At 41.1% G+C, this 72089-nt stretch overlaps 1 protein-coding gene across 2 annotated transcripts; it reads left to right on the top strand.

The window, feature by feature from the left end:
- Positions 1-38593: 38593 nt before the first annotated feature.
- Positions 38594-61352, top strand: VGLL3 (vestigial like family member 3). Of its 2 annotated transcripts, none has more exons than XM_050901272.1 (4): positions 38594-38729; positions 47994-48246; positions 53710-54210; positions 60758-61352. In XM_050901272.1, the coding sequence occupies exons 1-4, from the start codon at positions 38631-38633 to the stop codon at positions 60799-60801; spliced, it is 897 nt and encodes a 298-aa protein (XP_050757229.1). In that variant the 5' UTR covers positions 38594-38630; the 3' UTR covers positions 60802-61352. The 2 variants fall into 2 exon arrangements, with proteins under 2 accessions (XP_050757229.1, XP_050757221.1); XM_050901264.1 differs by having other exon boundaries at positions 47991-48246.
- Positions 61353-72089: the final 10737 nt, after the last annotated feature.

The following is a 72089-nucleotide window of genomic DNA, read 5'->3' as shown; positions in this document are numbered from 1 at the left end:
AGAAACATTTCCCTGTTGCTCAGTATTTAACTACGGGCACGAAAGCAGCCTGATTTAATTAAACAGGTTAACAAATTAATTCAGACTAACACTTGGTGATTTAAGCTTTTAGCTCAATTTTCCAGAAGACTCTCAGAACACTTGTGGAAATGGAGCAGTCTCTGTAGTCTCACAGATTTTAGAGATACTTCAGGTTCAATTTTGTTTTAATAAATCTTTCAGCAAAACAATAGCAGTAGAGTAGCAGAAGGATAGCCTTACAAGAAGCCCTTCACTGATAACAAAGCATAAGTAGTCCTGACTTGCCTTATATAGGGACATTTTCAGTTATTTAAATTTCCTTGTCCTGTAAAGACTTCCAGATCTGCAGGCTCCATAGGAATGAATGTGTACTTCCACTGACCGAGTACTCCTGTGAAGGGAGACTTAAGGGGGTGAAAAAAAAAATTTCCTATTACACAATTGTTCCTTATGTTTAGGCACCCAGAATCCATCTCAGAGCATTACTAGATGCTTCTCAGGATAAAAACAAGTCCAAACTGATCCATTGTGGAAACTTCCACCCTAGAAGAACATGTCTCTTCAGGGGCAGGTTGGCTTTCTTATAATGCTTTATATTCCTTCAATTTTTTTTCTTTTAAAAAAGCAAAACAAACAAACAAAAAATCCCAGTAACTGAAGTGTTAGTATTCATGTAGGTCACTGAAGGAATCCTGCTGAGTCATTGATATCTGTGGCATTTTGAATTTGATGGTTTTAAACTTACTGTGGGAAATTTATATGTATTTTCATGAAAGTCCCCAAGCAAATATCTACTAGCCTTGCCCATAATACCTTTATTGTTTTGCTTTTTTTAGCTACATCTGAGCCTGCTGAGAGCAGCTGCCTAAAGGTACAGGGCATCTCCTGCGAAGACCAAGATTATTTCAATTCTATTGATTTGTTGTAGTCGAAGATGAGCTTGATAAATTCAGCGTAGCAAGCAGACTTCTTTGCTTATGGACTGTTGATAAGTATCCACACTAAACTGCTCCATTGAAGACAAATATTTCTATACGTTTGCACATTGATTGCTGTTAACAAGTGCCACATACAGCTCCTTCTGTTTCTTGTAATCTCTGTCAGAATCACCTGTACTCTCTTGTTCCCACGGTGCTTAACACTGTTTCAAAACTTTCCTAGGGAATTTATTGTGCTCATGGATATTTGTGCATAACTTCTAAATCTGCTTATGGCTATGTGATGCTTTTAAAGTATTTGGAGTTAATATCTGCTGTTTCTTAAATAGTGGCTAACTCCAAAAACATTTTTACTGTTGCACATCTAAGTGTTGCAAAGCAAATGAGAAAAAGTTTACATGTGTTGTCTAAAAGACAAATAAAAGAAGAGAATTTCAAAAATTCTTTTCTACTACTGCAGATGAGTAACACATGTTCCATGTTTTCAAACCCCAGCACTTCAGAAAAATAAGAGATTCCTGTCTTCTAAAAGTCATGTGCTTTGATTTAATGAATAAGCAGAATACACGGCACAAATCAGTGAAAACCCAAGTGCGGAGAGAACATACAAGGAGGTGAAATAATGTCTGTATAAGACTTGGACATTTAGTAACAATTAGATGCTGCATCAGGTAGTTTATTGAGACTCTCCTTCCATACCTAATGTCTGAAAACAACAGACTGAGTTGGGTCCTTGCGTAAAACATGGAAGTGTGCATGTGCAAAGTTACTGAGGGCCTTTTTATTTGGTCTAGACATGTGCTTATGCATTTTACTGGATTTGGATTTTGGTTTGTGAAGGTTCAGAAGTAACTGATTTTGTCTTTAGTAAGCTGTATGAGGAGACAGAGAATGAAGTCTAAAAGAATAAGAACATGACAAATGTCTGAAGAAGTTAAATAGTTATTCTTAATAATTATGAATATATGCCTAAACTGCTCTTCCACTGCTTCTAAGGCTTATCCATTACTGTTGAAGAGACATTTTTAAAGGGCATCTGTTACAGTAAATGTTCTTCTCATTTGACTTTGGATAACCTTGTTGTCTGAAAGGGCAGGCTGTGCTCAGGTCCTGCTAGGAGGCAGGATTGGTTTGCCAAAGCTTAAGAAACTGGGGTCTCTTGCCTTCCCAACTTACTCTGAGTTGCTCTCAGCAGGGACTAGAAAATGAAGACCGTCACCATCATGAACTTCTCTGTAACAAGGGCACCGATAAGGTAGAGTGTTCTCTGGTAAAATGGGAGGTACCTGAAGGATGCCTGTAGGATTTGCAGGCTCTGAATCACAAGTTGGTGTTATGATGGTCCACTGAAGGTTGTAAACTATGAACCCAATCAAATAAAAAGGAAGCAGATATGATAATGGAAGTAACTGGGTCACTTTCTTGATTTCAGTATCTGTTAGTCAGAGGCTGATTTAAAAACCTAATTCTTCCTCTAAAGCTGTTAATCTAAAATCAGCATTAGAAATTGCCTTTTTTTAATTAATAATAAATTACTTTTTGCATCATGTTTCATGTTCCTCTACTTTTTCCCAGTACAAAAGAGATGGAGCTACTGGAGAAAGTCCAGTAAAAGGCCACTAAAATGATTAAGGGACTGGAGCATCTCTCGTATGAGGAAAGGCTGAGAGAGCTGGGGCTGTTCAGCCTAGAGAAGAGAAGGTGCAGGGGGATCTCATCCATGTTTTATACACTGATATTCATTATCTGAACGGAGAGTGTAAAGAAGTTGGAGCCAAGCTCTTTTTAGTGGTGCCCAGTGTCAGAACCAGATGCAATGGGCACAAACTGAAGCACAGGAGATTCCATCAGAACATCAGGAGACATTTATTTACTATGAGGGTGACTGAGCAGTGGCACAGGTTGCCCAGAGAGGTTGTGGAGTCTCCATTCTCGGTGATATTCAAAAGCTGTCTGGCCATGGTCCTGGGCAACTGGGTCTAGGTGGCCCTGCTTGAGCAGGGGGCTTGGACCAGATGAACTCCAGGGATCCCTTCCAACCTCGACCATTCTGTGATACTTCTTCTGTACTTGTATTTTTATGCCCTAGTTATGCTTTGAATTAAAAGCTAATCCTACACGAATTCACATTTAAGCAGTGCCAGTTATGCCATTCCCTTGACTTCCTGCACAGTGAGAAGCACGTTAATAGCAAAAACTTTTAATTTTGTTTGTGGCATCTCTTGGACATATGTGGCATACCCTTGAAGATACTAATAAGCTAGGTAATAACAGTTTCTGGGACAAATCTCTGAAGCTTGGTCACCTAGATTTAAGTACTTGATTGCAAATGCAATGAGTAATAGGACAACTGATTATTCTAAAATGGGCCTCAAAATGGTTGCTGAGTAGAGCAAAACTATGCCTGCAGTTACTCGTGCATGTAAAACTGTGTATGAGAAAATATCCATGCTGAAAGTCATACCCTTTAAAAAATACTGTGAATTGGAAGACTGTTACACTAGAAATGAGAGGTCCTTAATGCAGAGTGTTGTATGGGGAAGAGGAAGTATAACTCACTCTGTCAAGTATTCTAATTTGCAGGTTCCTGTTTTGTTATAATTTAGAGATAGGAGTAATAAATGGAAAGATAGCATTCCATGAAGCAAATAAGATGGAAGAATGAATATATCACTTTTACTTCTTCTATAACTTCTCCTCAATTTATTTCCATGTCATCTTTTTTGAGTGATTGTTAGTGTTGATCACCCCCTAGCCCAGAGTTGATAAAATAATAAAGATAATATTGCTCCCATAGGTGCTATTACTATTTCTATATCACAGACATCACTGAAGAATGCCACCTCTTTTTTTCATAAAGCATGGTTAAGTCACAGGGATTTTGGTGGGGAGGGAGAAAAGAGATAGGGGAGGGGGAGGTTGGCCAATGCCTTAAAAATTAGTCATTTAGTACATCTGTAAAACACTTTCCTGTTTACAAGTTTTAGATGTAATTGAAGGAACTATGGGCACTTGCAAAGAATGTTAGATTCTGGCTTCAGTTTTGGGTTGAGGATTCATTTCCCAGTCACACTTACTTGCCCTTTTTCTGGAATGCTGTATTGAATGAAGGGATACAAACTCTGTAATAAGATCTGCTGCATCTATTGAGAAGTATAAACAGTTTGTAAATCCTCCAAGTAATGACAGTAAAGAATATACTTTCTGCAAATGTCTTTACACTTGCACTTGTGCTATTTTGACATTAGGTAGAAATCAATACAGTCAGCCAAAACCGGTTTTGATCTAAAAGAAGTGAGGATCCTCTGGTCAGGTTTCATTGGCTTTTGGATCTTGGCAAACTGTGTACGTGCAAATTCATAATATTTTTTTTTTACTTACATAACCTGAAAACTGTAACGTGGTATGGTATTCCATTGCTTTATGCTTTATATCCTCTTGGGAGTAAAATGTTACCTTAATTTTGTTTAAATGTTTTGTATACATCCAGTTTCCTCAGAGATAATTGAGAGGAAAAGATGTGAGGGAATGACTGAGAGCAAAAAACCAGACAGATAAAACTTGCAGATGGAGCGTGTCTTTATGAGTGAGAAGGCAGGGCAGGGATGATCTTAGAGTGTCTAAGATTTTTCATGAATGAAGAAATTTGAGGCATCAAGGCTGGTATTGAGTTATATAAACATGCTGTTTATACAAGGAGTTCACTAGATATTATGGAAACACTCTCTTAATAGAAATAAAAGGTGAAAAATTTTAGGATCCTTGTTTGTACTTAGTGTCTTTGATCCAGTGACATCATTCACTAAGTCCAATCTAATGGTTTTTTCGTTAACATCTTAACACACTGTAAGTCGCATTGCTATTTCCAGTTTCCAGCTGTAGGTCTTATGATGACAACTGTCTCAAACTATTCAGGTATTGCACATACTAAAAACAGTGGGCTGTATTGGTAGTTATTCTCTCCCAGATGAACAGACAGCATGCTGATAGCTACCTACTCCTGCTAAATGAATAAGTTGAAAGAATTATATTCAAAATGTGTTTCTTGCCCTCTTCTGCTGCCAAAACATTTACCTTGTTACTCGGCATATCAAGCTGTCAACCATATGGATGCCATTCAGCCATTTTTGCTTCTCAGAATACTGTTGAACAGGGCCCACACAACCAAATGTCCATGGGTTCTGCAATTCCGTGTGACTCAATAAAGACGAGAGAAAGACCACAATTTTCTCAAGCGGCATCAGGCACCTGTCTCTTTGCTTTAGTCATCTTCCTGTCAAAAAAACCAAACAACCCTTATGTATTTAAGTTCTGTCTACTGGGCTGCAAAGTTGCATAGCTATCTGCTTTACTGATGTTGCTTTGCAGCTGTAACATATGAGCAATTAGATAAGATGGATTTTTTTAAAAGAATAAGAGTATAGCAGTTTGCAATAACTTTGGTCAGGTTGCAACAGAAAGGGGAAAAAAAAATGTGAGAGTTGTCTACTGGTGTGGAGATGCTATTATTAAAGTAGCAATACTATAGAAAAACCATGGTTCAGATGAGCTAATAAGAGATTTCCAAGCAGCCATAAAAACTTGCACTTACATTATACTAACTGTTAGTTTACCATTACACTTCATAACAGTAATAGCTGCTAACCAGCAAAATCTTCCTAGGAACATTTTCCCAAATGTGTTATATCATTGGCTTAGTTATGTAGAAATGCCCAGGAAGCCAACACGCTGCCAGTGACAGCTATCTACTGCACCACGTTTAAAGAGAAGGCAAAGGGACCTGCACTGTGTCCCTTTTACTTTGATTTCATGGTCCTGGCTGCCTAGAGTTTTAGACCCTAGGGGATAAAGGGAAAGGAGTCATGTCTAAAAATTAAGTATCATTTTGAATTTCCTCATTAGATGGAAATTTTCTGACACGGTCCAATGCAAACAGAAATGCCAACCCCAATTTGGTCTCTAATCCTGAATCACATAGTTGGTCTAAACCCTATTTGGCCATCAGTTGGCCTCTCTAATGGCAATAAGAGTATTTTAAACCATTCAAAATGATCACAGTTTTGTTTAGCTGCCTACATTTTGCCATGGTTACATGAAGAAGTAACTTCATGACACATGTTTGGCATTTCTTGCATTTGTTTGTTTGTGCAAGCTCCAGGAGGGCTATCAGTGATATACATCTGAGAGAGGAGGTTTGAGTTTACATCCCTCTAGCCCCCACACTGTTAATTTTAACAATATGAGTAAACTTGCCAGAGTATCCGCATTCAGCGTGTTTGGGACATGCCAGGGTGGGGGTGGTACAAGGGGGAGGCACTAAAAAACAGCAGATGAAGGTGGTTTCATTGCCATGGGAACCAGACTGCCTGTGGGGAGGGGAGCAGATCTGATGAGCTGGAGGGGGGGCACAGAAGAGACACGTTATTATGTAGCTGTATTTATTTTTAAAATTGTTTGTGGCATGGAAATGTCACCGATGCAGACTCTAACTTGGAGAGGACTAGTGGTGACCTTGGTTTAAAGTGTGCAGCTCTGCACCTGCCAGGATTATCCTCACAAAGTTCCTGGCTGAAATGTTTTCCTCTGATACATCAGTATATTAAAATTGGTAAGCTTGTGGATATATGTTCGTGTAACTGACAGCAGTTTCATCCATTGGGCATTTCATTGTGTGGATCCTGCCTGAAAAAGCAAGCAAATGGTTTTGGTTCCCATGAAAATTAAGATCACATCAAAGGCTGGGCATCTTTGGCATCCCCAGACATTGCTTGTGTCATCTGTGTAGCTCCAAAACCAAAATGCCATTCTGTCTATCTTTCTTATTACCCTTTCAGTTTCTCGAGCATTGAGATTTGGGTAGAGAAGTTATAAACATGACATCTTCAAAGTGCAATATCTCAGTTGTGACGCAATCAACAATGCCTTCGTTGCAATGAAACCTGCAAAGATTAAACTTAACTCAAGTGATTAAGTCATCAATATTATTTATGATTCTAATCAACAATCAGGAAGACTAAAATCAAATAATAGTTCTAAACTTGCCTTGCATTTGCACTGATTAATCAGTTCTCTAAAGGAGAGTTGATTTCCTCTCTTTGGCAGCCATTAAAAATGTCGATTGCAAGCGAGTACAAAGCTCGTATTTCCTAATGGAAATATACTATGAGAAATATTATGAACATTTATTTAAGAAATTATGCAATACCGTAAATGCATTTGGCCTTTATTTTTTTTGCATTTTATTTTATTAGACAATGGTGAATCACAGAATCACTGAAAAGAGCATTTATCATTGAAAGAGTATTAACTTTACTTAGTTTCCACCCAATTAGATCTTGATGCAAAATAAGATTCAATTAAAATGTACAAAAATATTAAAAAACTATATCAAGTCAATAAAACTTTAAAAAGTGTTATTGAATTGCAACTTTTTTGCTATGCTTCTAAACCAAAAGAAACATTACATATGATTAGTAAACACGCATATTGTGGTTACCATATTTGTCCGTTTTTTGGAATTACAAGATCTTACTGCAGTTTTTAGAGTAAAAAAGAAAAGTAAGTTCTGCTGAACTAATTTACCAATTAGTTCATAACGTTGTATGAGCTAGGTATTGAAATAATTTCATTGAATGAATATTCTTTACACCTGCAAGCGGAGCTACTGCTGCCAAAACCTGAACTATCACTTCAATAAACTTGCAGTCTACTTAATGACTTCTCCCATTGATCCTATGGTTTGGCCTACTTTAAAACTTCAGCACAAACCAGAACTGCTTAAGACATTAAATGTTAAATTATGTTTTGAGAATTTTAATAAGTTGTAGTAAATTTAGAGCTTAATGTACATTATCTTGCTTTAAATTTAATTTTAAATAAGCTTGGTTTATGAGACATATAAAAGAAAATAGTTTTTTTTAAAACTAATTTATATATCTTTTGGAATGCTGATTTATCTGCTTTTGCACTTCATTATCTCCACAGATTTCAAATAGCACTAGACTGGGCCCTGTTTATTCTCTAAAACAGACTTTTCACTGAATACTGTATTAATTGCATCCATTTAAACACAAAGAAAGTCCTTGTTAACAGGAGGAAATTATTTTCAAGTTTTCAGTGGGGCTAATAAAACCACACTGTTGCTTTCCAAGTTACATGGAAGAACTTTTCAGCCAAGGACACAACTCAAAGCTAAGGACCTGTGACAAAATTATCTGATTTGACTTGGCATTTGTTTAACTGTTATGTATATTGCTGAAGGCTGTTTACTCTGACAAGAAATGTAAAATAAAGCAGTAATCAATCAAAACAGGAGATAGGATACAGTTCTCTCCTTTTTTGATACTTTGGCAAGGTAAGGAGTGGTTTGTAGACTACTGAAATTCAAAGGGCTGGTCATATATGGAAAAATATTTTTTCATTAGGAAAATTCTGTAAATTTAAGCATTTCAATGTGCTATGAAAGTTGTTCTTACATATTTTTATGGTAACTAACTAGTAGTATGTACAGTCTGTTGCGTATATTCAGCATTAACTGTTTCTTTTCAAATGAACTTTTTTTTTCCCCCTTCTCTAGTTCTATAATAGAGTAAAACATTTGGCATGAGGATATATATGTCTGATGCACATGCCTTTTATAATATAGTCCACTTCCTTGCTATAGACAGACCTTAACCATTAAATACTGGTCAGTTAGTATACGTGCATTTATAAACCCTGAAGCTTATTGGTAGCTGCACTGGATTATGACCACTTTAGATCAAGGAGAATTAAATTTCTATTTATTAATTAAGATTTTTTTTTTATTTACTGATTACCTTTTGTTTCCCTGCTTTCCTTTAGAAAAATAAATCTGTTTATTAAATGACTGGAATAACTATTTAGAAGTTGACTTTGTTTCAGAAGAGGTGGGCAGAGATGGGTCAATGTTGGGTCACCCCCTCCAGCCCTCTTCTGAAATAACAAGGTTTTTGTTACCAGCAGACCATTTGGTGACCACTTCATAGAAGACAAAGCAGGAAAGTCCTCTGCTGCTTTGCACTTGGTTGCACTCCCAGGTTTAAATAGAATGTAGTCCACCAGATGACAAAAAATTGCCAGGCTTTGACAATAGTAAAAAGCTTTTGGTACAGCTGAATACATCTACAGAAGCTTCAGTGAATTTTTCTCCTTTAGATCAGCAGAGAAGTTAGCCTACCATTTACAGAAATTCTAATTTTTAGAAGTGTCAGTACTTCCATTTATAAATTTAGTTGTAAAAATAATTTGGTAGACTGAAATCACGTGAAGAATATTTGTGACATGCTTTTTACTGCCTCGGATTTTTATAAGTAATCCCTCTTTACCAGGATGGCTGTGTGATTGAGTACAGGAAAATTTACTGGTTTCACAGTATTTTTTTCAAAAAGAGTAACTTCCATATCAAATTAGAAAAGATGAAGGAAAATGGATGCCATAGTTTTCACAGCTGCTTAAAAATCATCAGAATTTTTAGTCTGCTAATGAGATACTGAAATATTTAAAAACCACAGAGGAAGGATTAAGACTGGTGGAATAGTTCAAACAGAGTTAAGAAGTTTTGTAACGTGAAAAGTCAACCCAATCTCTAAGCAGAGCAAAACAGCAACTTTATTTAAAATGCAAGACTAAAGAGAATTCTTTAAAATGTATTGATGAAGTAAATCTCTGTGAGAGCTTGGACTCATTTGCGTGTGTATTTTAATGGTGTTCGTTATTTTTTTGAGCCAAAAAAAGAGAAATGCACAGTAGTGTAATATGGTGTTTGAATGTTGGAAGAAATAGAAAAATGAAGTTGTATGTAGCTGAATATAGAATAATAGACTCTACAAATGTTAATTGACAGTATCGTGTCAATTTTTATATTGTGGTTTGTGCCATTCTTTTGACACTTACTCTTCACTAAGCAAATCATACGTTTTTACCTCAACTATGTTATCTATTTTCATGTCGATTAATTCATGTAGTCATATAAATAATTTTAAAATTAAATCATTTTGGTTTAAAATTGCTGGTAAATAGTGGAAAAAAACCAGGAAAACATTTTATTTCTAAACAGCCAGTTCTGCTAATACATTGTTTTCATCATATCTTTCCATTTGTTTTTAATTACTATGTACATTTTCCTGAAAATTACAATCTTTTCTGGGTTAAGGGTTCCTCTGCTCCTGCTGCTTATTTCTTTCATGCAGACATACTTCACTGTTTCTGGCAACCAGATTATCTTTAAAGCAGCACATGGTAACATTGCAAACAGTGAACACTGACTTCAAGTGAGAAACAAGCAAGCTTTTGATCAACACAAAACCTGGATCAAATCTTGAGGTGGTGTAAACACATATAGTTCTGACTTGAGCCAGACTTTCAGTTTTCCACTATCTGAGGATCTTATCTGTATATATATCCTCATGTAAATGTCTTCAATAACCATCAAGAGAGGTGAAAACTGAAATTACATAGTGACAGAACCTCTGTAAATAATAAAATTTCAAGCCTGCCATACAGCATTCCTTTGGCTTTTGTGGTTGACTTTGTACATATAATATAAATATAATGAGCATATGAGATGGTTTTCAATGACAGCAATATCTATATTGCATGAATTAACAGTAGTTGTATCAGGGCAGGATGAAGTCTTCATCTAAATGGGAATGCTGCTTAGCTGCACAGTTGTGACCACATCATATGTGAGGGGAAAGCGCATTTTACTCAATGGTGCTAGTAAGGCTGGAAGGGAGAATTAAAGCATCTTCATTCACCTGTAAGTAATATTTTCCACATAACTTTATTCATGGTTTATCTTCTATTTCAGAATTTAAGATGGCAGTGCTGCAGACCAAGCTTTCTCCCAAAACTGAAAAAAAAAAAGCAGCAAAAGATATTCTCCCCCAAATCTTTCTTTTGAATGCATTCCTTCCTTAGGAATTGTGCTAATTATGTGCTAATGTAGCCAGAAGTTTTCAGTACAAAATGTTAGGTGGCATTAGGCAATGTTAGGCAGCTGGCTTCCCCAGCTCGTTTCCACTGCTGTGGCACAGACCTTGTCCCTGTCTTCCAAGCTGTGCTGGCATAACTGTTTGTGGGACGATCCTGTGAACTAGGTTGGGGTGTTGTCTGCATTAAAATAATGCAAAAGGTATGATTTGAAATTGTCACCTCACCAAATACTACCGGTGCCACAGACTGACCATGCTTCAACAGATGTGGGAATCTCATTTAGCAAAATAGTCCTACTAAGGACAATTCAGGTGAGACCAGCCATATCAAGCTATTTTATTATTTATCAGTGTCTAATTCATTTGTATTAAAAGCTGCCTAGATAGCTGGGAATGTCGGGAAGCCCGTATGCTAATTGTCTTTAAAAATAAATGCATCAGAGCCACTGGGGCATTCCTGTTGTGTTTTTAGATTATTCATATAAATTATGAGGTTATCAAATGCAAATGTGAAATTGTCAGGCATATGCTCAGATATCATCTTCCTAAGCTGTGCAATTACTCAGGATGTCATCCTAGTCTTCAAGCAACCAGAAACTTCTGTTTCTACATAAAACATCATCAAGGTATTAGAAAGCCTTTGGCAATAGAACACAATTAAAATACCTCAAGCAGTGAAATCCATTAATATAAAAGAGGCTAAGTTAAAGAGAAATAGTTAGGGCATGTCTACTTGACAGTGACAGCAGCACGGAGCCCTTGCAGATTAAATCACCCTGCTGAGAAGCTGGGGTCTCTGCATTCTAATGGCTACAGTACAGTGCCTGAGCTGCTACGCTTAAAGCTAATTTGGACATCTCTGTGCTACACTTCAGTGGCTACAGGCAGCAACGGTCCTTCTTTTGTGAGTGCAAATCATATCAAGGCAGGAATAGTATAACAAAATCCAGATGTTTATGTTACCAGCTTCAAACTCAGCTGTATTAGATTGAGTGTCCTGTTCTACTACTGACTCCCTCTGGTACCATGGCCGAGTCCTTACAGCACACCTGTATGGACACATACAGTTTGAGCAGCTTGTATGCAAGCTGCCTCTGTTTGGGAAGTCAATGAAGCTGTGGTTATTATGGGGCCAAACCTGCTCTAATATGTTCTGTAGGACCAATAAAGCCAAGGAAACATGCCCCCAACTCACAATTAACCATATCCTTTGAGATCAAGAGTTCTCTGTCAACATGCTGAGTTACGAAAACAAATTATACAGGCTGCTTCTTAGCGTTTATACATTACTTTTACAGTAAACCTATAGAGATAATGAAGTTTTCATCTTTTCAGCATGAAAAGGATGAGATACACTGCACTGTAGTGAAACAGCTTTACTTGTAGATGCTTTGCTAAGCTATCTTCATAGATGATTTTTGAAAACAATACTTGTATATTCAGAATGGTATCCAGACACTTAAAATTCACATACAAAAATTATGTGCTGGAAACTTTCACTTCACTGTTGCTGCACTTACACTATGTAGCATTTACATTATGCACATAAAGAAAACATCTGTATTTTCTAATTATAGAAGCTTTAATAAACACCAGCTTCAAACCATGACTTTCTCTATATCCATAGAAGCACAGAATACACAACTGCAAGACGTTTCCACATGCTACCTTTCTGATGTGCATGGGACCTGACCCCAAACAAGTATCTCTATGCAGATAAAGGTGGTGTCTGTATACGCTTAATTCATGAACTCTACTGAAATTGCCAGCTGTGAGGATTTCTGGAATGGCAACATCCCATCATTGGAAAGAGAACAATTTATTTCATGTAAACATGTAAAGAGCTTACAGATGAAAATTGCTCTCAGTCATTATTTCCATGGCCTGGCCTTGAAAGGATCATCAATTTTCATTTCTTTCTACATCACAACTGAATTACTCATCTCTCAATTAAAGTACTGTGACCTTAAAGAAAATGGTGGACCAGGTCTTTCACTGTCATCCCACCTCATGAGGCTGCGCTTTTCAAGAGGGCGACATCTCTTCCCATCACAACAGTTATGAAAGAGCAGAGCTATCAGTGGTGCTGTCCAGCTGTATGCTTTACAGTTTTGTCCAGGCAAACTAGAGCTATATATCCCTGTCTAGTGAAATTGTATCTTCTAACTTAGCATTTTGCCTTTCATTTTTCTGCCAGAGGGCATGTCTGCTGTGGGCAATCAATTTATTGTTGAAAATGATCAATCTATCTAGCAATAATAATCGTACCTATAAAGCTTCCCCATGTTAGCCTTTGTCATTAACTGAAAAATTTGTTTTTATATATAAAAGGTATGAATCTGTGTACCAGGTACTTTAATGAGATCTACATATAATATGTGCTATACTTCCATTTCACAAGTTTTTATGATTTGATCAAGTACCTAGTCAGAGTCTCTGGCATGATTTATTAGCAGGTTAATATTCATAACTATAGTTTCCTTTAAGTACTTACAGACTTTCTCATTAATACCTGTACAACTATCACAATAGGTATTACATACCAGATAACACCTGCCAAAATCATCTTGCCCCCTGTAATGTAGCCTGGCATCCTGCAGGTCTCCACGCTCTCATGGAGCTCTGAGAGCTGCCTCTTCCATCACGACTCCTTGTGCCCCTGACTGAGTGCTCGTATCACCAGTTATACACTGCAAACTGCTTTTTAGTGGTCACCATACAGATGTTGGCTCTCTTAAATTTGCCAAGTAATTCCTACCCATCCATTTTCATTTGAGCTAAATAGAACTTTTTATTTGCAAAGTACGAAGACTGACTTGCTAAATAAGCAGTATTATAAACGAATGCTTGAAATAATGTGACAATCAATGATTTGAATGGCTCAAAACCTCTTTCATGATTTGTATATAATCTATGTGTGAAATGGCATCTTTAGCTTCAGTGAAGAAGGTTTCTCTGTGCTCAGAGGCTCTCACTGTTTGTCCTAAAATAAACTCAGGGGAAAAAAACTCAGCTTCCAGCGTGTTTCTAGTATCTGTTGCTTTGGTTGTTGTTTGTTTTAACTGTACAAATGACAATTATTATGATGCTTGGATTTGTAAAAGTGAATAGGAAACTGCTATACATGGTTTAAAGTGCGTTGTGTCAATTTTATGCTTGGATAATTTCAATTTGGTAATAAGACTGATGCTTAGCAAGTACAGCAGAGAGTGGAGGATAGTGGACAGAGCTTGAAGGTTTTGTCATTACATGCTGGAATCTATAGGAAGGGTGATCGCAAGCCCTGAATCGCAGTTAGCTGGACAGTAACTGTTTGGAAACGTGCTGATGGCCAAACAGCTAATGCATGGCAGGGCAGCATTAAATGTATTATCACTAGAGAGCATTAAACACACAAGTATATATAGGACCTATGCTCTGGGAGGCCTCAGGCTGCAGGAATGTTTGTTGAAAGCAGCCCCTTCCCAGGTTCTTTTCAGGTGCTGTTCTCGCCGGCAGGGAGCAAGCTAGCAGCAGACTGCTGTGCATATGAAGCAAATCATTGCTTCAGTCATAAGCCAGGCATATTCCAGTAGACCCATGGAAGTATCACACACACTGAGTATATCCACAGTAAATCAGGATTTGCTATGTCTGCATGGTAGGCGCGGACATATTTCATGAAAGAAGCCACTTAAGGCCTTAAGTGGCCCTGTGTTTGCACAAGCTAGTCCATAGAGGGCTGTATGTGAGAGGTATTGGTTACTTTATACTTCTTCCCATATAAAAAGGCAGGTGTGGTGTTGTGTTCCCAAAGGACAGCTGAGTTCTTATGGATTGGAAAAATCAGCTGTGAAATGACTAAGAAAAATTTCATTGAATTTCCTAAAGCGAAAAATAGATGCATGCTTATATAGTGAAGATAGACTGAATCTAGCACTTGTTTCTGCTATTGGTAACTATCAGCAGAGCTGCATTTTGATGAGAAATTGTTGTCTGACTTCAACGTCCCATTGTGGGGAACTCTTCATTTCTTTAAAGGAATCTTTTCTTATGATAAGGTTGTCATTGATTAGGTTATGATTAGCTGTATCAAAATACAGCTTGCTATATGGCATATGTCAAGCAAGGTAGGCTCTTGCACTCTCTTCCTCACAAACAGGCAACCCATGTCACTGTCATTGGGTAAATAAAGGTGCACGCACGCCATAGTGAGGCAAGATTCCTGAGTTAATCTTGAATCTGCAACTGATATTTTGGTTGACTTTTTCAGAAGCTTTTTCACATTTCTTGGATTCTGTAAAACTGAGAGTGATAACGTGATAGACTTTGATCTTGAGGATTTAAATGTTATTTGTTCCCCCAAATCCTTTGACATCTTCTTTGATTTCATGCAGTAAATATATTAGCTAATTTCTTTAAAACCACAGCCAGCTGACTGGTTATATTCCTGTCAATGTTAGTCATTTGCCTGACTTTTAACATGACTTATTACTCTTATAACTGATCTCCTATTATGTGCCACTCTGCCTGAATTCCTTTTCTGAAATTGCCATTAGTCCTTAGGTAATAAAAGCACAGCAACCTGTACATACTTCACATCACCCAAGAATCTAGCTGTCAGGGTTGTTATTCTTCTCAGTAGCTTTTCTACAGGTAAAACCAGCAACATCTTAAAGGCTTTTATCAATGATTAGCCTATTGTAGAATGTATTTCATATACCGAGAAATGTTCTGTATACCATTTTGGAATGGTATTGTAGTTTCATAACATCCTATCAGCATGTAGATACTGCAGTAAGAAGCACCTGATTCTGACTTTGCTCTGACTTTGTGCTGGCATAACTCCATTGCTTCAGATGGACAGAAGTGAAATCGGAATCAGGTTCAGTAGACTTGCACAGATGAGCTGGTGGGCTAAGCAGAAACTTTTGGACTTTGTTGGAAGTCCAAAGTTTATGGAAGAATAAACATTCTTAATTCTGCAGGTAAATTTTAATTCATCTTCCTGGGCTTGTCCATAAATGTATTGCAGTTTTGGTGCTTGCAGGACCCAAGTCTTTTGTCTGGCAGTTTTATTTGGTTCCAAGTGTCCTCTTACCCAGCATCAGGAGAGTAATGAGTAGAGTAGTACCAAGCATCACTCATAGTAGGACTCTGCTGCTTTCATGATGTTACTGCTGCTCATGTAGCTTTTCCCAAATTAGCTTTAAACTAGGTGCTTGAGCCCCTCTAAGAAAATAGCTGCAACTGCACAGAATATAGTGCAGCTGCCAGAGAGGTTTGGTACCTATCCAGCCCATCAGTCTGTGCAGAGATCCATGTTGCTGTAGCTACACAACTGTCAGCACCTGACCTACTTAAATTAAAGTCAGTTTGAGCAGAGTTACTCAAGCTGCAGTCAACCCTTTTTGTTCAGGGTAGATGAAGTCTCAGGTCCAAGTGTCTATCATTGCCGTGCAAAGCACAATATTATCCATATGCTCATACATTTCTATGCAATTATTTGCATCGTTTCCTGTCTATATTACCACTAGTGTAAGTCTTAGTTAATGAGATGATTATACGTTGGCAGCTGTTCACACCTATTAATTTTTTAGAAATATAAAAGTTTGCTTCCCTAAACAAAGTTTTTTATTGTGTAAAGATTAGTGAAGTCTGATGTCATAAATTTTTATATACTGTTCATCCTTTGTGGTGGCTAAGACTGTATTACCCAATATGGGTGCCCATTTATGCTTTGTGGAGTCTTATAGCCAACCAAAATTACAATATACAGATCATTCTCAGAAAGTTAGAGTCAAAAAGATTCATCTGAAAGCATTTCCCTGGAACTACTCTGCACACTTAGCTTTAGATCTTTTTTTTCCCTTTTTCTACAGTCGCAAATCTTTGCTGGCCCATATCATGGAACTGTGGTACTGTATTTGTGCTGTGCTGTATTTCAACTGCTGTTTCTGCACTGGATGTGCTGATAATGACTTCCATGATTACCCTTAATTGGAAGCACTGCCAGTTTAATGAGTTTCCTGCTGGCTCTGTTGGCCTACCAATCTACCCTCCTCCTTGCAGCTCCAGTGCTCATGGCTCCGTCCTCAACAGAATGAACGAATAATGCAGCCGTAAGGGCTTTGAAGTGTTGGAGAAGCTTGCCTCTCCTCTGCCGTTATGAGCAGTAACAGGCCCTTGACTGAACCAGCACAGCGGTACCCACAGCACGACATGTGTGGCTGAGATTGCTTGCTTGCTTCCATGTTCATCTCTTTCATCATGTTCACTTTACTCAGCATTCAAGGCATATTAGAGAAAGCAGTAATAGCTTAGGTAGAGAGGTCCTCTTCTTGTAATTGTTGTGGTGATAAGAATTTAAGAAATTGCCTGCTGGCTCGGACTAGCCATGCGTTGTGTCTGTGGCTGGGGCAATCAGAGCGGCTGTTTGGGGAGAACACATGAGCCTGTCCACATCCTGCTGTTCATTCCTGCTGCCCCAGAGTCAAAATTTTTGGATTAGGGATATCAAGGGAACATTCCTGTCTGTTCCTCTTAGTATCCATTTATGGACCTGTTGTCCACAAATGTGTGCAGCTGCTTTTTGAACCTATTGATACTCTCTGCTTCCACAAACTCCCATGGCGAGCCTGGAAGGGAAAAAATCAGCTTAAAATATCACCGTTACACAAAGATAAGAAAGCTTTTTGAGTGTTCTGTGAAAAGTAATTTCTACCATAAATATCATCTGTCAATACTTTAACTTTTTACTGTAGCAGATATCTGCACAAACCATGAAATCAGCAAAGCAGAGTGATAACTTTTGTCTATGTCAAAAGACACTGAAACACAAGAAAGGCAGTGGTGGGTCAGATAAAGGTACAGCCAGTCGTGGGCTTCATCCAGTCTCCTCTTTCCAACACTGGCCTTGCTGCTTAAGGTAGATGATAAGCAGAGGGAATACCTATAATATTACTTTCCCAGCACTCTTCCCAAGCTTCCAGTGATTTGCAGCTCAAAGACATCTTGATCCAAAAGTGGTGATCTTTGGGTTTAATAGCAGCTTGCTGGATTTTTCTTATATGAAATTATCTAGTTGCTTTTTGAATCCCTACAGTCTGGGCATCCAAAACAATTTGTGACAGCCTGTTTTCTCCACAGGAATTCTGAAGCTCTAGTATTTGCATTGAGTTGTTGTGAGCGCCTTATGTGTGTATTGTATACACACATTGTATATGGGGGGAATTGTATAGGTAAACCCATGATTATTTTGAATAGCAAATTGAAAGCGTGTTTACGAGCTCTGGACAGAAAGAGGAAATGATTTGTTTTGATTTATTGATTTGAATTTTTTAGTAATGCTATTGACATGATATGCATGGACCTACTGCCTGATTCCTGACTATAATAATAATGAAACACAAACAGAAGAAAGTATGGTGTAGGGTTCCAAGCATATATGCAGGTTATATCAGTTATATAGCGATAAGCATACATAGCTTTACATGTATGTGGAATCAAAGGTCCTTTTTTAGGCACAGCAGCTTGTTTGGGTGGATCCAAAGGTAGAGTAGCAGATTAAACTTCTGAAAACAACAGTCCTGATTCTGCCAGACCCTTGAGAATTTGCTGCATTTTAAATGCGGGTTCCTTGCTGCTGCAGCCCACGGTAGTGCTTATCTAAGAAAGCCTGGCCTGAGCCTTCAGCCCCAGTGCTGAACTGGAATCTGTCGACAAAGCTGGCATGGTGGAGGAGTGTGGGGATGGTTTGTAAACAGCTGAAGTGGAGCCTTCTGGGCTTAATGTGTTCCATAACTAGTTCAAACAGGGCAGCGACTGAAAACCCCAGATGTCAGAGTTACACAACAGCTCCTTCAGAAAAGCAGCTTTAAGTTTTCAGTGGGCTTTATAATAAAGAGCATGCATAAAATGTTCACCCACAGATAGTGAAGTGTTTGCTTTGCTAACAGTACTCATCCACCAGCAGCTCTCAGCTTATCCTTTCATAGGGGGAGAGATGGATCTAATATTCTTCTTCATCCCTAATGCATGTTTTTACATTACCCTTATGTTATTGTGTGTGGGTTGTGTATAGCAGACTTAATGCAGCAATTTGTAGACCTGCATCAATTTAGTGCCTTTTTTTGTTCTTAAAGAAATGCTATATTGAGTGCAAAGTTTGAGGCTTTTTTTCTACCTGGGCTAAGGTTGAGGACTTTGAATGAAAGGAGGGTTTATTCTGAAACTAACAGAAGTTTGGTATTTTCTATTCGTACCTGTAACTTTGTATTCCAGCAGTGTTCAATTGCATCTGATCTATTTCAGCCACCTACCATAGGATGCGATAAGCTGCATCCTATAAGCACCCATTTCTCCCCTCCTCTGAAGGGAGTCAAGACTGTGAGCTCAAATGTCAGCTCTTGTGCTGAAGCTCTTTAAAGAATCCCACACCAGCTAACCTGGTTTTAAATTTTCAACATTTCTAAAATTTTCCTATGAAGTTCTGCAAATTTAGTGTTTCTAGTGGACTGTGAGGTCAGGATTCTTCCACACGGCACTTGTATTTGGCAGGGTATTCTTCTTTTCTGCCATGTTATGGGGGTATAACAGCACTGCTACTTGTTTTACTGTCTTGCTATGATTGAATTTCAAACCTCTAGTCTTTTTAAATAGAAGGTTGTTTTGATCCTGAGGAATGATTTAAAAGGACCAACACTGATCTGTGTATTCTTATTTTGGTTAAGACTAATGCTTTGGTTTGGTTAAAAATCTAAACCACCGTGAACTATCATTAACGTGGACTCACATAGTCTCTGTCATCAGTTTAGTTAACTAGCTTTACTTTAATGCAGCCTTTTCATACAAGGTAAAACGAAGGCTGTAGCTCTGCCATCCCTTCCAATCCAAGCTGCCATCTCCTCAAATCTCACAGTGCTGGGCCTAATTAAAAGTGGAGTACTTCTGGTTCTGAATGCTGTAGGACAGAGATCTTCACCTGATATTCATTGCAAGGCTCAATGTGCTTCTGCTGCATCATAAATTCTCTCATTATCATGCACAAGAGCCTTCAGCTTTGATGCTTCCCGTCTGCTTAGACCACCTTCAGACTGCCTGGAAGTTTTTGGCACAGTCAGGACTTAGCTGAGCACTGTCTGACCTCTTTTGCTTTGTATTTCTCACTGGCTTTTCCCTCCCTCTCTGTGACTCTTCCTATCACTTGTCATCAGTACGCTGATCTGTACCCGTGTGTGCTAATGACTTTACCCCAGTGTTTTCATGTGACTATAGTAAAAAGACAAAAGGCAGTCAGGGTGTCACATCTCTCCTTCTCACACTGCATTATTTCCCTTGCCTTACCTCTGCCTCACTAAAATAAATACTAATGCCAACCTCTAAAAAACCTGTCCACCAGTAAAAAACTTCTGCTGATAACTGTCTGTAATTGCTGACTGGTCTCCACTGGAGCACTATAAGAGGATTTTAATAGGGTTTTTTTCCTATCAAGGCTTGGTCAGTAAGGCTTGACACAATATTTTTATTAATGAGGTGTCTGATTGTTCCATGGACTGTTTGTTTTTCATATTGTACTCACTGAACAGTGTAATATTCTAAAAAATGGGAGGAAACATCGGATGCTGATTTGAATTTATTATAAATTAGCAATCAGTAGTCATATCGTCTTACCTTATTTTGCCAGAGAATGTGAAAAATATAACAGGAATACAAGTTCTGTTTCCACAAGTGTGAGGAAACACTTCATTAAATGACAATTTCCTAGGTGACTTTTTCACCTTCCATATTTAATCAGCTGTACAATGCACTGCTTTCTCTTAAACGCCCCCGATTCAGGGAAGTGAGAGCAGAAGAATTGAACAGCTGTCCCTAGCTAGCAACAAACCTTGATGTGACAGAACATGAGAAAAACATCTAGCTGGGACCTGTTTCTGCAGTGTTCAAGCAAGTAAGGTGCTCACAGTAATTCCTTCAGAGGCTTTCTGCACGCAGGGTCTTGAACCACTTTGTTAGTGTGTGTTGGTGTAAGGCTATTGTATGTGGTTCTTCACAGATTACTCGGTCCTACTCTGTGCCCATACATCAGGAGAAGCAACGTACCAGGGTGAAACCTACCCTGCGGACTTCATGGCACAGAATGAGCCTCTGTAGCCCGTTAAAGCTTCACATTTTTAATATATGGAAGGGCTTCCATGTATTATGGGGTCAAAATCTTCTTCTACTGCATCATCAACGCAGTTCTACCCATTGAACTGAATATGTCACTCACTTGGGGACTGAATTTGGGCTTGAATTGAATCTGTCAGTCATCTGGGGATGCTGCAGAGGTTGGGAACAGTTAGTTGCAGGGTGTGTGATGCACTTCCACGTGTCTATTGTCTCAATATGTTGTGTGCTTAGAACAAAATCAACACTTTGTACTAGCAGAGATGGAAAGGTATTAATCAGTATTTAGCACAGCCCAAAATTTGAGCCTGGGTGAGGGGTACCTAAGCTATGCTGGATACTACTAGGCAAACCACAAACTCTTTACCTATTTTCAACAAACTTTTAGTTATGCCATCACCTCTGTTTCCTACTTCAAATTGGAGCTAATATACCATAGGTACTAATTTAAAAGCAAGCTCATTTTTCTTCATAGTAAGACCAATCTTTTTCTGTATAGAGTTCTCTTCAGTGTCCTTGATGCAGGAGTGTGAAATGTTTTTTTTAAACAAATGGGTTTAGCTCAGCACTGTAGGATACTGACGGCTGCTGCTTCAGCCAGGTGGCCAGGACCCTCTTCTCTGGAGGAGACTTATGACAGCAGATGATGCTGGTAAAAGCCTAAAAGGATTGAGAAACATGATGAATTGCCCATTCTGCTGCCTCCCATATTATGCCTTTTTCCCTGAACTCTTTTGGTGGGAGAAAGGCTGTAGTGTAGGAAGGAATAGGCTAGTTCATCACATTTTTTCCAACAGCCTCTGTTGGCAAGGTCCAAAGGGTCCCTACTTGAAAACTAACAAGATATTGTTGCTCTAACTGAACTGGCAGAATTTCTTTGCTGGGATAGAGATGCTTGTAGGGTCTAATGCACTTTCATTTTTGGACAGTGAGTGCCTCTTCGTGCTGGGGCAATGCAAATGTCCCTGCCTGTTTTGAGCACATAATCCTTACGCTGAGCGTATCCCCTTCCATCTCTCTTTCAAATGGGAGGACCCTACACCAGGGCAGATAAACTGAGTTTGTTACTATTACTTAGCTTTCTAGTGACTACATGTTTTATCATGACCTTTCTCTCATAGTTTTTCTCTTATGGAGAGAGCAGCTTAATATAACTGCAGGAATGACTGGATTGTGGTAAGGAACATGTAGAGCTTGCACCAAAGGGTATTTTGAAAGTGTTGACTTTTCCAAGAGCTCCTAAAGGTAGTGAGGGCTTACGTGACTTTGACTCCAAATAACGTAATTCTTATCTCTTGTAATAATTTTCTAATAAGCTACAGTCTCATTCAGTTAGCATGGTAAGCAGTCCTATTTTGCGAACTGTGTTTTAATTTGGAGGTTCAGTTTTCATCTAAATTATGAGAAATACATGAAAATAGCATCCTCTACTTATCAGCTTGCAGATTTTTTTCCATAATTTGTGTGAAATAAAAATAGAAGTAAGGTAAAAGATGTGACAGAATTAATGTAGTACATAACTGGAGGCATCGCTATCTGGCAGAACAAATCCTAATGAAATCATCATTCAAAGGAAACCTTGCTTCAAGTTACAGAATAAATATGAAAATGATAGATTAATATGCTTAAAAGTAGATAAATAAACAGAAGGCATGATTGAATAAAATTCAGCTAACTTGGGTAGTTTGCATTTCATTTTGTACTTATAAATCCATGTTATAGATGCCTAGCAGAGACTTGGTATTTTCCCCTGGCTTTTCATCAATAAGTCATCACTGTGGATTTCTCTGCTGTACCCCTGATTGATATCATATCACTGACTATCCTGTGGCAACTACTCCCCAGCAATTTGGCACATCCATATTACTCACTTTTAATCAGATAAGATATTTTCTTCAGCACCTGCTCTCATCCTCAGTAGGCTTTCTTTAAACTTACATGAATGGTACTAAGAACTGATTTAAGCCCAATGTGGTAATAAAAGTATCCCCATTTAAAAAAAAAAAAAAAGTAATTTTCTTGCAATGTAGAATAAAACTTACTTACAGTTTTGATACTTTAAGGGACTGTTTTATGATCACATTTGATGGATTTTATCAGGAAGTTAAACCTATTTCACTTGAAGTGGCTTTATCTACCTATGTCCAAGAAGGCACAGCCTCATTCTTGAAGTCTGGCTCCTCCTACAATTCAGGCTGTCCCATCAAGACTGAAATCAGACAATTTTCAGGTGTTTCCTGTAGTTGTTCAGAGAGGGATACTTTACTAGCTTCCCTTTCTGTGATCCTTGTAGTTCCTGTGCTCCCAGAAAAATGCAGGTTTGACTTAGGAGACTGCTGATGTGGTGCCTGAGGAGTGGGTATCAATTACTCCACAGCTGGCTTAAGGTTACCATATGAATTTCTTCTCCCATGATGAGCAACTTCCTCTCACCAAGCATGGAAAGGCATCATTCAGTATGACTCTGGACTACAGTCAGGAGCAGTATTTTTATCTCCCGTGGGGAACAGTCATCATATTACCCGGTTAAAATAGTCCAGGTTTGGATTTTTCATTTGAGAAACAAAATTATTCATGGCTAACCTGAGTTATGAAAGATTTACTTTGAAGAACAATACAAAACTGCTGATGCAATTAAAATGAAAATATTATTCAGAGGTAAGGCTATAGGAAGAACAAGGATATATAAAAGCAATTTAATTTTACGCGTTTTGGAAGCATTGCCTTTCATCTATTTAAGATCTATTTTTATTAAAATTTTGCAGCCTGGAGGTTAATTCGTTTTTTAATGTATGTTTGTCTTCAGAAGCTTATTGATTTAAGCACGGGTTTGTATGGCAGTGGTCTAGAAATATTAATTTACATGCACTATATCTATATTTCCTCTGCAAGCTACACAAATGGCTTTTTATTAAAGCTTCTTTCACTTGGTCGCTTTTTTGGAAAACTATGCTAAATGCAGATTGGTCCACTAATCAATTGTTCCATGATCCTTAGGATAATGAAGTTTGTTTATACAGGTCTGTGCCCTATGTTCTTTACCTTGCCCACTAGGATCTTTCCTGTTCCCTCCCATGTAATACCCTCAGATCACTCGCTCCACTGTACTCTTACTTCCCTCTCCTGTCCCTCAAAACCAATAGGTCTCCCTACGGGCTGTACCTTCCTTCTCTGGCTTGCTGGCTGAACCAGAGGCAGAAATACTTGCAGGCCGAGCAGCTGGCTAGCACCAGACTGCCTTGCTAGAAACACTAACTTCTCAAGTAAGTAGTGCTCTGTAGTGTTAATTAACAGGGTATTCATCTAATTCATACATAGTGGCAGCTCATACTGCGAGCCAAATCTTTGATTGACAAAATCTTGTGTACTCTGGCTAAACCAAGCACTTTGTTGATTTAAACCAGAACCTAATCTTTAAAGTGGAAGTAGTAGTCGTGTAAGAAACTGCTGGGTGATCTCATAAACTGAATTTATCACGATCCTGCTGTTTTCTACAAGTTACTATACTAATTCATTCTTACTTTGACCCTGCCCTGCATTTCCATGCTGCTGTTGGAAAATACTTCTTGCAGAGGTTCAGTATGTTCCAGGATTTCTTGGAGAAATCCATTGATGAGTTTAGTTCTGTTTTTGAAGCCAGGTGGCATTCAGATCCAGAAGAAGCTAGGCTTATTTTGCAGATTATTCAAAAGGAGCTTTTATAGCTCAAGTCTTAGTTTAAAAATTTGTATGGTTTCAAGCAAAGCCATGTGTTTACATGTGTTTACCAAAGTGCCTGAATGTATAATGCCACATATGAGCCTAAAACAGTAAGAAAAGGAAATTTGTTTCTTCCAGTTTTGCCAAAACTTGTTATTCTTGTTGCAGACCACACAATATTTGCTCGGTTTACATATCTATACTTTGAGTCATGTGATTATTATTTTTTACATTCCTTACCTTCCATTTAAAATGCAAAACAAATTTTGTTCTCACAATTACTGAGGAAACACCAGAATGGTGTTTTCCAAACAATCCAAACCAAATAAAACCCAAGGCAAGGTAAAACCAGAATGAACCCAAAAGTTCAGAAGCCCAAAGTCAAACAAGAAATCCAGATGGGCTCATTCTTAAAGTAAATTTTTTTGAAGTTGATTTTAAGTTATGATTTGAGGGGCACACCAACTCATGAGTTTTGATTGTAATAGACCAAAAATAGTACCTTATTATAATCGGGTTATTAAAATGGAGAAAATAACCAACAGTTCTTACTTTGTGGGCAACCTTCCAGAAACAGTCACAGTCAATGCTTGTGTTTGCTAAGACAATGGCAGTGTGGGAATGGACATATCAGATCATCAGTGGAGATGATTATATTCAGCTATCGCTACTCAAGTCTCTGTTAAGTGTTAAGCAGGAAAGAAAGTGCACTGTATTGTTAAATGGAGCCCCGGAGCCCGGCGCGGACCCAAACCTTTCAACTTCTTGAAAATGACGTCCATCTAGTGGACACAACTCGATATTACAGCAGCAAAAAAAGACGGCTTCTTAAAAGATACGTTAACATTGTCTGTATGTATAAACGTGATTTATTTTTTTTTAAAGGAGATGACAGGTTTATTTGCAAATTCTTGAAGCCTGCGAGAGACTTTCTCTGATGGACTGCTTTCCTCAATAAGCCTATTATTCCTGACGGAGATATATTCTCACTTTTTTTCAGATTCTTACCTACATCCTGATGAGGCTGCTGGCGTTTTCTTCAAGTTCAAAATCTGGACTTTGGCTGGTTCCCTGCTGATAAATGTACCACCAGAGAACAAGTGGAAATTTTGGAGAAGAATGATTGATCACTGTCTGAGAGATCTAAACCGTATAAATGAATTAAAAGTGCAGTTCTGCAATCCCTCTCCATTTACTTCAGCAGACATTACACCAGGAAGACTCCTGAGAGACTTAAATGAATCCTCTTACTTGTGTGCACTAGATCTTGCTGCCTAGGAGATGTACAACTGGCATATGTAATAGCACAGTGTACCTGAACTGTGTTTAAAAACAGAAACCCTGTGAAACAGAAAGGTAAAATCTTGAATTAGCATGATTAACAAACAGGTTTTCATAGCAATTTTCCTTATGAAGAATAATTGAGTGTATCCCAAGTCCCTCGTCATCCTGACTGCCATAACCCATGGAAGTAATCATAGGTCAGAGAACAAGAAACAAATCATAAAACCCTTTTGAAAATATCATGTGATTTTGAGACCATCTAATCAAAATTATTCAAAAGTAAAGTGTTCTGCAGCACCAAACCAAAGTGTTGGACTGCCAGAAATGGGAATCCTGCTGCATTTCACATCCTCCCCTCATGTCAACATGGAAGGGTGGCACTGTTGCTGCTTATACGCTGCAGTCATCTACTCTCCCTGGAGCCTCTCTTTACCCGTGCTGCCAGAGTGAAGTGAGTAACTGATAGATCCGTGCCTCTGAATCCCAGCCAACACAGTGATTATTTACTTCAGTTGTTTAACAGAAGGGCCGTAACCACAGTGTAACTGGAAAGTGGTTGCAAGTCTTGCTTTGATGGCCTCTGGGCACTGAGTGTCCTGCTGTGCATGCTCTTTTTCTCCTTCAAGTACCCGTATCAGGCTAATTAATTACCCGGTGAGCTGTGTTGTCCCTAATGCTTTGCAGAATGAGTAGGGCAGCATTCCCGACCATTAACTTCTCTTAAAAATTGATGTTTGCAATTTGACAAGACATTTTCTTCTTGTGATGTGTTTTGTATGCTTGTTACAGCAAAGAAGTTCCACTGAAATGGAATACCTCTAGCGAGAAGATTCAGGGTTACCAACTCAGCAATACTGCATGAAAAACACGCGTTCTCAACGAGTTTTAATTCTAACAGCCTCTTAAGGCTGCTCTAAACAGAGAAAATCAACAAAACCCTACTCAAGCTGTCATTTGGACAACTCAAAAGCATAATAAATAGTGAGACAATTGGTGACATGTTGGTGTGTGTTGGTGCCTAACTATGCAATGGCTTAACTTTCTGAGTAACTTTAAATTCACTATGGGCACTCAGCTTTCTTTTTTTGAGAGGGAAAGCCATGAATGAATCTAACAACTTCATTCTCTTTTGTACATCAAAAATGTTAGTTATTGCTGTTAATACTAGTATTCATAGAACATCAATTCTAATCCTTGCATATACCAATAGAAAAAAACTACTGTAATATCTGAGCATCTTCTAGCTGTGCACAGTAATGTTTACATTCTCTTCAGAGAGGTGCAGGTGTGAAGGGAAAGAGTTGGTTCCATTACTAAAATAGCTATACATGTCGCTCTGCATGTTTTAGAGAAAGTAATTCCTTATATGTGATGAAGTTTTCAAGGACTCTGGGGGAGGCTGTCCCCTTTTTATCTACAGAAAGTTCTGTCTTCTGTAGAGATTTGTATCACCTTCGCTCTAGAGCTCTGGGAGCTCTACCCTCACTCTGGAGAGGTCGAAACCTCATGCCAAACAGGCTTTGTTTCCAACTAGTTTTCAGTATGGAGCATTAGGCAGTCTTTCCAATATCCTGGAGTGATCTCCAGGCACTGAACATGACAGCAAGTGAAACATAGATTAAAATTACTCCTGGACCTTAAGACCTATTTTGATATTGTTTTGCTATATGGATGCTATTCAGAACAAGGGGAATATCTCTGCCAAGGTTAAATATTCTGAGAAAAGAGCAATTACCTTTATAAATATTGCAATATGCCTAAGGGACATTTTTTTCTTACATAGAATTAATTTTAAAAGTAATCAAATCTCCCAGGAGTGCAATGTCACATGAAATGATTTAAAGTGTCGGAAGACAAACAGAAAGTTAACACTACCATTTCATCTTTGCCATTTTCTCTGTTATGCCCAAACTTTACAAAATGCAATAATGCATGTAAGATATCGGGCAGTCTGATGTCTGTCCATCCTGAGGCACAATGGCGGGAATCAAGAATAGAGCAGCTGCCTGATTTCTGAACCATCTTGTTCTTATAGGCTCTTACATAAGCCTTTTTTCTTCTGACACTCTATTTACCAAGTCAAGGGTCTATCTCATTGTTCCATTAGTACACTACCTGAATTCACAGCAAAATAATGAAATATGGCAATAAATCTTATTAGATGGTGTATGTGGAACATAGCTCAGTCCCAAACACTCTCCTGAGAGTGCCCCATCCCTCTCAAGCAGATATCAATGAGAGTAAGATTATACGCAGCAAAAGAGAACAACAAACTTTTTCAAAACGGTGATATCTAAATTGCATGGCGCAAATGCCATTCTTTGGGAAAGCGAGATTTTTCAAATGATCTATGTACAAAACCACTGATGGGATGTGCGAGTAGAGTGGATGAAGTGCTCCCACTCTCATTCCTGTCTCTTCCTCCTCGTTCCTGGCAGGAGTCTAAGTGGGGCAAGGCGACAGGGGCTGCCTCCCTGCTTTCAGATGCTGCAGCTGCTGAGCTTCAAACGTTAGTCTGACCTGGGTCCAACTCATTTAAAGGATTCATTTTCACACTTTGGTCTGAAGGGAGAAGATGCAGGGTTTTAAAAAGCATGTTTCTTGCCTTGCTATGGGTGAGGTACCTGGCTCATTTGCCCTTCATAATTTGCAGCTCTGAGTGTTTCTGAGAGTGTTAGGGCTGCCTCTATGCTCTATTGCTTCCCGTCATGTAACTGCTGGATCTGTGACATGTCTTTGAGCAGGCCTGTTTGCTTGCCACATTATAATTTATAATTAGGCTGACTTTATTTATAACCCATTCAAGAGATACAGCTAGGCTTTCAGATGCTTCTGTCCACCAGACAAATGTTCATCGTGGCTGAAACCTCTCAGGTTTCTCCTGGCTCTTGAGAGGCTCAGTGCTGGGCCGACACGAGCTTCCTTGGCACTGTCAGGAATGAAGTGTTTCTTGGCACATGCAGAAGCTGAATGCTAGGCACCTGGAGAACTTTAAAATTGAAATTGGTACCTACTTACGTTTAAGAGCCTTCAGAGTTCGGCAGCAGCTGAGCAGAGGTTTTTAGTATCACTGTTTGTAATTGCAGCTAAATTCTGCCTAGCTGCCTGCTTAGATACCTAAATACCTTTTTGGGATCTGGCCCTAAGGATTTTTTTAACTTTCTTATGCATTAAATAATAAAGAGCAGGCAATTAAGAAGTCTTGCTTAACTGGGTTAGCCTCTTGAAGAGAGTTACAAATCAGCCTCATTTCCTCCCCTTGAGAATTGTTAGATCATTTGTTACAAGGGCGAAGGGAGCCTCTGCAGCATTTCATGGTAGAAGTGTGCAGGGCTGCTCTATGCAGTGCTCTGTTCAGTTGTTTACAAACCATGTGTGCTAGATTGAGCATCCCAGTTGGATGTTTAGTTTGAAAAGCGATATGTCAGTTGCCGTTTAATTAGGACTCTGCAGCCCACCTTTCTCAGATGCTGCTGCTTATTAAAGCATTCCCTGATTGGGAATATGCAGATGCCGTTGGTGGAAGAAATAGTTGCCTTTAGTCAGAGTGAAAGGACTTCGCCACCTCTAACTTGGAGTTATGGCAGCAGACTTGGACCCCAGGGCTTAGGTGTAAGGACAGAGGAGACAAACAGGCTTCTATTTTCCTTCCAAGGAAAATGCTGTCAGCGAGGGGTGTTGCTGTGCTCCCTGGCCCAGGAGAGGAAATGTTTCTCCATTGCTGCCTGTGTATCCTGCTCATGTTGCTTCTTGGGGTTTCTCTGCAAGAATTTCAAGAACAGGTGAGCAACTTCTCTTTGCTGCTTGCTTGTTTGGGCTGGGATGTGCAGGCAATAGCAATCAAAAATGCTGGTCTTTAATACCTCTGAGAGAGGCCTGCAAAGAATAAGCTGCTTACAGTAAAAGAGCATGGCTCATTCTCTGGTGGTGCAGCCTTCTCTTATCTGGAAGGCAATTAGTACTTCTTCACAAAATTAAAGGCTTCAAGACTGCATTTCTGCAAAGAGACTCCCCAGTATGCTCTACTGAAATTGTAAAGATACCTCTGAAATGAACTGTATTGTGCCATTCAAGTGCCCTGGTTTAGTCTCAGTGTTGTTAACTACTTCCTGTCTCTAATTTATTGCTGCAAGCTTAAAAAAAAAACCAAAACCTCAAACCTTCACCAAAACTGATCATGGGAACTGTGGTACTGATACACTTGGAGAATTAAGGTTTTTATTCATACTGAGCTATAGTAGCTATGCTGGTGGTGTTAGCCCGTCTAGCTTGTTTGCCTCAAATGTACCTTGCCAGAGGTGACAATTCTCTGTCTCACTTTGAAATATGAAAGATGAGTTTAGAAAACAGCATTTAATTTTTTTTTTAAAGCTAACATTAATGAAGTGAAACACTGAGTACTGTTGTGTTGGACCCACCTCCTCCAAAAATTTGAAATGTGTTATATGTTGTATGTACTTTTAAGACAGAAGCACAATGTTCTAGATGCTAAGGATAATGCAAGTGTATGTAGAGGGGTAAGGACTAACAGGTGAGAAAATTCCATTATGGGGGAAGAAGCTGGAGCTTAATCTTCAGCTCTCTTATTCTGGACTTTGGGAATATTATCTCTATTCAGTAGTTTGCTTTAGCTTTGGTGCAAGCAAACGCCATACTACTGTATTTCCCCCATCCTCTGGCTTTCTGGGAAGTGAAGAATCATCACTGTGAGCAAATACTTCCTCTTAAAGTTGCTTTTTCCAGACGGTTTCAGGATGCTGTTTTTGGTCACTTAAAGACCTCCTTTTTCATTAAGGCAATCACATCCTATAGCACAGAGATGCCCATGGAGTAGGGAATAATCATGTCAATGAATCTTGCTCCCTACAGGAGACTAAACAAGCTGCATGACTTAAGCCCATGCCTGAATGGCAAAAATTCTGGCCGTGTTCTTGAGCTGATTAAGCCCACAGCCTCTGTATCTCCAACTCTAAAAGAAATAGTGGTGATACCTCACACAGTCATTGTGGAAATTAGTGCATTTATATATAAATATTTTCTACATTTTACTATACAACACATTAATTCACTAAGAATTAACTACTTGCTTTCCCACTCATACAGAGTATTCTGGTTTTGTGATGGGAAAGGAATGATGCCATAGACAACTGAGAAGAGCTGGCTAAGTGTTATTGATAGCTGCATTTTATTTACCAAGAGACTGGTAATACTCTAGAAGTATTTTTCTAGCCATTTCCTTCACCATACGCACACATTCTTTTGATGAGCAAAGAAAGCTAATGACAAGCCTATGATAATGAGATCACAAGAGCAATATGAAAAGAAACGGAAATGCTGACAGTCTTGATTATTACAATAATCTAGTATAGGAGTAAATTACATTATTACTCTAATATACACTCTTGGCAAAAGGAGTACAAAAAAACGCCAAGCAATTGTTAAATTGTTAAAGGCATTTATGAAACTGTGTGTTGCAGCAGCAAAACAACTTTTCACTTGCATTTAACGTATATATTTACAGTTGGGAAATGGTGTGTGGTATTAAAAACATGGCAGTGTTTCTTGTAGTAAATGCTTTCTGTCATTTAAGCCAAAGAAAGGATTTGCATCGCCCCATTTCTGCAAACAAGAGTGTTCATCAAATGCTCCTATAGTCACTAATCACACCCAATAAAACATAAGGAGTGTTAGTAGCTGAATTATTATAGAAACCATTTATGTCAAGCAGAGGGAAAGGAGGAGGAAGTAAAATGAGTGCAGCTCAACTGGATGCAGTACTGCAATTACTTTGTAGTAAGTAATTACTTACTAGGAGGGGGGAGGGAGGAGCGGCTGTGTGGTGCTTAGTTGCTGGCTGGGGTCAAACCAGGACACTTTGTATCATGAGGAGTTATCTGAAGTAGCTTACCTGGGAAAGATGGGTTCACCATGTCTGGTGACAAAACTGTATGATTGTGATAGAGGTCTGAGGGTGAAGCAGGAGTGTAAAATCATTCCTGTTCTGCAGATTGCAATATCTGAATGCAAGACTGGAGGGGGGGGAATGTTAACTATGCCAGCAGGGATGGTTGTAGAAAATCTAGGCATCATTTGGGTGTGGGGAAGTCAGACTGTAAGACTGGGTTTTTTGAAACTAAGAATGAATCCAAGATAAAACTGAATGTTATTTTACTGAGTTAGTCCTAGCTTGGACTGGTGTCTCTGTCCTATTAACCTTGTAGACACACATGTCTGCACTGACATGAAGGGAAGCAAAGGTAAGCAAGGAGATGGGATATTCTTTTTTTAATAGCAATTATGGCTTAAGTGTCATCAAAAGCCTTAGCCCTACCTTAGAGCTCATTGGACTGGATCAAACCCTTTGCAGTTAGCCGATGCAAACATGCTCTGCTACAAACTCAGTTTGCTGGTTCAGATTTGTTCTAAATGTGCTGCTGGGCTAATGTTTTGCTATGGGCTTCATGCCAGACCAGGCATTGTCATCTTGCCCCCAGCTGCATAGAACTGGCAGACACTCTATGTCGTATTCTGGCTAATTCATCAAAAAAGTGTTCGTAGGTGTGCCATTCAGCAGTTACAGGTGGCGTATCAAAGACTGGAGGACCACTGTAATATTCTGTGAGCAGCTAGGCTGATGACAACAGGACTGATTTCAGAGCAAAGTGTCAGTCAATGCTCATGAACCAGTCACTGGTCTCCAGTCTGCAGAACAATAAAACCATATTCTCCCCGGCTTTTGAGTTGCTAGGAGCTGCTGGGCTTCATCCTCAATAGCTCCATATCCACCACTTTTGCTGCAGCCCCAGAGTTTCGCAAGGGGAGCAGGGAGTGAGTCTATGCTCAATCTGTGGCCAGTTAGGGACCAAAGAAACCTTCAGGGTAATTGGGAACAGCACTGAAGCTACCCAAGCTACCCCGTGTTGGGCCAGCTGCTGCTACTGTACCAGCTGGAAGTTTGAAGGAGCACCCCAATGTGCTTTTTTCCTATGAGGAGGAGGATGGAAGAGAAAGGCATCATCCAGCATCTGAAGGTTTCGACCAGTTTTCTGCTTCTCCTTTACAGTTACTCCCCAGCTGCTTTGCACTTCCCTCTCAGATGCAACAGGGCCCCAAAATTCAACTGCTGAGATGGAAACATGTTTAATAATACATTATGAAAAAGACATGGTGAAAAATTCCAATATAGATGGAGGATTTTAGTGCCAGATTGTGCCCTGGGATTCCAATACATATCTTCCATTAAAGCCATTAAAAATTTTTGCATGTCAAGGAAAAAAATCGGGCTTTTAACACAAGTCCCTCTTTTTCTTTGGGAACCAAACATTTTCTGTGGTAACAGAAAATATTATAACAAGAATAAATATAATGTATTTAGACATTAAAATGAATAACAGTCCTTGATCTATTTGGCGAAGATTACAGGCATGAGATTTGAAAGCTGTTAGTGGCTTGAAGAAAGATGTTTGCTGTAATCAGCAATGCAGCTTTGCTTATATTACAAAACATGAAGGAGATGACTAGAGAGGTGTCCAGATCCTCACGTCGTATGGAGAGGTTGCTATGCATCTCATGATCATAACTTTGGCCAGTGGTTTGCTGTATTTCATTGCCTTTTGAATCAAGAGATCCTAAAATCTCAGGGTAACGTTCTTGCCACACACGAGCTGCTGCCTCCCATTCCAGAGGGATCAAAACATCGATGGTGAGTGTGTAATTGCTATATGTATAAGGGAAATGTTAAGCCTGTTTCCTGTACTCCCAAGGTGCTGTATGAATGAAAATGGCATTGTACGAATGGAACACTTCTTTTTTTCCCATACACCCAACCCTTCAATTTCCGTATTGTTTCAAATTGGAGCAATATAAGTATGTATAGAGAGAAACTTTGTCCTCCGGAAAGGAAATAACTGTCATCCTTCTCTCCCTCCTCAATGTTTGGGGCAGTCTGTTTCCATTCCTTTTCTTCAGGAATGAAAGGGAGTGCCTGCCTGCCTGCCTCTGTCTTGTGCATCTTCCCTGGCGAATGGGGAGAGCCTGAGCTCAACCCAGGAGTTTTTGAGCTCTCCGTTGCCTCCTGTGCTTCTGGGACTTGCACTGTATCAGCTGGAAGTGTAGATCACAGCACTGCAGCTTTTCAGGAACATGACTAACAGCCCTTGAGCCCCTAGGTCAAGCTAAACTCCCCAGCTGGGCTACCCAGCATCAGGTAAATTGGTGTGAAACCTTTAGAAATTTGTGTGGCAAATTCCACCAGAAACTTAACTTGCTTTAGAGGGTGTTTGTCAAAATTGAGTCGTCTCCACAAGAATGCTGTTTCATCAAAACTGACTTTTTAAAAAATTTTTTTTTGTCCCTCTCATCAGAGAATTCCTAGCCAGTTGTGAACAAACATTATTTTTAACCTTCCTATTCCTTTATATATAAGGCATAGATAATGCCTGGTGTTTATTTCCTTGGGATGCCGTGCCTATCTTCAGATTTGGTCTCCTCATTTAGGAAAAACTAATGTGTTACATTTTTGGCTGTTGAGCGGACTGTAACAGCAAAGCCAAGGGGCTTTGCCTGTAAATACTAGCCACAGCTAACTAGGGTGTGGTTTCCAATGATTTAAATACTTCTAGAATGCCAGCAGAGGGTGAAACGGGGGGGGGGGGCGGATAAAGGAGAGGACTTGTTTGTTTTAATCTCTGTGGAACTGCTAACTGTACAGAGTTGTCTCCTCAAAGAAATATTTGGAAGTAATTGCATAGTGGTGAGAAGGGAGGGGGAGGAACCTTACTTCTTGCTATTGTTCAGAAGGTTTGAAAAGCTTGCAACTGTTTTCCAGCATTTATTCAGACCTCTACGTAAATTTTCTGATCCATGGAAGCGGCAAGCACCTCCAACTCCAACAGGAAAAGCTCATCTGAAAACAGACAAACAAAGGAATTCTTGAAGAGCCTGTGCAGCCTGCTTCCACTGCGTTGTTACACTCTTCCTCTCTCCTCCAGAATGACAGAGTATCAGACAAGTCACGTTCCCTTGATGTTACCACCCACATAGCTGCTGTACCAAGTCGCGTTTGGCTGTGGTGCTTACCTAGTGCTCTGTGAGGGTTTTCTGGTCTTTATTTCCTATGGTTGCCCTTAGCATTGCTGAAGTTCAGCTAGTCAAAGAATCAGTGTAGCCTGATGGATTTAAGAAGCTAGAATACACAGCAAAGATGAATGAACTTTACTTAAAATACAGCCGGTTGGTCCTTTTCCTCATTAAAGAAACAGACTGTGGCAGAAAGCCGGGGTGTTTCTCTTCTGTAAAGAAGATCTTGCACCAGTCATACCTTAGCCTGTTCCGCTCCTCTCCTTTTGTCAGTGTGATGCATCTGCATTAGCAAGCTGTGCTTTTCATTCCGGAGCGATGAAAGGGAACAACAATAAACTACAATGCCTTTTAAGAAACCTCCAAATCTTAGCAGATTTCACATTTCATCCTGGCTGCTCTTTCGTGCCATTCTTTTACTATTACTCTAATTGCCACTGAAAATTTACAGTTTGCTGCTGTTCTTGGGCACCTAGTGCTTGAAGCTACTGTTGTGAAATAATAGTATGGAGGCAGAAAGCAGAGATCCTCTCTCTTCCTTCTTTGTAAATTTCTATTCCTTGTGAAATCCCCAAATTCACAACTTCCCCTGCTTCTGAAAAGAGTGACCTTCTATGTACTCTGAGGTATTGTTACGCTGCTAAAAATGGAAATTTGATGCTGCTTCTTGTGGGGTGGAGGGGAAAGAGTTGAGAAAGGTGGCGGTTTTACCCCAACTGTGTCATGATGCTTGAATGCTGGGAGTAGAAAGCAATATAACAAATATGTGAAAATGCAGCCACTTACCACTCTTTTATATAAATTCCAGATTACGGGCCAAACTCACTGTTGACATAAGCAGATGCAAATCTAATGAAGTCACTGCAGTTACTTCCACTTATGCCAGAGGTGAATTTGTCCCTATTTTTGGAACATGCTAGTTTTGTGCTACAGCACTGGCACACTGTATCATGTCAAAATCCTTTTCAGCAATGGCTGCATGCCACTGGCTGACTGACATGATGCATCATGTCAAACATCTGCCTGATAATGGTCCCGTTCTGCTTTTTGACATGATGTATCATGCCACTGTATTGTGCCCGAAGGCATCTAATAGGAATTGTGGCAGGATCTGATAATAAGGAATGTGTGCTAACTGAATATCAGAGCATTTTGGCATCCTGTGGAAAACAGTGATATCTATGTTAGCGCATCTATAAATCTCTTGCAAGTGCCTTATGTACTTGGGTGTAAAATGATCACTAACGTACTATCACCTCAACATATCACATAAGCATATTAGACGATAAATCATTTTCTATTTTGGTCTGGTTCTGCTTTAAGGACCAATAGTGGATTTTCTCCTAAAAAACATCAATTGGTATTGGAAGAACTTGTTCCTATTTGTGATTTTACAGACTTATTTTGTTACCGTTATTAAGCGTAGGAGAGTGGTGTTTTGGGTTTGGTTTTTGTTGGGTTTTTTTTTTTTCTTATAAACTAGCATCAGGCCTTACTGCCATTGCATCTGAAAGTGTTTTACCTCAGACAGAATGGTGCTAAACAACATCTAACCTAAAACAGGAAACATGTTTCACAATCCTCTGCGGCAAGCTGCACAACTTCCCTGAGAGGATCTGCGAGGGTGGATAGCAGCCAGTCGTCCAAATGCGAGGAGGCCGGGTGCCAGGAGATAGGGCAGCCGGAGGAATGCCTAAAGGCAGGCCGGCCGTACGCTCGCGGTAAAAACCTCCAGGTCAGGATCAGGCGCATGTCCAGGAACAGCGAACTTCAGAAGGAGGTACTTGTTATTGCCGATTGACGGCCTCCGGCTCCTGCAAACGTTGCTGTCGGGATCATTTTCTGCCTTAGGCTTGTTGTTGCGGTAGGAAACGAGGGCAAAGAGATTTCTGAAATTAACAGGGCCGAAATCGACCAGAGATTTGTAGATAGCAATCAGCACTTGGATTTTCTGTTTCCCTGAAGAAACTGTTCAGAAGCCCATACGTTAGGTACGGCAAAGTGTATGCTGTATGTGTATTGTACCCCTGCAGAAACTTCTGAGTGGCTGCAAAGGTTAACAGTTAAGGTTGAATCCATTTAGGTAGATATACAAAATGCAACAGGAACAGATTACCAGAGTGCTATTAAAAAAGTATATAGCTACCTTAAAATCTGTATGCCCAAAACTTAAAAAAAAAAAAAAAATAAAAAAAAAATTAAACATGCCTGCAGGAAATTGGATCTTTTTTCAAAGTATTGCAGTTGAATGTTTCGGCGAAATGCTTTCTATAAACAGGGAATCCTACTGGGGTCAGACAGAGCTATTTTAACCTTGTGTATTCATCTAACTGTTCTGGCCAAGGAGATGTGTGTGTGTTTGTGCATATGTATATATATACAGAGAGAGAGAGCGAGCATAAATTCAGAATTTTTGATTGAAGGCTTCAATTTTTGGCCAATATTAAATGTAGGTAAACTTCAAAACAAATTTTGTGAAAAAGAAACTTGAAATAATTCATTTTAGGCCAAATGAGAAGAAAACAAGAGCAAACGAGTGTAGTCATTCCCAGGCTCGTAAGCTGGGATAATGCTAACAAGCCATATGCGTAGTCTTTTCCATGTGAGGAATGGTATCAAAAGCCTTCAAGTGCGGGACTGCAGTAGGGCAGCTCTCTGGCAAAAATGTGTGTACAGAGGTAGGCCATGAATATATTTGAACAGGTCTGGAGCCGTCACAACCAGATCCTGGTTTTCTGCATATTTTTCAAGTAGAGCAGTACGCTGAATTGATTTCTTTCTTTATTTTTAAACATTGTGCACCAAATGTGGGGAGGGAAGAGAGACTTCCCAGGCTAGTCGAAAATGCATCCAACCTGCCACCTCCTAAGGGACAATGGGTTCCTCCTGCCTCCCAGATGAATTTCCAGGACGGATCCCTCGGGAGGTGAAGCGTGGCTGGTGCAGGTGACGCTGGACTATGGGGAGTCCACGCTGCTTAAGCTTGGCCGAGCTTCTCACGGTCCGAAACCCGCCACCGGGGCGCTTCCCTCCCCCAGCCAGAAGCGACGGGGACTCGCACCAAAAGCGAACAAATAAATACTAATGGGGGCCAAACCTGCCGCAAAGCGAAGGGCAGCCGCCGGACCCCCGGCACGGCCCCTCCGCGGGACGGCAAGGGGGCAGGTGCTGCGCGCCCGCGGAGCCGCGGCGGGGAGGGCGGGCGGGGCGCGGTCCCCGCCCCCGCGGCCCCGCCGCCGCCGCTGCCGCCGCTGCTGCCGCTGCCGCCGCCGCCGCCGGGGCGCCCCGCGCTGCCGCCGCCGCGCTATAAGTGCGGGCGCGGGGCGCGGCGGCCGCCGAAGATGCGCTGGCAGCCGGGGCTGCGCGGCGTCCCGCCGCAGCCGCCCTGCGCGGAGGAGGAGGAGGAGGAGAAGAAGAAGAAGAAGGAGGAGGAGGAAGAGGAAGGAGAAGAAGAAGAAGAAGAAGAAGAAGAAGAAGGGGGAGGCGGCGGTGGCGCGGGGCGGCCGCGGCCATGAGCTGCTCGGACGTGGCCATGCAGCAGCCCGCCCCGGCGGCGTGCGGGGCACCCCGCTATCTGGCCGGCGCCGCGTCCGCGGCGGGCTGCCCGCAGGTGAGTATCGGGGGGTCGGGAGGAAGGGTTGCGCGAGGTACCGCGCAAGTCGTGGCGGTGGGGCGGACCGGGACGTGGGGGGGCTTTTTGGGGAGCCCCCCCCTTAGCGGGCTGCATGGCGCATCGCTAGCTGGCCGGGGCGGAGACCTCCGTCCCGGCCAGCCAGCGATGTGCTATGCAGCCCCCGGCCTGATTTGGAGATGCGGGGAGCTGGTGAGGGTGCCCCAGAGCAGCGGAGCCTGGTAAGACCTTTTTTAAAAAGAAAAACAATTTTTCCCAAAATTCTTGTATTTGGGAGGTGGGTATTGGCTTGCTCGGCTGCAGTGGGGAAGGGGGAGAAAGTTATTTCTTGCCTTCTTCCCCCTCCTCCTCTCCGCCGTCGCTCGTTACTTGACGAGCCTCCCCGCTCGCCCGCTTTGCCGGCGCAGAGCTGCGCCTTTGCCGTTCGCCGGTGCGGTGCGGTCCGCGGGCGCGCACACGGGCGGAACCTCCACCCGCCGGCGGGAGCGGACCCGCGCTGTTCCCCGCGGACGGGGCGCGCCGGGCCGCTCGCCCCGGCCCTCCTGGAAGATCGGCTCAGGCGAGTTTCCAGCTGAATTTGGTGATCAGATGTATTTTTTAAAAAAAAAAAAAAAAAAGTGAATCAGGAAATTCTTATCAGGCTGACAGCATTTTTAGACTATGCAGTGCGTGGGTGAAGTGGGACTAATATTGACTTGGCCCTAATGTAGTCATCTGAGAATACATTTTTTGGTTGTTGCTGCATTCCATAAGGTTTTATCATTATTATCCATGAAGATTGTTTTCTCCGTACATGGGAAGTGACCCCTAATATCAACTTGCCTGGGAGACACGAATATGGGCTAAAACATTAAAATTCCTATCGCGTGTTATTGGTTTTTTTCTTTATTGTTGGGAGAGAGAGCCCGTTTGCAGAAATGATACCCCAGCGAACTTTCCCAGGTTGCTCATGTTGTTCGCTGTAAACACGAGCTGTGGAAAACTTGTGAGTTTTGTCTATTGCAGTGTGCCTTCCTTATTATTTCTTCTCTAATCTAGGTCACAGCTTGCAGAACCTTCCATCTATTCAGTAATTTTAGTTATGAACTTTGTATTTGAATATCTGGAGCTCCAGTTGTTAGCCTGTGTGATTTGGAGGGAAAATAAATAAATAATCTCAAATAACTTGACTCTTTGACTAAGAGACCTAGAAGTAGAAAACTGCAATTGAAACTTTGGTGAACTTTTTGGCATTTAACTCTGTAGTTGATCGGCTGTATTTCTCTTACAGATCCAGAGAGTAGAACACATAGTACATGAAAATCTATTAAACAATCGTTAGCAGCTGTGTCACGCTCAAGTGCAATTGCTTTTTATTTTTAAACAGAATCATGAAGTTTCTCCATCAGCTGAAAGCAGCACCATATATGAAATGTCCCAGAGGCGCCCTAATGAATGCCAAAGTTTCCTGAAATTTCGTTTTAAATAAACTGAGTTCTTGCGGGTTATGTTATTTAGGAAAAGTGGAGGTAGATATGCAAGGCAAGAAACATAGATAGCTCTGTTGAGCCAATACAGCTCATGAGTCGTGCCCAGCACCATATATCCAGTTTTCACCAAAAAACATTCTAAACCTTGCTAGCCTGCATGTTATTGACAATTTGTTTTAGTTAATCCTGCTTGTGCCAGTTTTCCTGAAATATTTGGAGCTGGAGGGTCTTCACAAACTAGTCAAATGTCAGACTGAAAAACCGAGCTGTCGTTGCTGAGCTAAGAATGTTGCACCCTCTAACAGCTGTGAACTTTAGAGCAGTTTATGTATTTTCTCTGAATCCAATCTTTTTTAAATAATAAAAAAGTAAACATAGAATGAACTCCTCATGCATCTGTAGTCATAGTGGAAAGATTTATTGTTTGGGTAATGTATGACATTTTGCAAGTGTCTGTTTCTTCAGAATTGTCCTGTCAGGGACATTTAATCAACTGGTAAAGAGCATAAGAAAGAAGGATGAAGAATCTGTTGCCAGTTTTTTGTTTCTTCTTACACATGTGTTCAACATGTAAAACGCTCCTGCACTCTTTGTGAGAATGATGATCATTTCAAAGAATGTTCTTCTTTGCTGGAATTAAAGCTGTGGTTTAAAAATAACAGTGAGGGAAGATGAATTAGTGGGATATCTTAAAAATAAAGCTCTGCATTGGAGCTGATAAAGTGGAGCTCACTCTTAAAATATCCGAGGACTCCATCGAAGCATTTTTCAGTGTTGTTGTACTACTCTAGTGTCTTTCGGTACCCAGTAAAATGGTTTGTTTTCTGAGAGAGAAAGCTCCTCTGCGCTGTGCTCCTGTTGGCTTTCCTTTCCTGCTCAGTGCAAGGAGATGTAGGTGTGTTATTCTAACTAAAGCTTGTGTATCTTCATAGGTATTTGTAATAAATCCATCAGAAACATGTAATTGGTTATGCCAGCTTTCGGTATCAGTTTTGTATCCTTTAAAGAGTAAAGCAAGCTCCTTAGCTGTAGAGCTGCCGTTGCAGATGTATAGGCTCAAGTTCTGGGCCACGGTGTCTCTCTGGAGAGGTAACATCATCGTGTTTCTGTAGGTCGTGTGCTGCATACGCAGGTCAGAAGAAGTGTCTCCAGTAAGCGGCTGGCATTGTGTCACTGCTCTGCCATGAAAGGGGTTTGAATGGTCGTCTCTTTTTTTTTTTTTTTTTTTTTTAAATAACAGATCTTGGATTGCTTTTAAATGATAGACTAGCTTGCACCCAGGTTGTGCAGAAGTAACATTTTTTTTTTTTTTTAGGGGATGGTCCATCATGCCTTTTTAAATTTACCCCACTCTGAAGTTATTCCCACATTTCTGTATCTGTAGTTTTCACTCCCTTAAAATCAGCGCAGAACTGATTTTTGCCTTGCACAGAAATGCAGAATTTCTGGAAGCTTAGCTTTCACCAGTTCTTAGCCAAGAAAGGACTTGCTGGCAAATTAGTTTAGATGGGATTTTTTAAAAGCGCTTAATGGGCTGAAGCCTGAATTCCTATTGAATGTTAATGGGAGTGGAGGCTTAGCACCTTAGATCTTTGAGATTGCTGAAGTCCAGGGTGTTTGCTGGAGGAAAGTAAGTGGAGTATGGATATGTACATGCTCGTACAATGCTAGAAGGAACTGATGAAAATGGGGTGTGGCCCTAATTTTACGGATAAAACGGGTTTTCCATATTCCTTTGCCAAAAGACAGAGCGAGTGTGTGCCAGTGTTACAAGAACGTGTTCCTGTGTGTGGTAAGGAGCCGTGCCTGCAGGAGGGTAGAGCCCGTCAGAATGGCAAAATTAAAACGCTCTTCATCATACGCTTTCCTGAGGGGCTGTGCAGCTGTAGTAGTAAGTTTTGGCTTTCCTATGGGTTGGGTGAGGAATGGGTGCAACAGAGCTGCTCATTCGAAGAGACTCTGGAAACACATAATTGGTGAAGGATCCCATTGTATTCTTGGCGCACACGAAATGCCGTGACGGCTTGCCATGCCCTGTCAATCTAGGTATAGCAAGCTGCAGAGCCAAGGCTAAGGTAGGATTCACCCTGGCTCGCTAACAGCTGAGCTTAAGACCTTTGAAATGGGAAGTTACAGTAAATGGTAGTTTTGGAATTTCTCCTTGGTATGTAGATGTAGAGAGCAAAGCCAACACCATCCTTGCTAGATCAAGTCTTGCATAAAGAGTTGTGATATGCTCAAGTCAGACTTTCTGCTGGCAGTGCTGTAGACAGACTTTTTCCAGATAAGGGTTTGTCTTCATTAGCAAATTAGGTCACTAACTCAACTCTTCCTTCCAAACTAACAACATTGCAGACAAGGACAAGTTGCGTTTAACATTGTGTGAGCTGGCTGTAGCTAAACCCTAATTCATGTGCTGTAACTTAGTTTTTCGGTAAAGTTCTTTGTATCACGTGCTCACAACTCTGAGGATGGGCTTATTGTACTGCTTATACCGTGTGGCAGTCCGCAGTATCTAACACTGCAGATAACAGCAGAAGATAGCTTCACATTCAGTTTCTGTGGTTCAGATGCTTTCTCAAGGCTTGTTTGGAAGCCTGGTGTTTGCCCTACTATTGGCTTCACTGGAAGCTGAATCAGACCTATATAACTCACCTTTAAAGGCTACTCTGAGAATTACAGGATGTAAAATCTGGATTAAGTCTTGCCCTGTGTAGGGGCTTTTGTTGTTTTGTTTTGTTTAATCCCATGAGACACTGCTGATTTAAAAAATCTGGCTTGCTTTACTTTGTCGTTCTGATTGGGACCAAATTCTATTTGATCTTGCCCTATCTACATAAAAATAGAGCTTTAGCCTTTAGTGGTACATCTCTGTTTAGATGTACAGCAAAAGATGTATAAATTCATTCTTTTTCCACCGCTTCCCTCCATCAGCAGAGCATAGCAGGAGCTCCAGGCTCTACTGCTGCAAACAGAGTGGCTCACCTGAAAGCAAGCGTGTGGCTTTGCTCTTGGCTTGCTCATTTGTGAGGGTAGAAGCTAACATTTCATGTTTTCAGGGCATGCCGTAAATACCATTTTCAGGCCCAGTATTCGATGCCCTGATTGCTTGAAATTGTCTTCTTCCGTGAATACTTTCTGTGTTGTCAATAGGAGCCTGCTTGGCAGACAGCTCCACAAATGGAGGACTGTCCGTGATTTGCCTCGAGTTTGTTGCTGAAATTCCTTCTCAGAAGCTTATGTCAAATGACAGCCTTTTTCTCAGGGTAGGGTCATATAGTGTTTCCTCAGTGTAGTTATTCTTTATTTTTGGTTCCTATTCTTTCTCTCATAATGGAAAATTTGTAACAGGTGGCCACAGGCACACCAGACTTTCATGCTTGGGAGCATACAGGACCATATGCTATATGATGGCATGTATGGAGATAATAAGTTGTAGGAATAGGCAACCAGCTTCTATGAAAAATAAAAGCTGGCCTGAATTTTTGATTCAAACATGGCTAAAGTAAAACTTTCTTTCTTCTCAACTGTGCTTGGTTGTTTTTCTGTTTTGCTGCTTACTAGCTGGTTTCAGCTGGAAGTGAATTTTTTTCAATTTGCGAAGAGGAATGTTCTGACATTTTTACCAGACACCCTGGGTGAGATCCGGGACCCTTGAAGTCAGTTGGACTTTTGCCATTGGCTTTAATGTGGCCAGAATTTCACTTCATGAGAACCATTTTGCTTGGTTCTGGATAGGGTATGTCAGAAAATAACAGGAATCTTCAAGACAGGGGTTTTGTGTGAGATTTTGCACCACATGCTTTCTTGGTCTAAAAGTGGTCAGTTTTCCTCCAGAAGACAAGATAATGCTTATCCAGTATAAACCTTCTCTTTAATACTACCATATGAGCAGTGATTTGCTATCGACCTTTAGTTTCTTTTTGTTAGACAACTTGCAGTTAAGATTTTAAATTCTCTTTGGAAGAGCCTGTTTGTGAATATATGAAATAACAAAAATAATGTCGGTTTAAGCTGAATTCAGCCCAGGCTGTACAGCACTATTTACCCAGAGGTTGTAGCACTCATCCTTCAGCCATGAACTGGGGTCTATTACCTAAGCTGGCATCAGGTGCTATAGATGCTGAATTTCCCTATTTCCCAGTAAGCTAAGCTGACTTTTCATTCTGTATTCTGGGTCTTGGCCAAGATGAGATTTTGTGTGCTTATTTTGTTTTTCAGAGGCTGCTTAATGTCAGTCTCTAGTTTGTAAGGAAGAGAGAGATGGATTTAATGAATATATGCAAGTATTGGTGGCCTGAACATAGGCAAGAAATAACATTGTGTTTGGTCAGAAAATACTCTTTGTAAAGATCTTACAGATACCGTTGGCTACTTAAATATACGCCAGAACTGTCCGTATGAAAAAAGTACATGTGAAAGTGGGCTAGCCTGGATTAGTTACCAGAAACCTAACCTGTTTTTTTTTTGGTTTTGTTCCCCCCCACCCCATGATGGTGGGACAAATTCATTTAGCAGTTGATGATCTTGCATACTTTTCCACTCACACAAGTGCAGTGAGAAATGCTATGAGAAGATTACTGTTAAGGTCAGAACAAGTAATATGGAATTTGTGTGCAGACAGGGTATTTTAAGGGAGTTGGGGGGAGAAAAAACATTGTTAAAGGATGTATACAACGGAAAGGATGTATATACGTTGCATGCAAGGAAAACTTGTTGAGTCACTTTATCTCACTGTAGTCTTTTATTTAAAGAGTTCTGTAATTACAGGCTGATAATTTCTTCCTGAAATTCAAATTAATTAGATCTGTGTCTGATCACAGGCTTGATGCTGTTTTGAAAAATCTTTTAATTTAGAACTCTCATCCTTTGCAAAAAAGTCACCACAAAACACAGCTTTTCACTGTAAATAACTTCAGTCCATACACAAGGCCTTGTACTTGTCCATTAGTACTATGATCTTTTTTTACATTAAAAAAAAAAAAAGGTCAGATTTGGTGTTTTCAAAAGCAGCAAGTGCTCAGAATATCTTGTAATGACTGCCCATGGACTGGAGGGGAGGGAAGAGAGTTGAAATGGAAAATGAATTAGATTCTTAGGCTGTGGAAGGGGGAACATTCCTGCACAGAGAAGCGACTCTGGAGATAAGTTTTAATTTCCTGAGCTCCGGTCTCTATATAGGAACATTGAAAGACTTCCTTCCTGATAACCAAGTCAAGCCAGGGGCTATATTAAATGATGTGTTTCTGTATATAATTGCGTGCTTCTATGTGTATTTGCATACTTGCAGTATAAATATAAATAGTGTACCTATAATGATAGAAGTCAACTTTTAAAGTGTGTTGCATGTATTCAAGGTCTGGCATATACACTGCACCTGAGATATTGTAATAGATCAATATTTATTTAGACTTCTATAAAGGATCTCTTTCATACTTTATCTCCACTTAAAAAACAAAACCCAACCAAAAACAAAAATGAAAAAAACACCTTCCCCAACCACTTGTCTTGCATTTTTAAGAGGATCTGGGTTAAGGTGCACCTTTAAGAATGATCAAGTCACTGAAGTAGATGTGTTACAGATTTCTAATGCATATGTCTCCTGTATATGCTATATTGTTGTAACCATTTCTGACTTAATAAGGTCTCATCGTTCTGTGATTGCTTAGGCAAAACCATGAAGCTCACTATGAGTGATATCTTAGCATTTCAGGAACAAATGTTAGGAGACTTTTTGTTTACAGAAGGCACAAAGCATTTATAAAAATAGTATAGATCACCCCAAATTCTGCATTTGCAAAAATATGTTTCAGAGCCTCAGACTATGTTTCATTTTAGCAATTTTAGTTTCTAGTAAAACTGTTTTAATTTGCTGTTTTCATCTTTGGTTCTTTATTTTTTTTTAAAGTGAATCCCACAGTTTTTCTTTATGTATTATAGGATCTTGGGATAAAACCGTACGTCTAAGTAATACTGTGCTAAGCAGAGCCACGGTATAACTTGCTTTGTGAAGCACAGATTTACTTGAATTCCAGACCATTGTCTGCATATCCCAAACTATAAAATAAAATTACTTGCACACCTCATTGCAGTTCATGCAACAGCATCGGTATTAAAGGTATTACTGAGCTCTTTTATGTTTATCAGTTAACCTACTACAATGTCAGATACAATGTTTAGTTGCTATAAGCTTTTAGTATTATAGGTTTTAATTCCACTTGTCAATAGCTCTTTCTTACAGTTATTTTTTTTGATAACCAGTCATAATTAAGACTTAGCCCCAGAGTATCTATTTTGTATTACAATGAGAGAATTTGTATCGGCTTAGATGATTTTAGAAAGCACCGAATGTAAATATATTGATGGTACACAAGATTGGAAAACGACTTTCAATTATTTCTAAATCGGACAAGTGTATTTATTGTATAAATGGAACTTTATAGACAGTGTAGTTGTTTAACTTTTTGTATAGAACAACTCTGGAAAAAGGGAAAAAAAACGTAAATTTAAAGAGATTCTGATGGTGCTAAAGTGTTGCCAAGCAAACCATAAAAGATAAGTCAAACTGTAATTCTATGGAAAAGCTATGAAATACTTCTACATATGTGCTGTAGTTGTTTTTGGGTTCCTGAAGCTGCTTATGTGTAAAATCAGCTGTGGAAATGGCTAGCTAGCTAAAAGCTATGATTCCTGCAGCTTGACTGTTGTGGGGAGATTTTTTTTTTCTGTGAAAACAGTTGTAAAGTGGAACATCTGAAAAATATGTTCCATGCAAAATGGATCTTCACACACATTTATTTTGACATTTAGGTTTGATTTGAGAGAGAGAGAGAGAGAGAGAGAAGATTCTGAAATAGCCGTTCACAGATGGCTTATGTGGGTTTTATTTTTTTATATGCTTCTCTGTGTTTTTGGTTTGGGGTGAATTTTTTTGTATGTGTTTGCAGACTTGTCAATCCCCCTCTTTCCCCAGATCACATGTTTAATTTTTTATCATTTGAATTTTTGTCCTTTTTTCCAGAAGCTGGTATTTAAAAAAGAAAAAGAAAAAAGGAAAAGGGAAAAACAACCCCACCCCAAAACAACCCCAACAAAATACCCCAAATCAACCAACCAAAAAACCCCCTCAAACCCCAATCACCGCCCTAAGGTATAGCTTCCTATGATAAAAATTTTCTTGGCAGTGAGTGAGAATTTATGTATTTTGTGGACTTTGATAATACAGTGGAAAATTTTTCAGGAAGCACCAAATTCTCCCATCTTTACGCCCTGAGTGACGAGTAGATGTGGGGAGTCCAGAGGGCCATGTACTGTCAACTGGGGGAGTGTGGCTGGCAAAACCTGGTGGCATGTTCAGCTAGATGGGTGAAATGCAGACATTGTGTATCTGGCCTCCCTTCCGCAGGGCTGGACTTGACCTCTGTAGCCTTTAGTGATGGGAATACCCTTTCCAGGTGGGAGTCAGGAGTGAATTGTTAGAGCCTGTCTGTTTTCTTTTGAAGGTATTGAGTGAAAGCCATTGCCAATAAATTGTCGTTGTGAAACGGGCCTGAGAAGCAGGTCCATCTGTGTGTGACGAATAAAAACTCTAAGTGGCGCTGGTAATCTCTTCTTCGTGAAATGTCAGTGCAAAATATCCCTGTATTCCAACTGTAATTATGAAATGAATATTCAATGTATTCAGTTATTTTTCTTTAAGGAAACCAGATGTTGAGCTTGCACTGAGTGCCATCAGTGATACATCTCTTGTTTGTTTTGTTTTTAATCCCAGAAGAAGTTAGCTGTATACAACAAGATGCAGGAGTCTCTGGAAGTGACCCTTCCCAGCAAGCAAGAGGAGGATGAGAAAGACCAGCCTGCCGAGATGGAGTACCTTAACTCTCGCTGCGTCCTTTTCACTTACTTCCAGGGAGACATTGGTTCAGTAGTGGATGAACACTTCTCAAGAGCTTTGAGCCAAGCCAGTAGCTTCAATCCAGAAACTGCCCTTACCAAGAGCAAGGCAGGGCTAAGTCCTCTGTGGAGAGGTAAGAGGAGCAGTAACTTGCTCTCTGTGGTGTGGCTTGCTCGGTCCGTGTCATGGTAACGCATATTGCATTGCAGCTGAAATTTTGCTCCCCTGTGGAGGTGGAAAAATCCCCCTCAAATTTGAAAGAAGTGAGGAGCTTCTTGGGATTGAGTGATCTGAAGTGTTAAAGGGGCAAAGAGGCGCCAAAGGCGTGGAAGAAACAGGCGTCTCCCTTTCTTGCCATAGCCCGCAGCTCCGCCGAGGCCTGGAAGGAACGGGGCAGAGCTCACACGGCCTCACAAACGTCTGCTGCAAGGTTGGAGGCTTATTTTTAAGCTCCAAGTGTGAAACTTGGCCTGTGAGGCAAGAGCAAAGCTGTTTGGGATGCTGGCCTCGGATGTGAGGAGACCCATGCAGCCTTCTCTGGTGACTTTGCCAGGCGATTAAGATTTGTCTATGGCTGCTTTCCAGGTAGGGAGGAGCCAGCACAGGCTCGGGTGCAAGCCCTGGCCCACGTGGCTGCAGCCGTGTGGTGTGGTGCATTGCAGCCTGCCCACAGGCAGAGCTCACGGGAGAGATATAGCCGTCACTACTGGCTTCCCGTGTGTAAAATGGGGATGACGTTACTCTGCTTCCAAGCAGAGAGTAGAAACATGGTAGGCACTGCGGGGTATTTGCATACTGCCATAACACTTATGTCTTGTTATGTACATAAGCATGATCAATGTAACAAAGAGCAGATCTTGCCAGATATACTACGTAGACCTTACAGATAAGATTTCAAAATTGGTGACTGGGGAAAGCATGCCAGTAAGACACTATTTCCATTTTGTTGAATGGAAGTTTTTCAGATCCACTACTGCATTATTTGTGATCATGTCCTTATGTGGACTGGCAAAGGGACACGAACTAAGTATTATAAGCAACGGCCTTGCATCGGCTTGAGTGAAAGAGATACGGTGAGGATCCTTGTAGGAGAGGTGGTGGTCATAATCAGCAATGTTGAGGTGAGAGTGTATTGATGAAAGTCACAGACAATAAAGAGAGATGGGATTTTTGGAAACCACTGTGAAGAGAAAAATAGCACAGGAGGACTTGCTTTGCAGAAGGATGATGACAAATCCGAGGAAGTTTAAGCAAAGGTCAGCACAAGTGGCTAGGGAGCTAGAGGAATTTATGGCTTGAGCCGGGACCATTAATGTTAATGGGAAATTTTCCGTTGACTCGACTGAGAGCAGGATTGAATCTATGCTTACTAAAAAGGAGACTGGAGCATTTATAAATGGCCCAGACAGGCTATAAATGTTTTAGAGATGGGATCAAGGCAGTCCCCAGAGACCCCATGCCTACAGCAAGCCCTCTTCACTGAGCTTGGAGACATATCATGGGTGGGGTTGTGTGTCTTCTCTTTGGCCTCAGACATACCCTGCTGTTTTTCCCTGGCTCCCCCCGTGGTTGCACAGCCCTCCCCAGAGGGCTCTGCAGTGGACAGGGTGGCCTGGCATAAGGGTTCTTCAGCCGTGCTGCCTCCTGACCCCATGTGCCCCATGCCATCAGCAGGGAATGGAGGTCTACATGTCCTGAAAGTCTTCCGGGAATAAAGTAAGGGGATATGCCCTCTGCTGTTGCTGCACCTGCTGAAGCGGTATGAAAATCCCTGGGGAGGCTGCTGGGCAGGGCTGCTTGGTTCTGCGCTGTGGACGCTGAGAAAGCTGAGGGTATTTGCTTCTCCAGAGAAGAGAAGCCAACAAGAGTTTTGTCAGGCCCAAATGAGTTTCTGAAACATGCCTGCTTGAAAAAAGTGAGGAAGGAACGATGCTAACACCTTGGTCTTCTGGTTCATGTACAGTTGTCAAAGATGCTCAGTTACAGCAAATGCATGTGAATTTGTATCCCATTACCTAAAGAAGTTAAAATATCATTAGCCTGAAGATCTTTTATAAATAACCTTCATGGGTAGTTGGAATTTTTGTCAATAAATTACTCAAAGATAAATTTAAAAAAAAAAAAGAGCTTTTGCGTTTTGGAAGGTACAGATTTAAATGGAAAGTGTGGGCATGAACTGGCTACTCGGCTCACAGTGTTATTTCTCCTTTACCTGAAAGGAGGGATTAGTAATGTTTTCTGCTTTTTTTTTTTTCATCTTGTTGTGGGGTTTTTTTAGTGTCCTGATGGAAGAGCAAACTGTAATTTCATCATTAAGGTGATGTTGTGGGTTTTTTTGTTTCAAGGAGGGATTTTGCTTATGTATAGAAAATAGAACCTGTTGTCCTGAAAACACTGAGTCTTTGTCTTTTGTATGTTGAAAATATTGATCAGTTTAGGCTAAAATTAACTTCAAAACTGACTTTTTATAAAATATAGTTCCCTACAACTGGCTCTGGTAACATGGACTTTGAATATTCAATTGTAGGTGTAGCTACCTGAAATCTTTTGCAGGGGCTAATGAAACTAACGATACCTTGAAACTAATCTTACCTTAATGGTATTTTTATCAACATGTTTTTCCTGGCTGAAAGTGTTGGGTTTTTTTTCTTTCTTGGATTTTGGTTTTGTTTGTTTTTTTTTTTTTTTCATCCTGTCTTAACTGAGAAGTAATGTTGTACTACAGAAAATTCCATACGTTGTCTTCTTTACAGCATGTGTGCTTTGGCATGTTTTCAGTGCGCGCTGGCCAGCCACCATGAACATTTGCATTAGTCACCACTTCGTGGTATCTGAGATGTTGCCATCTCCCTGTCTCCCTGTACTTAGAATAGGAAATTGTGGTAACTGTAGTATCTTTCTTGGCAGACAATTTTTGTTAAACGCCTCCTTCCCTCCTCCTGAAAGCCCATGGAAGCCACTCAGATTGTTTTTTTTCTCTTTCTCAAGGACAGTGCTGAAATGGCTGTTTCTCCATTGCCATGTCCTATAGAGGCCAGGTATCTGACATGATGGTATCTGTAAAGATAATTGGTTGTGCTCGCTGTTTTAAAGGTGGGAAGGAAAGAGGACCCTTCAAACACAGTGGAAATGTGTGGTGGTCAGGGGTTGTGGTTCAACACAGAGTTGGTTCTTGTTGATGGGGTTGCTGCACACTTAACACTTAGTAGCATCCTCTGTGAGCACTCAGGGTGGATGAAGTTTTCTTGCATGTTCATATAACCTGGATGGAGCCTGTGCCTCCAGTGACACGACTTGACCTTGACCAGTGAGGTTGGCCTCTGCAGTTACACTCAATGATGTCTCGGTGGGGGCTGGTCCATGACAGTTTCTGACAGCGGTAATGGCTTTGTGAAATGTGCACAGGTTTGAAAAATGGAGATGATCAAACATGTTTTCTGTGGTCTAGACCTTCTGCATGGTTGGTAAAGCCAAGCTGGTATGCGATCTGGGATGAATTTATATAGGCAAATCCAGTGGTTTAAAGTGCTCTCTCCTGGTATTAAAGTTGTCCTGCAGATACTTTGTGGTTTTCTGTGCTTTTTTGAAGTGAGATGGTTTGGATTTAGGGCTTTTCCGTGCAGATAACAGCCAGATAGTTTCCAAAAACTCTCGATTACAGAGGTTAATTTTCCAGAATACTGGCAATGAATTGTCAAGCTGTGCTCCTCTGTTAAGCAGTGAGGAAAACAAGAGACTGGACATGAAGAAGCTTGTTTTTGCTTTTTTTTGTCAGCCCTGCTGCCAACACTGTAAGCCACGTGCACTCTCCATCTCAGCTTAATCCCTTGTAACAAGGAACAATTTACAAACAAGGAACAATACCAATTTTGGAGGGGTGCTGAGGTTTCTGTAATATACTTGAAGCTCCCTCCAGTCTTCTAGCAAGAATTACAATAGAAATATGTTGCTAAAAAAAAAGCAACCTTTTGAAGAAAGCCATATTGGAGTACAGTTTGCTAGGTAAGCTTGCGGCCTCTGAAGCAGTTTGGCACAAAAAGAAGTTCTCTACATTTGTCCATAGTGTGTTTGCAAAGTTTATTTCCAATATTGGAAGTTGATCAGGCTCAGTAAACTGCCTAAATCAAAGCCAATTTATGTGTGGAAAAATTTCTGTGATTTTAATGGATTTTAAGAGATACATGAGTGTCCTAGTGATGCAGTCAGAAAACACTTTTACAGTTTTTGTTTCCAAAATATTTTTCTGTAAGCAAAGTTCAGAGGCAGGAGCGTTTGAAGAATCTGTTCATTCTCAATGGTGTCTTCACCCAAGTTTCATTCCAGTTGCTTATTAAACAAAGCAAAACAAAAGGTCATTTTAAAAAAAAAAAAAAATATTTTTGTAAATGTTATATGAGGAACAGAGGGTTCCTCGCCTCATCAAATATTAAACTTCCCTGGCTTTATTTCTCCATAGGCTATTTTTATGACTGTTCTTTCATCAGAGATGAAGTCCTGTATTTTTATGTTTCCATCTTTGACCAAAAAAACCCCTATTTGAGCTGAGACATATTGCATGAAGCAGTACTTTTAAACGTGAGCTGGCAAGAGGATTGTGAGAATGGAGATGCCAATACTTTCCTACACATCAAAAACACTAACCGCTCCTTCAAAAGAGGAATTTTTAGAATGTGATTTCATAATGTAGAGGTATTGGAATCCATTTAAATATAAGTTGAGCCCTAGCTGTAAGAAGCAGTGAGTCTTTTATTTCTGACAAAAACTTCTTTCAGTTACATAGATGTTTCTGCTTGTCTGATCCTATTGGGTACAGGGCAACATGATATATTCTGTAAGGGACTAACATAAGATGCGTTAGATAAGATCTTTATCCCATCGAAGCATGCAATTAGTTTGACAAGATCTGGTATTCTTCCTTTAGCCAAATGTCTCCTATTCTGCAGTGTGACCTGGTTCTATGTCCTCAGAAGCATTGACAGCCACAACAGCTGCCTTTCTAAATGATGTGTTCTGGTCTGGTCAGGAGTTAGTCTCTCCTCATAATTCCTTCATAAGATCCTGAGAGAGCTGCGACTCTTCAGCCTGAAGCAGAAAGGTCTTCTCAGGGAGGATCTTATCAATATGTGTAAATATCTGATGGGAGGGAATGAAGATGGGGGAGCCAGGCTCTCCTCAGCAATGCTAGCTGACAGGACAAGAGGCAATAAGCATGAATTAGAAAACAGGAAATTCCATCTGAACCCAAGAAAACACTTTTTTTTCTTTTTTTCTTTCTTTTTTTTTTTTAAAATTGTTGAGGGTGGCTAAACACTGGAACAGGTTGCCCAGAGAGGTTGTGGAGTTTGGATCTCAGTCAAAATCTGGCTGGACACGGTCCTGGACAACCTGCTCTAGGTGACCCCATGTGAGCAGGGGGGTTGGACTAGATGATCTCGAGAGGTGCCCTCCTACCTCAACTGTCCTGTGATTCTGTAATTGCTGAGGAAGCTTGAGTTCAGTGTTACAAATTTCAGAGAGTAGAAAGTCATTGTGGGGTTTTTGTCACTAAATTTGTTGTTCAGCTTCAGTCATAATTCATTTCTCTCCTCTCTACCAGAAAGCTCAACAATTGCAAGCCAAAGGAGCAGTTTCCCAGCTTCATTTTGGACCGGCTCTTATCAGCCTCCCCCTCCACCATGCTTAAGTGGAGTACACCCCGATTTCCCCGTTACTGCACCAGGCACCTTCCCAACACCAGACCCCAGCAGCTGGCCAGGACACGGCCTTCATCAGACTGCCCCACCTCCTCCCCCTGCTGCATCTGAATCCTGGCATTATCCTTTAGCATCTCAGGTGAGCCCTTCATATGCACACATGCATGACGTGTACATGCATCGCCATCACCCTCATCCACACATGCACCATCACCATCCCAGCTCACACCGCGATCCCCGGTACGGGTCCCTGCTGATGCCTTCAGTCCGCGCAGCCAGGATTCCTGCTCCCCAGTGTGACGTGACAAAGACAGATCCCGCTGCTGTCACCAGCACTACCTCAGCATGGGCTGGAGCCTTTCATGGAACGGTGGACATTGTGCCAAGTTTTGGGTTTGACACAGGTAAGATGGTTCGATTGTGTCTGTGACTTGTTTTAGCAGGAAGAATTTGAGCAAAGAAGTGGACTCCCTGCAGCTGAAGCAGGGCTTGTTCTCAGAGCCTTCTCCAAATATATTTCCAGGTGGGAATCCCTCCTGAAATTGCTGTCAGCGCAGATGAGCTGTGAAACATCCAGCTCTCACTGTCTTTTGCTGAGAGACCTTTGTCTGCCTTGGTCCCATTCAAGCCAAATGAGTTGTGACATGATACACTTTTTTTTGTTTAAATCTTGTGGGAAATGGTTAATTAAACTTCCATGTGGAAGCTTCCAGCTTGTTCAGCTAATTCATATGTGCATTCACCAAAATATAGCTCCAATGAGGACTGAACTAATAACTTGTCAGTACATGAAGATTGCATCTTACTCATCTAAATTGGAACAGATCAGCATTTCCTTCCTGTTTAGTATCCAGGTGTCACATAGAGAGTAGAGATGCTGGTTGAGCTGTGCTCGCCATCAAACTAAACTTCTTTCTGTAGGGTCTAGGCAGAGGTCTGTGAATTAGATTAATTTTACTGCAGGGTCTGTAGCCATAGGACAGCCTCCCTGAACTACATCTGCATCTGCGAGCTTTGACTGGCAGGTTCTCATCTCAGTGTTAGGAGCAGTCTAGCAGCCCTCACTGTTCATGGTTGCTTGCAATCAGGTGATGGGTGACTAAGTTTCCAGTGCATCCATCCTGGAGCTCATATGCACTATTGAGGTCTCCTTTTTCTCCTTGGTATTTACCTCACCAGCAGCAATGCTTGCAGATTAGTACTTCTTAAACACGTTATGTTATTTATTAAGGAAACACTAGGTTTGCATCTCTGTTCCCTTTTCCTTAAAGTATCTATTTGTCTCTCTTCTTGATAGCTCTAGCTAACTGATTCAATGTGTGAGAGATTTAAGAATGTTTCTTAAATATGAAATACTATGAACCCAAACCCCAGTTATAACTGAGCTAACCTAATACAAATTTCTCTGTCTTCCCTTAATAGCAACTGGGAACCAATAATCTCTTCTAAATACCATGCCACTTGCTGCCGCAAGAAATTAAGAAAAAGTGTAATAGGATTCTTAACACTGGACAATTTTATGTCTATTAATAACATTTCTAGCCATGCCAATAATACAATAGGAATTACATTTTATGCTTTTGGGTATAAAATGGTAATCTGACAAGACTGGGATCTCAAGTTTTGCCCTTCTGACAAACTCCGTAATGGGAGTGAGCTGCCTTCTCTGAAGCCTGAGCAAATTGGCACTGCCACCAGCAGAGGGGATGAGCCCCCTGGTCTGACAGTAGCCCCAGCAGCCCAGCTCCAGAGCTCTGGTATTTGACTTACGTTTTGGGGATGGAGCCGAGAACTGCATAAGGGATTGTTAGTCAGGAGAAGCCACTACCTGGCTTAGGTATAAGTCCAGCCTAGACTGTGAGTTGTTTCAGTGCTGGGCAAGTTGGTTTGCTTACTGCTACTTTGTTGGTAGTAGTACACCTAATAAACCAGGTGCTTTTTCTCTTTTCTGTAAGAGCACAGTACCTCAAAAAGGACTATGAGTCCTAGCACTGCCTTACAGGACTAACATAGCCTTTGCTTGGTGCTGCCTGCTCCTTGTGAAAATCCCTATGGAGGCGTACAGCTGGATGCTAATTTTGTCAGGATCCTGATTTGGCAGTGCTTAACAGTGGCTTGCATGTCTTATAGTTGTCTAGTCAGCATGGGAGGCAGTGGAAAAGGCCTGAACTGTTAATTTCTGGCCCGTGCCTGGATGTGTGGGTTTTAGTACATGAGTTCCTGTGGGGAAAAGAAAGAGGGGAAATGTGTGACTGGTTTGCAGGAACAGAGGATCTCAGCAGACCGATGTCTCACTTGTTTGTGACTATTCAAAATGGCCGTGCACTGAAACACAACAGCAAAAAACCTTATCAGGGAGCCCCAGTTTGGCACATAAGGCTTTGGAAACGAGGGAGCAAGCAACAAAACACAGCAGGTAGTAGTAGCCTGTGACATTACAATTATTTGCTCTCTTACCCTGCACACTCATGTCTCCTGTGCTCTCCAAGCAGAGGCTTGCTGGGAAGGGCAGGAAGGCTCTGAGCATCCTTTTCAGCCTTGCCTGCAGCTTGTACATTTGAGACAAATGCTTTGGCGACAGGCATTCGAGGCATGATCATGGTGAAAAGAGGGAGCTTAATTGCCCCAGTGTTTTGCGTGCATGTCAAATGGTGTCATCCCAGGGAAGGTGTGTTGTGTTGCGGGGGAGAGGAGGGGACTGCTGAAGCACCACAGAGTCGCATCCAGCATTCACTAGCACAGGTGAAGTTTTTCTTGCTCCATGTCCACTCCAGGGGAGGATTGTACTGGATAAGTCTCCACATCACACAGAATTTCATTACATTAACTCTAATGTGAGACAGCAATCTCAACAGAAAGGCTAAAAACTGAAGGGCCTGGAAGAGTGTACGGGCTTTCTGCGGCATAGAAGTGGTTTCTCCAGAGTAGGATAAGGCCACAGTGGCAAGAAAACTTCAGTTCTGGAAGTCATTTCTCATATGTCCCTGGAGAATAAAAGACATCAACCTGTGGAGCTGTCAATATATCAGATTCCATGAGCTTCAGATGATTTATATAAAAAAGCTCATTTGGTATATACCTAGACATTGCTTTTCAGAGCCCTTTAGATAGGAAAATTATTTCCCCCTCTGCCTTACTGTGGGTCACATTTCTTGTGCTACTGTCACAAGCGATTATAGAAACATTTGCAAAATTCCTCACGCTGAATTATATGGAATGATAGTGTTGGGATCAGGGTAGGCTGGCTGTAATCTTATGCTCTTCCAGCTACATTGTGGCATCTCTGCCATACTAAGCCAAATATTTGATGGATGAATGGATGATGCTGAATCACTTCAAAGGTTAAGAGGGGGTTCCCCTTGCATGCATGGTATAGTTTGAGAATTTATGTTTCAGAACAGATTGTGTGGGACATCAGTGTATCACTGTTCATAGGGCTAACAAAGTATTGATCTGTCTTGCACATCTGTTTGAACTTACATGGTCCCATTTTAGAGGATGAAGAGGGATTTAGCTACCTGATTCCCATTAAATGTGGCTTAATCCTCACATTGTGTGCTGCAAATTAACCCTTTTAGAAGCTTCTTTATTGGTACAAGTGGGATTAAAGAAAATGCTAGTCTACATCAAAATCTATTAAAACCTGTTATGTTTGTGGCTGCTGGTATGCAGTGTCTTTCCAAAGCTGAAGTGCCCAAGCTATGGTGCTTAATTTAAAACTATTGATATAAGCACAGCATGTTTGTGGTTTAGGCCACAATTCCCTGCCCTGCTGATGTCAAGCAAAGCAAGGTCAGCCTCTAACAGCATTGACTGCGGTTCATGGCATACATACAGAGAGCATTTCTGCAGCCCTAATCCCACAGTGTCAGGGCTAAATCCTTGTGTTTACGTTAAGGGTGCACAAGTTGAGTTGAGCACTTAAGACCAGGGGGGTGGGGAGGGGAATTGCTGTCTTGCAGTGGAGCTGATGGTTACAGCCATCAGTGTTTTCCTCAGGAGCAGGGTGGGAGGCTGCCCTGCACACCGAGCATTTCAGGTGATCAGTCGGATCTGGCTGCACTGGCAGCTGCCAGGTATGCGGGCAGCCCCGTGGGGAGGAGAGCAGAGCAACTTGCACTGCTACTGCAGAGCCTAGGAGGATATCCTGTCCTGCTGTTGGACAGATGTGCTGGAGGAGGCTTCCTGTAGCCCCAGCACACTAAAAGCAGAGCAGGATTTTGGCATACCTGAGGGCTGTAAGTCTATCTTAAAATTGAGGTGCACATCCTTTATCATGCAAAGTTATGCACATTGAGGTGCATGACTTTAAATTTAGGTGAATTAATTGACATCCTCTAGTCCTGGCTAACTATGGAAAGTTCACTTTTGGAAATGCCTGTACATCAGTGTGTCACGTTGAATATGGAATTCAAGTGGTCAGTCTGCTGCCTTCTGTAGAGTTGTCTGTTCGCACACACCCCATGAGTTTGTCACAGCTCATTAAGTTTGTTTAGATGTTCCCACAGAACCTGCATTCTGCTTGTGTGGCAATTAGCTATAATGTTGGTATCCCAGAGACGGGGAGTTGTGCTGGTATGGCAATACTGACTCATGCAACGCAGGCGAGGATGTCTTTGCTCAGAGGAAAATGTTCTTGCAACAGGCTGCAAGTGAAAGCTCTGGGTTAGTAGCAGGGTTGCACTTGGATGACGTATTAGAACTGCAGATAGCCTTGCCATGAAGGAGATGGGAATATAATGAGGAAAAGGCATGGAAAGTGTTCCACATTCAGTTCTGTAACTAAGGCAACTTTGGTTTTTTGGATTGTTTTCTCTGGCTGTTTAGACTTAATAGCTATACCTTAAACCTCCTTGTTACAGTTATTTCTGTTTGTTGCAAAGACAACTAACTAGGAAGGTGTCTGTTCAGCTGTTATTCCCCTTCTACCAGTTGCTACTATCAGGTGGACATCCTCTTAAACAGGTGTGTGTGTCTTTTTTTTTTTAAACTGGTAGGAGCCATATAACCTGTTTCTCTTCTCATAGGCTTCCTTTGCCTCTGGTGGGCTTTAGTGCTCCACTGGTGAACTTATATGACTTCCTTACACTCTGAAAGGTTTCTGCTGTCTGACTCCCCCCCCCCTTTTTTTTTTGTCATCTTTGTTTAAAAAATCGTAAACAGCAGGGGAAAAATAACACAAAATCATCATCACTAACTTTGAGGGAGCTTTGAAGGAAACTAACAGCAGTTTATGATGACTTCGCCTGTGAATGATGCTGCCAGGAAACCAAGTAACTCCTAAGCAACAGGGAGACATCTTCATTGAGTGAAGAGTCTCTGAACATGTTTTTACAAGCATATTTTAGTTGTGGGATATCCCAGTTTTTCTGATCTAAAGAAATAGGTGCAAGCGCATGTGAAATGGAGCAGAAAGCCACTGAACAGGGTTTGGCATGCTATGCCTGTGTGCTCTGCTTTCCCTATCTGTTCGCTACTGGACACACAAGTGTTTGGACACTGCTTAGGAATCCTCACATGGATAGAGCCATATGCTGTCGTCCTTTATGTGACTGTTAATTGCTTTGTAGCTCAACTTTGAAATGATGTTCATCATCATTAAATATTTAACTGTTTGTACTCTTAAAACAAGGACGTAGTGGTCAGATCTGAACCCATCGTGCCTATTAGGCTTTCTGAAAACATAGGGGTCTTCCCTTGTGTTTCACTATGTGATCAGGTATGGAAATGAGAGAACCATGCTTAGCACATGGATCTGTCAATTTTCACAGGTTAAAGATCAAATGAACATGGAACTTCAATGGTTACAACATCGTTGAAGTCTGGAGTTGCACCTACTTACATTAGTGGTGAAATTGGCCCTAAATTCTTAGCAGATCAGATAGTTGATGCATTGGTCTTCGTACACTATGTAGCAGGGCAATATGTAGTATGACACAGAGTGGAGCATTGCTGTCTATATAGCAATGATGATTTATACTGGGAAGTGCACCTTCCTTTCACAAAATGTGATTTACTTAGCTCAGAACATCAAGGGGCAGGTTTTAAATCGATGAGTCCTAAGTGCCTTACTACCTCTGAAAACATGTGCCTGCACCTCTCTCCTGTTTACTTTCCCTGTAAATGAGCAAGAATGTATCTTCTTTGGGAAATTTTATCCGTACCTCCCCCTCTATTGTCTGGATTTTAGGTATACGCCTTGTTGGGTGTAAATCTGGCTACGACTGAATCCCTCTGGAGCAGAGAAATCCCAGATTATAACACAGGTTCCAAGTCTATAATGCTAAAGCCACAACATAGCACCACATTTATTAGATAGTCCTCACTTTTTATAAAGGAAAATGTTAGAGGAACTCATAACAAATGCTAGCTGAAAATCATTAATTTTTCCCATGTGGAAGCACTAGCCGTTCTTGGCTAAAAATCTGACACACTGTAGGTGAAATTATTTGAGTTTTTTACATGCTGCAGGAACATTTTCCCTCTCTTCTCTGTAAGGTGGAATGCTACAGAAACTGTGAGATCCTGAAGCGTCACAGGCCTTCTCTGAAAGAGGTAGGGTCTGTGGCTGGCCCCTATCAGGAAAAATTATTCTGTTGCATACTGGATTATCTATGCAGACCTTGCTGGAGGATTTTATTACACCATGCCATGCTCCAAATGAGGTCAAAACAAGGAAGCGCATGCAGGATTTTATCAGCATTCCTGAACCGCTTGAACCAGTCTAAAACTTAAGAGTGGTTTAAGCTTATCCCACATAAACTAAAAAATTGGGAGCCATAGCAGTGTTACTAACAAGTCCACTAGGCTGGTAAGTTGTGGGGTTTTTTTCTTCTTTTTTTTTTTTTTAAATCAAAACCTATTTATCCTTACTTCAGTTGCTTGGGGAGGGGGAGGAAACAGCTGTATCAAATTTTAATTTTTTTTTTTTTTTTCTTTTCTGAAATGTAGGTCTACAGCATCAGGACAAGAGCAAGGAAACTTCTTGGTTCTGAAGTTCAGATAAATTAAGACCAGCTAGAGGCTGGAGTCAGCGCAGCTGGGCGGGCGATATAACAGTTGTTGACTCCTTCTGCATGGGGCAAAGGACACACATGAAGATGAAGAGCCAACCATTCTGGTTTTGCTATTGAGCCTTTTGTTTGTAAGGCCATTTATGGGTCCCACAGTGTTGGAAAAAAACAAAAACTTAACTTTTCTTTCTTTCCTCATGTGAGCCTGCTGCAGCTGGGCAACCTAACTCCTTTCTGCTCCTTTAACAGTGTTTTGTTTTGTTCAGCTTGATATTTTTATGAACAGTCTCAATTGTCAGGAAAAAGACTCTCCCTTGACTACAGTGCGCCTCCTTTCAGGAATACAGTATTTTGTAGCTCTCTGTGCATCTATTTTTGTAGAAATACAGAAAGTTTGGGTAAGGATTGATGGGCTATTTTAGGATGACATATTTTTTTTTTAAAAAATTGTAAAATTGTTAAGTTCTGTTTAAAGAACTTGCTCTCAGAGAAGCACTGGCAAAAAAATGTATAAAATGCTATTTTTAGATGTCTGTGATGTGTTTGTGCATTTTGGTTTTTTTGTTTACCTCAAATGTCTATCTTTCCTTTCTTTTTAAAAAGCTAAACCTTCCTTGTTTCCACATTACTAGATTTTGATGTTCTAGCTTAAGCAAGTATAATTCGCACCTAAAGTTTCAGCCAAATATTTTTCCTGGTGTTAGATTGTAGTAAAGGTGTTTTTATTTTCTTGCTTCTAAAGGTGGCTTTGTGCTGTGCTGATTGTCAGAAACTTGCAAACACCTTTAGCATGGAGCAAAGCTTGGGGTTAGAGGAACTGCATTTCCAACCCACCCATTCTTTCAAAATGGACCAAATACGGATTTAAATCAGACAAAATATCAGTATACTCTTGTTTTAACTCACGAGGCAGGACTTTCAGATAAGCCATTTCAAGGGTGGTAACTTATAACATCAATATTCAGGAAAGAAATGTCAGTTTTATAAAAATGCGTGACTTGTGGAAACAAAATGTTCTCAAGTGGCCTGATCTGTCTGCTGAGCACCTCAAGGAAAGCGCTGAAATTTTCAACCCCTGTTGACTTCGGAATCTGTTTGTCTAACCTAAGATTTGCTGTGGGCCTTACGAGACCCCAGCTGCAGCTCTTGAATTTCGTAAGAAGTTGCACGCGCTCAGCATGCACAAATTCAGGCTTGGCTGCTGTCTGGGTAAGAATCTGAACTTGGAAACGACATGGCCACGTCTAGCCACAGCGCTTTGCACGGTGTTTGGGAAACCCCGTTTCTGGCCTGGGCCTTGGGTCTGGCTGGCATAATAAGGAATTTAGTTGAAGCCAAGGTGAGCACAATCCAATCCTGAATAAGGGCTGCAGGATTAGCCTTGACAGCCCCAGTCCTGCGGTGGGCTGGAGCTGGGTCAGCCTCCATGCCCAGCCCTTGGCGACTCCAGCGAGTGTCAGCATGTGCTTAGGTGGGACTGAGCGCAGGATCAGGGCCTGGGCTGCCAGATCCTAGCTATTGCTTGGAGATGTTGCCTTTCTGCTCTGTGCACCCAGGGTCCCTCTGTAATATTTCCTAAGGCTCTTATAACCTATTATATTTCTGTTACCGCTGTTTTCAGACATCTCTGCCTGAAAGACAAACCAGCTAAATGGAAACCAAGACATAAACACATGGCTGAGATAAGAAACAGTTTAATTTTAAGGCAACTAGCATTGTAAATGTAGGTTTGTCAGGTGGAGACCACATGGATCTGCGTGTGAAAGGGGAGGGGGAGTGTTGGGATGTGCATGCCACTCTGAGGTTCAGGCCTCCCTCCCTGCGCTGCTGCTTCTCTCCAGGCTTTTTGAACTTGATCCTATGAGGTGTTGAGCGTTCTCCCTTGCCACGTGAGAGGGCTTGACATGCTGGCACTGGAGGCATTAGGATTATGTCACAATTTGGCAAGATCCTTAAGTGTGTACCTTGGTGATTTGAAGTTTGAGACAGTGTAAAAGAGCTGAACGAACTATGCTTAAATATTACTTTTAAATAGTAGGGTTGTAGTTTCTGTGTTGGGATGCTGAATTAAATGTGGTGGGGTTTTTTTCCTCATCTTTATAGTCCATCAGCATTTCCTTCTCTTAATAAGTTTCACTCTCATGACAGTTCTATATATTATTGCTGCTCTGGTGGAGCTAGCTCCTCAATTTGTCAATGAATTCGTAATGCAGTGGGAAAACTGTATGGGAGGGAACATAGTAATAGCTGCCACGGTTCACTTCCTTATCAGGACAGTATAGTTCAGGAAATATCTCAAGAATAAGAGTTCTCACTTAGGAATTCTGACAGTATTAGAAATACCAGGAGGAAAAAAAATCCAAGCTTTTTTTATTTTTGATATTCTCTTAATTTTTTCTGGACTTGGCAAAGCTGGAAGGCAAAGAGGCAATGTATCCTCTTTGAACTTCAGGGCTGGAGAGTTTGGGTGGCGGGGGGAGCAAAAGAAAACGCAACATTTCTTTTTGAGGTGTAGTGTGTTTGACTTCCTGAAATAGTTTAAAGTCTAGCAAGAGCAGTCAGTTCACTGCCTTCTTTGCAAGTTCAGATGATGAGGGACCTCCTCCTGTTCCCTATAGATGTCAAAGCAGAATGGGACAGGAAAAAACAGGCCCGCAGTTTGCACTGGAATCCCTTTCTGGATTGTTTTATTGAGTTGATGGGTAGTGGGGATGAATATGTGGTGAAGCTATTGCCTCTTCCACCTCAAGGACTACTGTTATGTGCCCAGTTTCCACTGCTGAACCTGTGAGTGTGCTGAAAGAACTTCTGTTGCTCTGCAGGCTCTGGGAGACAAGTGCCAATAAAAATCTGCTATTGTCTATAGCCATTCATGCACCAGTCAATCAACTTTGAAAGTCAAATAAATTTGTTTTTTTTCCTCAGTCACTAACCATCCCCTGTACTAACAAGCGAGTTGAAAGAAAAAGCACAAGTGCATAGCAGTAGCCCTACTTCTATGTTCTACAATTTGAAGGATGGGAAAGAAAAAAATCCGTCCCTGTAACAAACTTCTAAGTTAAATTCTGCAGTTTTACCCCCCTACCTCCCCCCCCACACACACACACTTATACACACGCACAAATGTGCTTATGAGAAGCAGATGCTGTGATGGTTTTGTTCTTGAAAGAGGAGGGGAGCGCTCTCTCACAACGTTGCTGTTACAAAGAATTGATGGCAGTGAGAAAGAAACAGAAATGTTAAGACTGCTCATGTTTCCACAGATAGGAAAAAAAGGCCCTTAAAATCAGGTCACAGATAAGTTATGTGTCTTAACACATTACTAAAGGAGTTGTTTCATTCTTTTTGTGTGTGGTGAGTTCTGATGCTGTCCCAAGAAAGTGGATGATTCATTTTGTGAGGACTTATGAAACATGATGTACTCTGTCACTATGTCTGGGAGAACATAGGGAAATTATTGTTTTATTTCAAGAAAATCTACGTACTAAACTCCTTAAAGTTGTCCAGGATTTGATTTTATTCCTATTTATGTTGAGAAATCTGCTATCAATTTTTGTGTCTTCATTTGAAGACTGGGAGGGTTCAAGCTGTCCACCAGTTTTTGAAAAGTGGGTACCAGTTTGTTTCAACTGGACATTCCCATCCCAACAAGATGATGGAACAGTGCAGCTACTGACTGCCCAGCAGATTTGATTTCTGGAAAGCTGAATAAGCTATGCTTGGCAATAGTAAAATGCACTTTGTTCTGATTCCTCTCCTCACCAGACACTTAAATTCAGTTATCAGTTTATCTGATACCTCTTTGGTAGTGTGAAAATCTTCAGTGAATGGCAGTTTTCTCTCAATCGTCTACTTCTGCCTCAAAACATGCTTTCGAGGATGATCTCATCGCAGCTTTCAGAGAGAGCAGAAGTTGCAGGAGGGGAGTGTCATGTTTTCCCCCACCTGCACTTAGGATCAATTTGCTTGTACCCAGCCTTTCTGCTTCCAGGCTATTGTGTATGTCTTGCTCTCCTCCCACAATTCTTTATGTGTATGTGTATATTTATATACATATATATACACATACACATGTAGCTATACCTGGTTCCCTCCATTCCACCCTCATGCTTCAAATGCATGTCCTTTGGAAATGAAGTGAATGATGTCACTAAATCTCATCTGAGACTGAGAAAATGTAGGCATTTTATTGCATTCTCTGTAACCTCAGGAGTGAATGGAATTTCTCCATACTTGTAAAAAACCAAACCCAAACAACAACAACCCAACAAAAAAACCCCTTTTCAAAACCCCTGATTTGTTGTATCTGTAAAGATGACAATGGAGTCAGCGGTTATGTAGAGAGGTGCAATATATTGCCTTTCAGTGGACAAGCATATCTTTTTGAATATGATTCTTTTAATTAATTTCAGGTACAAACTTTTTCTCCATATCAATGGACCAGCAACATATATTTCTTATAAATGATTTAGAAATATATATATATTTTTAAAATTGACTTCTTGGCTTTAATATGTCAGCCTTTGAGCTTTTAAAGGGTATTTGGATGATAAATATTGTTTGTGTGTGGATTTTTAAAAAAAGTTGATGCATGTTTTTTGGAACTGAAATCTCATGTAAAGCAGGAAGGTATTTAAAAATAAATACTGCTTTTACATGTTAGCCCTATGGGCACAATCTGACAGTTGTGATGCAGGAAGATGTCCCTTTAAAGACTAAGGGACTCTTGCCTGAGCAAGGTCAAAATCCAGTCCCTGTGACAGGAGAGGCAGGAGCAATCTTCTTGCAAAGATTGAGCTGGTAGAGCTGTGAGCAGAGATGATCCCCTCCAGCATTGTATGTAGATGGTTGGGCAGCCACTGCTCAACATATTAAAATTAGGCTGTGTTGGCAGGTTTATACTTGCCCCGTCTTATGGGGTGAACTGGTTGCCAAGGGGAATTAGAGATGTCCCTGGAAACCTGTGTTTTAGCTGCCCTTGATCTGCACAGTGCCCATGACCCTCTCCCTGTTCTTGCTCTGCAGTCTCCATGACACCATGGTGGGACCTGTGAAAGCTAGGCTGGAGTTCCCTGTGAAATGCAGGATGTTTTTAGCTCCCAATAAAGATAGTTTAGGGATGGGGTTAATTAAAACATCACAGTTATCTCATGCACCTGCTCAAAGGCTCAGGCCTTCAAGATGGATTAGCTGTGCATCATTGATGATGGCCTTTTGCATACAGGAGCCCGAATACTGCTTCCTCCCCTCGGTGTCTTTGGAAATCTTTGATGGCATCGAGATCAGTGGGACCAGCCTCGAATGCCTAAATTGCAGTCCAGTGCTGGCTGGCATAGTGTGATGACCTGGGGTCTGGTCCTACATTGGTGGACATCAATTGGAATCAACATTGATTCTGGTGAGCTTGGGCTCAGGTAACTAGTACCTATAGACAACCGATATTTATAGCAGTTGAGGTTTACAGTAATCTAGTAAAGTATCTGCAGAACTATGCTGCACTTTCCCTGCTAGCTGTTTGTAGCTGTTGTTTAAAACCATCAGTCAAATCAGGGTCCCTCTCCTCCCCTCACCTGTTTTCCAACCCTGCTTCCCTCAAAACTCCATTGAACTTTTTTGCCCCTCTCACCAAAACTGATGGGGGGGCTTTGTATAAAGAAAAGTGTCACTGTTTTAATTACTGAATAAATAATTTAATGTGAATTTTATTGTTATATTTTTTATGTAGCATTTTCGGTTTGGTCTGTATTTCTAAACAATTAGCTAATGCTTTCTTTTTATTCTTATGCAACTGAAGAACTCATAAATCTCTTTGTAAATTACAGCATCCTGAGTTTCTATTTTTTTCATGAGATTAATTTTTAGAACCAAGGGTTTGTCTTCTGTTGAAAATGTTTTAAAACAAGTGTCCTAAACTGGTTCTCTACTAAAATTGGATGGAGTGAAAGCCTAGCATCAAAGGGATTTCAAACAGGGCTCTCATGAAGGCACCAGCTTTCCATTTCAGATACTGTCAATTGCTTCTGCTACAATGTCTTCTTTTTTTTTTTTTAAATATCTTTTAAGGTTGCATTAACAGTAGAGGCTATTTTACAATTAGACCTAGTAGAATCACAACCTGACACCTCTTAATGTAAGACCCTTTTTAATTTTATCATTTTCTGGCAGTTTTGACAGTCATAAAGGAAAGACCTTCCGTGCAAGTTATTTATCTCAAATTGACTTTTTTTGGCAAAATTCAGTGATTCCCACTAAGGAGGTAACTTTGCCCTTGCTAAAATTATTTTACAACTGTTTAATTAAGAAATGTTTGCATGTCTGTGTTCTGGCTTGAGGGCTGAAAGTTTGATGTTTTGGTCACAGATACATCATTTACTGTTCCAACAGAGGGGAAAAAAAAAAAACCTCCAAACTTTGGCCAAGCACTCAGCTTTTGAAAAATTGCCACTTGCACGCAATCAGCAGGGAGCTGTTAAGAGTTTAGTTGCAAAATCCTCTGAAGATCCTGACCATATGGGATGTACTCTGTTTCAGAGCATCAGGAGACGAGCAGGATTTTCCCCATACGTCCTGCTCCAGGCCCTGTTTCCAGGACCAGGCAGCAAGCAGGGCATTTTTTCTGCGCAAAATCACTGTGTTCTTCTTTCTTAAGCCGTGAGGAAGAGATGGAGAGAGCTGCCAGCCAGAAACTCAAGGAGAGGAAGGCCAGGAAAGGAGGAGACTGGGTTCAAAAGGTTCCTGTAGAGAGAATGGGGTTGGGAGCTATCAGGAGAGACACAGTCTCCATGGACAGTGGGGATGAAGATGGGATGCGAACTGCTGAAAAATAAGCAAATAATGCCTAATGATCGCTTGGCTAATACATGAAAGATGTAGAGTGGGATGCGACAGCTGTCAAAAAATACCAGAATAATGTGAGGACTTAGAAATTTGGTATAAACTAAGTGTCAAAGAAAACTTGGGATAAACATTGCAGGACATTTCTTTCTTTGAAGTGAGCTGTGTACACTGTGATTTAGTCTGTGAGAAAAGATGTGGGAGTCCTGTTGCTTTAAGACAATCACAATTATCCTCTGAAGCAAATGTACTTCAGGAAGCAAGAGTGTGTTAAGCTAGGGGATGAGCTAGCTGAAGTGCTTTTTCTTCTCCCTGTAAATTCTACTGCTCTCATCAGAATAGGGCTCCAGCTGCATTGCCCCACACCTGGGTTTCCAGGTGCTCATGCGAGTTATTTCTACATGCTCTCATTGCGTCAAGAAATGAGAGCAGGAGAAGTGATGCTCAAGAGTAAGCATTAGTTTGTGACTGATTTTATTTGTGATGATCCATGTCCTCTGTTAATGTAAATCAGTGTCACTCAGTTGGCTGTAGTGACCTTAACACTCATGGAGAATCTCATCGGTTACATCCAGATAAATCTCGTTTCGGGTGTTATCAGCTGGAAACTGGGTCCCAGCCTGGTGCCTGGGGGAGGTGCTTCCCTCGGAGCCAGGATCCAGCTGGGTGACCTCAGCAGTGCTCAGCCCGCCTGGCATGGGGGAAATGTTACGGAAAATGTGAGGAGCGGGGATGGCATCCTCTGTGCTAGCGGGGGAGGCAAGCGTGGCCAGGGGCCAGCTGCTGGGGCTGGGGCTGGCTGGCCCGGGTGCGACAGGGGTGCCATCAGCCCTTCATGGAGACCCTAGGCACAGTGGGGCTGGTCGTCCCGGCAGGACCTCAGACTCTGAGGGGTTATGCTGCCTGCATGACGTGGGAGGCCGGGTGGGGACCAAGACATCTGGTGAGAATTCCTCACGGCTGAGCTGTGCGTTGGGCTGGGATGCTGATTAATTTAGCTGATTTCTTTTTTGGGGTTTTTGGGAGGAGGAGGGGGGCTGGATGCCGCAGCCTTCCAGTAATTGTCTCTCCTTCAGAATATCACTTTTGCTTTCTTTGAAGACAAGTGAGAAATGATATTTAAAAAAACCAAAACAACAAACCAACACCAGGAACACACCAATGTCTTTGCCTTGACAATAAATGTACATCTGAAACAGTTTATCACTATGGCAAAATGAGCGAGTAATAAAGTTTTGATGTTGGCCGTTGCATGTACAGAGGTATCACAGGCTTTGAAAATGATTTGTTATGTGAATTCCCATAGTAGCACCAAAGTTCAAAGGGAGGTGGTTTGTTTTTCATGCCCATTTAGTTATGAATAACACCAGCTCTAATTTCCTCCTCCCACCAGCAAGCAGAAAGTCCTACATTGGAAGCCAAATATAGCAACAAAGATTTCTATATCTGGCCAAAACCAAAAAATCTTTTCCCTTTTAAGAATAACACCCTATTCTTTTCTGATGGAGATGGATAAAGAGAAAATTCAACTTTAAAGAAGCCCGTTTCTCAGTGGGAAGCTCCCTAGTCACTCTCAAATGCCCAGTGTAGAAGGTGTGAACTTATTTTTTGGCATCTGTGTACAAGCCAATGGGGACACTTCTGTAAAGCCCCATCAATAAAGTGCTTTTGGGGTGGCAGTCTGGATAAATCTTCCCCACTTGCTGGTGTGCTTTTTCTGCGCTGCTTTGACTGTCTTCTGAGCAACAGAGCCAATGCTGCATGGGAAATCCATGAGTTGCACAACTACCCCTGCTTTTTCTTCACACTTTTCTTTCTGGTTTGCTTTTGTGGAGAAGTTAATTCCTTGGCTCTGAGGGACAGACCCCAGCTCCACCCGGCAAGTAAGCTCAACGAGGCAGCGTGGAGCAGCAGCATCGCCCCATGCTCCCTTCCTCCTTGGCTTTCTCATCAGGGGAGTATGCGGGAAGCCAGCCCTATGCTCTTTCCCATGGCCAGACTTTCAGGTTGTGCAGTACCCGCAGATGGTGACCATGGACAGTGGAACTGCCCAGTTCCCTGCCTGGCTGGTTGGGCTGGAAGAGAAAGGTTGTCTTACAAATAAAAACCAGAAATGTTCATGCCCAAATGCTTCCTCAGGTAATCATTTGACCTTTTCTGAATTGGAGCTAATGCGACTTGAAGATGACCATGTACATGGGTGTCACTCTACCTGTTTTTAAGCTGGAATATGCTTTTAGGAGGAGGCAACACCCCTCACCCCTCCACCTCTTTCTGATCTCGAGCAGTTTCTTTGACTTCTCTACACTCTCTGAGGAGAGCTATTCAGCCTTTCCTTCGAAGGATTTATTCCCATTCCAACCCACCCCCACCACCCACTCCTAAGCAACCGGTATCTGTGACATGTGAGCAAAAAAATCCCTTTCTCTAATGTACCGACTGTCCTTGTTTCAGAAGTGTTGCCTCATTCATTTTCAGACTGTTTGGCTGAAGGCCTTTGCTGTAAGGTGAATACTTCAGGATTATAGAGTTAGCTCTTCCTCGTTTGGAAACCTGGGATTTTTTTTGTTGACTTCAGTAGAAGCAGCCTTGGACCCCTGATGCATTTTAAAACCAATGCAGGGAAGTGTCATCCAGTGAATATATTTGCACTGGATCTGTTCTGCCAGACATGTTACTGACAGAGTTTTAAATAAACACAGGGATGTTTGGAAATATTTTGTGTATGTAAATATGTAAAATATGCAAAACAAAGCTAACAGCTGTGGGGTGTACTCGTTGCTCACGTGAGGAGGCTTTGTGTAATATTTTTTTTCCATCATCCCCTCTTTTTTTAAGCATCTGTGTCTGTTCCAAGATAATCACTTCTCTGTGATTCCCACTGGACAAAGAGGGAGGAGGCTGGATGAGCCTATGTGATGCCCTAAAGTCTGCCTGAATTTCTGTGAAGAACCTCGTACCGTATGGTGAAACCTGCTTTCCACAGAGCACAGGAGCACATGCCCTGAGGGCAGCACACAGCAATCGCTTTTCTTTAGAGGTAGGATGGCGCCTGGGTCCGATTGAACTTGGCCTTTCAAGAACGGTAATGCAAGACACAACACGTAGCACACAGTGTTCGCAGCCGTCCTCGGGTGCTTCATAACTAGCCTGACAAAAGCATTAGTCACCCGCGTATGAGTCTTAATTTCCTGAATTGAATCTTTTGCTTAGGAAAGGGCGACAGTTTTGCAGCCTCAAGTCCTTTATTTAGCCAGGGAGAGCCGAAGCCTACATACGCATGTGATCCTGCTGAAGACTTTGGGAGAACTGCAGTAAGAAGAAAACAAAGTCACCCAGAACAAGCTTAGTCCACAGCACTTCTAGGCTCTTCACGTTATTTTTTTTTAAATTAAACAGTGTGCTGCTTCTTAGACATCCTTTCAGAGATGGTGATTCATCCTCTATGCAGAATACGTCTCTGCACCACTTCTGAATTCTACAGGATATTTTGTGTGACTTTAGCCACCTGTTGTTTTTAATGATTTTTTCCACCCTTATCCTTGCTCTTGTTTTTCAGTTCCACTGCTTTAAGGGCAGTCTTCCAAACTCCTGGCTGTCTGGCAACACGGGTGTCCAGGGACGTGGCACAGCGACTGTGTGTCACACAGTTAGCATCTGTGTGCATGGCGAGTTTGACCTGTCCATAAGCTGTGATGCTTGGACTCGTGGATGTCAGAAGGTGCAATACAAATACAAGCTCCATTTGTTTGTTTGGTGATTTCAGTCACAGCAAATGGAAGTGCTTGGCAGGAACAACAGCCCTGGGTAAAGGGCAAAGGGGAAGTGGAGTGTTGTTCAGCAGGATCCCAGGAGACATTCTGGCTCCCTCAGAAAAAGCCACATTTACTCTGGCAAGGGAAATAGCTTAAGTGCATCCTACAGAGACCTGCTGCTGCTTATTCTCCTTGCTCCCAGTTAGCCTAGCTGGCCTTTTTGCCGTGTTGTCAATGACGTTTCTGCATGAATAGGCTTGAGGGGATCTTTATGAGATCTAGTACTGTTAGGAACCTCATCCCCACCTTACCTGTGTCCTAATGCAAAAAACGAACACCACGGGGACAGGACACTCTGGCAATCTATAACATTTTACAATGCCTTGATGCTATATTCTCATAGTTTAAAAAGTGACAGGTTCCTTAACTCTTGTTTCCTCATGTCCCACATGACATCTTCCAGTGATGGTGTATATTCTACCACCAGTTTCCCCTTGCAGTGACTGGAAATTGTTACCAGCCTGGATGATGCAATAAAGTCTTTAAGGCCACTGTTAAAGCCCGTGACTTGAAAAAAATTTACTGTTTTGTGGCTCATATGTGGCCTGGTTAATTTTCTGTTGTTTTCTGTGATGGAGAAATAGTTGCTTTTTGTATGAAAGTAGATACCAAAAGACCAGA

The sequence above is a fragment of the Gymnogyps californianus genome, chromosome 1 (assembly GCF_018139145.2).
Source record: "Gymnogyps californianus isolate 813 chromosome 1, ASM1813914v2, whole genome shotgun sequence".
Taxonomy (NCBI): Eukaryota; Metazoa; Chordata; class Aves; order Accipitriformes; family Cathartidae; genus Gymnogyps; species Gymnogyps californianus.
The sequence above is the reverse complement of the archived record's forward strand: the minus strand, read 5'-3'. Positions and strand labels throughout refer to the sequence as shown.

Bases quoted from the DNA above. Each gene is read 5' to 3' on its own strand.
- VGLL3 (XM_050901264.1), top strand. From the start codon at position 38,631: ATGAGCTGCTCGGACGTGGCCATGCAGCAGCCCGCCCCGGCGGCGTGC. The intron at 38,730-47,990 runs GTGAGTATCGGG...TTTTAATCCCAG, and splicing joins CCGCGGCGGGCTGCCCGCAG to AAGAAGTTAGCTGTATACAA. The intron at 54,211-60,757 runs GTAAGATGGTTC...TCTGAAATGTAG, and splicing joins AAGTTTTGGGTTTGACACAG to GTCTACAGCATCAGGACAAG.